Source organism: Balaenoptera musculus, chromosome 18, assembly GCF_009873245.2.
Source record: "Balaenoptera musculus isolate JJ_BM4_2016_0621 chromosome 18, mBalMus1.pri.v3, whole genome shotgun sequence".
Lineage (NCBI taxonomy): Eukaryota > Metazoa > Chordata > Mammalia > Artiodactyla > Balaenopteridae > Balaenoptera > Balaenoptera musculus.
In genome coordinates this window covers 29,478,567-29,550,655 of record NC_045802.1, presented here as the reverse complement: position 1 = coordinate 29,550,655, position 72,089 = coordinate 29,478,567, and positions in this window count along the sequence as shown.

Genomic DNA, 72,089 nt, shown 5'->3' with positions numbered 1-72,089 from the left:
ATCTTAAATCGAGAGATTCTTCATCATAAAGAAGAAAAAATATAAATGGGTACCAAGCTAGCAACTAAATGTAATAAAATCAAGTTATGGACATTTCTGTAAAGCATTTTTAATGATTAATAAATGAAGATTTACATCTGTATACAAATTTATATAATAACCTTAAGCCTGGTGAATTATTGGACAAATAAGACTCAGTTGAACATTTTGTTTAAAATAGCACTAAATGTATTTTTCTTCAGAGTTTAAAATATAATGTTATGTAAATTTAATTTTAAATAGGCCTTGAGATTATTTCCTAATGAAAAACCTAATTGTTCTGAACTTCCTACAGTTTTCCTACATTGAATTCATGGGTCAGAGAAGTTATCAGTGTTTCCACAAAACATTTAAAGTCATGAGAATGTAAACATATGTGTTCAAGTAAATTGACTTACAAAAATCAATGTCTATATCAAAGTGATTACTTCTGGTTAACTTAGCTACTTCAAGAGCTGTTTATGCAAAATTTGTCATAGTTATTCCTATGACAAACATAGAGAAGAATCATGATGCTGTAAAATGTAAACTTAAATACGATTTCCTAGATCCTTTAATCGCTTTAAAATCTTGGATTAATATTTGAAATGAGTTAATTAACAAATCATCTTTGTTTTGGTGAAAAACATTTAAAGAAACTTAAAATCATAAAAAAAAAAGAATAATAGATTATGGAGAAGGACCTTTACTTCCTTTTATAGATAGTACATGTATTGAAATGAATGCCTGTCCTTGTACGGTAAATATAAGGTCAATTTGCTTTTAAAACTAAGCTTTAAATAACATTGCCTTCTAACTACATATATGTGTGTGTGTATATGTATATATTTGTATATGCACTTATATTTGTATGCACTTATGTATGTGTATGCTTAAAATACCAATTTAAAAGCTTATTAAAATTAATAATTTAAAAAATTGTATGTATAATAGAAAGAAGATGATAAGCAGTTTGAACTTGGCTTTGAATATTTAGTCTACTGCTAATAAATGGTAATTATAAGTATTATTATTGTCTCATTGAAATACCACCTCACAACTATTAGGATAGCCACTATTAAAAAAAAAAAAAAAAAAAAAAAAAAAAAACAGCAAATAACAAGGGTTGGCTAGGATTTGGAGAAATTGGAACCTTTATGCTCTGTTGGTGGGAATGGAAAATAGTGCAGCTGCTATGTAGGACACTATAGTGGTTCCTCAAAAATTAAAAATAGAACTACCATATGATCTAGCAATCCCACTTATGGGTGTACACAAAAAGAATTGAAAGCAGGGTTTTGAAGAAATATTTGTACACCCATGATCATAGCAGCATTATTCACAATAGCAAAAGTTTAAAGCAACTTAAGTGTTCATCAACAGATGAATGGATAAACACAATATGGTATATTCATACAGTGGAATATTATTCAGATTTAAAAGAAAGGATACTATAACACACACGACAACATATATGACCTTGCAAACATTAGACTAAGTGAATTAAGCCATTCACAAAAGGACAAATACTGTATGATTTCACTTATATGAGGCATCTAGAGTGGTCAAATTCATAGAGACAAAAGGTTGAATGGTGATTGCCAGGGGATGGGGGTAGCTGGGAATGGGTAGCTATTATTTAATGAGCATGAGTTTCAGATTTGCAGGATGAGAAAGCTCTGGTGATCTGTTTCACAATTATGTGAATATACATAACACTACTGAACAATGCACTTAAAAATGGTTAAGATGGTAAATTTTGTTATGTATATTTTACCACAATTTTTAAAAAGTCATTATTTACCTTCTGTATACTCTGTCCATTTAGAAGTTTCTTTTCTCATTATAATATCTTATTCCTAAAGCCTAATGACTTTGTTTATATTTATCATGTTTTTAAAGTACTTTTTTGAAAAATATGAACAGAAGTTTCTCATGTCTGCAAGAGCTGATGTTATTTTAATGAGGCTACTAAGGCAAACCATTCACCTGCGCTCCACTTTTTCTGTTGTTTCTTTTGCCTCACTTTACATTTAGGAAAGCAAAACTGCTGAAGTGGAGGTGTTTTTAACACTAAAAGTAATCTTTTGTTCCTCGAAGGGGTCAAAATATGAAAGGCTTGTTCTTCAACTTGTAAACCCTAGCTTGGTACACAGAAGCAAGAAGAAAATTAGAAAGAGGTAGGTATATTTTCTAATTCTTATTTAGTCACACTGTTTATTTAGGCCATAATGGGATAAAAGGTTTCAGTAAAAAAAGAGAAACTCATCCTATAAAGCTCATCAATTTTATACCAATAAAAATGATGTTAATAAGAATATATTATATATATAACATATGTTAGTTTTAACTAACAGACCCAGGAGATTTGGTAAGGGCCTCACTGTATCTATCTACCAAATAATTTAAAAATTGTTATTTATTATATCAACATGGGAGTCCATTTTCTCTAAACTGATATTAAGAGTTGGTCTGAAAAAAATGATAACAACCAGTCACTTTTTTTTTTCCATAAACAGGTTGTTTATGTTCTCCTGTCATGTTGTAGCACTTTACCTTCTGAATTGGGGTTTCCAGGGGGGGGAATATCAAAAGAGAATTTCAGAGAAAAGTACTATAGCAAGTACCCTTGATTATTAATATTGCAAAAACCAGATTTCGGGCATTGTTACCGAACCCATGTTAGGCTGCCTGCCACTCATAAACCAATAATTTGAGAGGCAAGTGTCAGTAGAAAGGAAAAGTGCTTTCATCAGAAAAGCTAGAAGTCTGACGAGGTGGTGGACTCATGTCGAGAGAGCAACTACAAAGATTCTGCTCAACCATGACAGTTTTTAAAAGGAAAAACTGGTGGGGGGGTGAGAATCTTAGTGAATCATTGAGGCAGGAGTTTGGGTTCTGCATCATTCTCCACTGAGTGCAGACTGGCTGACTCTCTTCAGATTTTATCTTGCCTACATGACCTGTCTGCAGGATTGCTAAGGGGGCGGTTAGGGGTACAGAGCTAGTCATTTTTTAACTGCTTAATTCTTCATTCTTATTTCTTTTTATCTAGGAAAACAATCAACAGTTTAGACAAGGCATGATGTGCATTCAGGAGAGCATAAGTCAGGAGTTAGTTTCAATTGATTAGTGATCTCATTCCTATAATTAGGTTCTTTTAAAGTTAAAGGGGAACAGAAATGGGAGAACAGAAAAGGGGCAAAAGAGCTTCTCAAGACCTACAGGACTCTTTTCCAAAAGCAGATGACTTTGTGAAAGCAGAATCAAGATACAAGATCCAGTGGATTTGGATTAATCATATAGGAATGAATGAAACTCCTTAGGGAAATTGTCAGTGATCATTTGTTTTGAAATGTGGTTCCTTTTTTTGCTATAAAGTATAATTTTCATTATATTTTTTTCCCAGAGGGTAGTTTTTCTTCAGTCTTTAAGTACTCAACTCCTTACAAAGGTCTTTGGCAGAAGCTGTGGGGCAGCACCTGAAGGTCTACGTTGGGGTGAGGTGTTGGTTCCTGAGTATCTTGCTGTGAATGACACAACTCATATAGTAATGTAGCATCACAAACAGCTTGGGAAGCACACAGGCATCAGTGATACTCATTTTGGAATATCCCAGGTGGCTGTGGCCTCTACTATGTTTCAAATGTTGAACTTCTTAATGACCTTTCCTTGGGCAGGCAGAGGTGCTTTCTCACATGACTGTTGTTCTTTTTCTTTTCTTTTTCTTTTTTTTTTTTTGTCATCTTGGAAGCAAAGACCCAAGAAAAGATGAGATAGATTTTTAATACACTATTTTCTCATGAACATTTGGGAAAAAAATATTTGTTTTCTATATTTTACCTCAATTTAGCAGATAATAGAAACAGAAAACTGGAGTAAGATCTTCTTTTGATAGCATCCCATTTTAACAGATATCTCAGGATTCATGAAATATGGCTGTGGGAAATCTTAATGCAGATTATAAGATAAAAAAAACATTTAGGGACATAAACAAATGACTCTATAGAATTAATTTACTGGCCTTATCTGCCAACACCTCAGAATAGTGACCAATAATACACACAAAGCTTTTACTCAGGCCCTTTATTTTCATGACAATATGGTTATTTACATATGTTTAAAGGGCACATCCTCATTTCTACCACCATGCTCTATTGCTAGTGGAGCCCCAGCCTTAGAGCTGGTAAAAATATAAATCACGGCTTTGTAAAGCCACAAGATAGAAGTTAACCTTGCACCCTTAATATCCCATGACTTTATACTTACTGACAATACAAAGCATATTAATTAACACAACTTTTTGCATCTATGTAAATGAATTAGTCAGATACAGTAGAATAGACACACTATATTGCTTAAATTCACAGACTACCTTAAGTAGACACTGCTGAATTAGTGTAATATTATCAGTTTTTGCAGAATTATTGTTGGTAATTTTAATTGCACATGTATGTTATTAATTGAATCTATGTCTAATTTTCACTACCTATTAAAATGGGGTGAAGAAAAGGTAAAGTCAGAAATATTTTAAATGATCTTAGCACAAGAACACAACACCCCCACTTTATTTGTGATCAGGAATAATGCTTAGGTATTATTAAGATCACAGGTTTCATTGTTGAGGATAAACCAAATCTGGGTGGGAAAAAGGCAAATATATTAATGTGTGACCTTTCATTATTCTTCAGCATTTCTATTAAGCCCAGCAAAGGGTCATCTGATTCTCAAGAAATGCAACTTTTTTTTTCAATTCTTACTATAGGGTATGAGTTTTAAACTATTGAGAGAGAGAGAGGTTAATTTAATAAGGCTTAATATGTTTACTTTTTTTTTTTCATGTCTAACATAGAAGATACCAAGACATTAGGTTTCTGTTGTCTGTTGCACATTATCCAGGTTTGTATCTAAATTAGCTTTGGAAGATTATTATCCATCTAGTCTTTCCCATTTCTACACACTTTGAGAGGAAGGCACCCTTTGTGGCAGATTCTTTTTTCCAGGGAGTTGTATATTGCACAGATTGGAAGACAGAGATAGTGTCTTTTTCTGGAGTAAAGTGAAAGGGATTGTTTATTAACAATTTTGAAAGGTAATGATGGTGTCTCCCTCTGCAGCAAAGAGCAGACATGATTACTGCCCATTATCAAAAGATTGGGGATCTCTATATCAAAATTCTCTGTTATGTAACCCACTGTGAGGATCTAAGACTGCCTTAAGGTGCCCCTCAGCTTGGCTAAACTTTAGACAGTCTTCTTCCAGACTCTAGGCCTAGATCTCCCTTTTCTTAGAGAATTTACTTTAGAAAACTCATTGTAAATTCTTTCTTTGCCCCATTGAAATGTAAATCTTCTAGTCTCTTTCCAGGTTTACAACCATCTTTCTCAAGGACCTAGGAGCCATCCTTTTGAAAATGGAATAATCAGAAAGAAAGATCCTCTATCTCCCCAGTCACTGTGGGAGGGTAGGAGGCTGATTTAGAAAACACCAATTAACAAACAGGGTTGGCCTCATCACATTGCCACCTCCCAGGTAATGTCCTGAAGTACTTTTCCACCAACTTACTTACCACAGCACTTAAAAATTCTCATCCCTTTTCTTTCAGTGGAATAGAGTTCAATCTTTCTCCCTTATTGCAGTAGACTTGCTATTTTTCCCGACACCTTGTCTTGGGATTGAGCAAAGATGTTATTTTGGTTCCTCAGGAAGGATTGCAAAGAAGAAAACCTCTGGCTCCCATATGGAGATTGTGCCTGGAATTCACTTTTTCTACCCCTTTTACAGTAGTCTTGAATAAAGTCTGCCTTGCCTGTTAAACCTACCTAGTGCTATTTTTCTTTGACACCTCCAACTTTTATCATATTGCCTTGGGTTGGTATTGGAGCTCATAGAACTGTTTTTAAAAAATGCTTTATTCTGATTCCTGATATTTCTGTGAGTAATTAGCTGTCCTCTGTCTTTGACCAGAGAGTCTCATGTGTTCTACAAGTATCCATGAAACTGTAGCAAAGCTAAGTTGTTAGCTTGCAAGTAAGATAAAATTATTAGACTCTTCACAGTTCTTGAAACTAGCAATCATATTTCAGCATTTCTCTCCACATTGACTATATAAGTCCTAGTTCCTCATATCCAATTTTAATAAGCTCTGCCATCCTGCTAGTTCCCTCATTAATGAGTTGAATGTGACACTGACACATGCTTATTATCTATTTGTATGACAGTGAGGATTTTAACAATTTGAGAACTGTGCTCTTCTTATAGTGTTAATATGCCAATGTGCACCTATCATTTTCAATGACCTAGTTCACACAAGGGACATCTTAAAAAGGTGTATAGCTGTTTAGACACCATAGGTTATGGGAGAAATTCAGTTCCATAATTTTCTCAGCCTGTTCACTTGTAGGAGGCTAATTCAAATAAGATATTTCACTATGCCTCGTTTGTCTGCAAGTAGTAATCTCCTACTGCTTTTATTAAACATTAAAAAGTCATAAAATTATTCCTTTTGTGCTAAGTGATGTACTTGATTTTTAGTTCTTAAAACATTTTACTAAATGCCTTTGTGTGTGTATGTGTGTGTGTGTGTGTTCCATGATGAGACAGCAACTAGTTTCTCAGTATCTACTATGCACTGAGCTACTCATTGAGGATATAGTAATAAACAAGAAAAGCCTATGTTAACGGATTTATAAAATATATAGATGTTTTCATTTGGTGAGGAGTCAAGAAATATATATTTTAAATGTAAATAATGATGGACTAAACAAAACTAATTTTTCCTTAATATAATCTAGCCATCTGGCAGGGATTCCAGGTGGTAAACACTGCCATAGAAAGGAGCATACTCAGAACAGAAACATAGATCTTTGTTTTGTTCAAATGGCATAGATAAATAAATGATACCAATTCCACACAATCTCTTCCAAAAAATAGAAATAGAGGAAATAATTCCTAAATCACTCTATGAGGCCAGCCTTGCCCTACTATTGAAACCAAATAAAGATATTACAAGAAAGAAAAAGTGCAAACCAATATCTCTCATGAACACAGATGAAAAAGAAATAAACAAACAAAAATACAAACAACAGAAAAAAATAAATGCAAAATGCAATAAATGAAAAACCAAACACAAACAACAACAGAAAAAACCTACCTCAACAAAATATTAGGAGAACTGATCTAACAATGTACAAACTTAAATTTATACCATAACAACATGGGATTTATTCCAGGTATTCAAGTCTGGTCACACATTGAAAAAATGATCAGTGTAATTGGCCTTATCAATGGGATAAAGAAGAGAAATCATATGGTCACAAAAAGCACTTGACAAAATGCACCATCCAATTATAATAAAAATGTTCAGCAAATGATGAATACGGAAGAACATCTTCAACTTGGTGAAGAACATCTACAGAAATCTAACAGCTAACAAAGTTAATGGTGAGAAACTAGGGAAAATGTCCCCATAAGATCCTGATGTACAGATGAAAAACAAGCATATGAAAAGATGCTCAAACTTATTCACCATTGGGGAATTGTAAGTTAAAGCAGCAATAAAATACAACTAAACACCCATTACAATGGTTAGATTAAAAAAAAACATACAATACTAATTGTTGATGACAATGTGGAGTGACAAGAATTTGTATTCATTACTGGTGGAAATATAAAATAATTCCAATTTGGAAGACAGTTTGGGAATTTTTTACAAAGTTAAACTTGTACTTACCATACAAGCCAGCATTCATACCCCTAGGTATTTACACATCTGACTTGAAATCCTATACAGGAATGTTTACAGCAATTTAATTCATAATTCCAAAACTGAAATTAAACAAGATATCCACAATAGCTGAATAAACAAACTGGTACATACAAATTATATAATATTCAGTGATAAAATGAGTGAGCTATCAATTCACAAAAAAATATGGAGGAATCTTAGAAGCATATTGCTAAGTGAAAAAAGCTGGCATAAAAAGTCTACATATTGTATGAGTCCAATTATATAATATTTTGTAAAAGGCAAAACTATAGAAACAATAAAAAGACTGGAGGTTTCCAGGGGAATGGGAAGGAAGAGGAATGAATAAGTGAAGCACAAGAGATTTAGGGTGGTAGAAATAGTCTTTATGATACTGTGATGGTGGATACATGATATTATGTATTTTTCAAAATCAATAGGATTTTACAGCAGAAAACGCACCCTACTATATGCCAGTTTTGTTTTTTTTTTTAATCATTTATGAGGGAGGGGAATCTCAGGAAGTAATGCAAACTATGTTGAAAGAATTTAACTGTATTGCAAATGCATGAAACAACCACAATAAGGGCAGTGTGGGGAAAAAAGGTGGTCATCTAAGTAATTTTGGAAATGAGTGGAGCCTGTAAGACTGAAGGCAGAAGCAAACATACATATGCATTGTAAACTAGTTGATAAAGTTGCTTTCTCTAGGAGTGTGGGTAACAATTCTGATAGTGCTATATATGTGTCAACTTTAATAATATAATAGTCAGTTATTTTACCAGCAAAAGAGAGTTTATGCCAGAATAGCCAGAAGAATTGCAATTCAGGAAATGCAAGCTAAGGCAGACCACAGGCAAATACTGAGAACAAAGAAGGGGGATTTGCCTTTATAGGGAAAAGGGTAAGAGTTAGGCAGAGCTGTGATAACCAAGCAGTCTATTGGAGGAAACTGGGAGTCCAAAGTATGGAGGCTTCTGGTTGGTTGGGCTGTTACAGTCTCTGATTGGCTAGGCTCTCCTGGGGCTGAGAGAAGTACTTTTCTTCCTGCTGGATAGTAAAGTAGAGGCACCTTCCTGTTGGAGATATAGATGTATATCTCTTCCTATTTGGATCAATTTATGATGATGACAGGGTATGAGAGCTCCCCTTACAGGCTTAAGTCCAGTTTTAGCTGAGGTTTCTTTAAATAATCCCACACATGTATACTGGAATTAAACAATTATATGGATACCAGATAGTGGGAATACCCTTTCTCACTTTGGGAGTGGAAACTTACAGATCTTCAAGGGAAGGAGGTTAAAATGATCCATTTTTTAAAAATGGATTAAAAGTGAAAACATCAGTGAAACAAAGTTTTTCCTTAATTACAGATGATTATATACAGAAAAGTTACACATATTTGTTTATATACAGTTTAGTATACACATATATGTATTTCTCTTTTTGTTAGATGAGGTTGCCTAAAATGAGCCATCAGTAGCAATGAGCACACTTACAATCTAGATGTTGATTTCTAATACCATTCTCCAATAAAAGGAACCAGAGTTCCTAAGAGAAATCACTGGTTCTATGACTGAGGCAAGAAATATACAAGATGAGTCTGGAACATCTTGCAGTTCTAGGAAGTTTAAAAAAAGTACTAAAAGTAAAACAAGAGGACAAACATAAACCTATATTGATGGGAGTATGTCAAAAGGATAAATCAGCCAAATAAAATATTTCCAACAGCCATGTACAGAACCATTTGAGAAATAAAATAAATAAAAGAGCATTGCATTATAACCCAAAGTATAAATTAAATATCCCCTCATAAAATAAATGATTGAATAAATAACTGTGGAAGAAGAGACAAATCTCATGCAAACTAATTTCAAATATACTTTATGTAGTCTATCCTTAATCAGTGGTAATAAACAGCCCATTCATTAAGAGTGGGCTATTCACAGGAACTTTCCAAACAGTACAGTATGAAAGGAAGGAATAAAGGGAAAATTCCACTGAAAAATAGTACCTCAACCAAGTAATCAAGGTTTACATCAACAGTAGTAAGTCATATTGATAATATGTGTCCTACACATGTTATGATAAGAATGCACTTTCCACTGGGGTCTTCCTCCCAAAAATATACTAACCCAGACTGATAACAAGAAAGACACCAGACAAACTTTAATAGAGGGACACTCTACAAAATATATGACCAATAGTCTTCAGAACTGTCAAAGTCATCAAAAACAAAGGAAGTCTGAGAAACTCTCACAATCACGAAGAGCCTAAGGATACATAAAAACTAAATGGAACATGGTATCCTGAATGGAACTCTTTAGAAAAAAAGCATTATGGAAAAACTGAGGAAATATGAATAGAGATGCTATGAACTTTAATTAATGTAATATATACATATTGGTTTATTAATAATAAAAATGTACCATAATAATATAAGATGTTAATAATTGGGGAAACAATTGACCTTAGGGCATGTGAAAATTCTCGGTACTATTTTCTATATTTATTTCCTGTAAATCTAAAACTTTTACAAAAAATAAAGTTTATCAAATTTTTAAGGTATATGCATCAGAAGGTAGCATGGTTCAAAGGAGTATAAGAAAAAGTTAATGAGGAAATATGGATATGGAAAATTTCTTTTAAGACTAGAAAAAGTTTCATCTTTACCTAGGGTGGGGGGCTAGATGGGTAGAATTGTGCACATGACCTCTGTGTGTGTGGGTCTGTTTGTGAGTGTGTCTGTGTGTGTGTGTGTGTGTGTGTGTGTGTGTGACTATGAAAGAGAAAGAGAGAGAGAGAAAGGACCCAAAGGAAGAATGGACTATAAATCTGTTTTCCAAGCCAGACTTGTGATACAAATTAATACTTTCTCAGAAAACATAATATATTACATTGTATTAATATAATCCCAGTTAACACAATAGTTCACAAATCAAGGAGAGAGTTATAAGTGGCGAGTAAGTTATTTAACTAGGTAATTGTTTGCAATGTAAACTGAATTCAAATAGAATTGTATTTCTAAAAACTCTAAATTATGAAACTGGAATTATAAATCATGATAAAGGGGGCTGGCTAAATCTGATTATAGTAGAGTATTTGACTTTTTCCTTTAAATTACCCTCATGTTCATAAATAAAACGTTAATATTTTGCTGAGTTTACAAGTTTCCCCAGACATTTTTTCTAGCTGTATTAAAGTTAGATATTTCATGCTTTATGTCTATTCAGTTTGAAATTTTAAACCTCAATTGCTTTTCAATATCATATGTGCATATGGTTTATTCTAATATATTATTATATATTTAAAATTAGAATTATTTTACATTTTAAATTTTTTTAAAATTTTTAGCTATATTCAAATTTTCAAAAGTATTTGTTACTAGTTAACATAAATTATGATCATTCTGTTCTTTAATTACAACCATCACAAAAATACTGAAAAGAAAGGGATTACCATAGGGAAAAAATTATAAAAATAGTATATTAGCCAGTAAACCCAGCAATATATAAAAGGTAGAGAGGACTGGGGTTGGGTGCATGAACACAGCCTGAAGGGGTTAGCGCACCACAGCTAGCCGGGAGGGAGTCCGGGAAAGAGTCTGCAACTGCCAAAGAGGCAAGAGATTTTTTCTTGCCTCTTTGTTTCGCAGCACGCAAGGAGAGGGGATTCAGAGCGCCGCCTAAACAAACTCCAGAGACGGGCGCGAGCCACGGCTATCAGCGCGGACCCCAGAGACAGGCATGAGACACTAAGGCTGCTGCTGCCGCCACCAAGAAGCCTGTGTGTGAGCACAGGTCACTGTCCACACCGCCCCTCCCGGGAGCCTGTGCAGCCCGCCACGGCCAGGCTCCCGTGATCCAGGGACAACTTCCCCAGGAGAACGCGCGGCGTGCCTCAGGCTGGTGCAACGTCACTCCTGCCTCTGCCGGGGCAGGCTCGCCCCGCATCCGTAACCCACCCTCCCCCTGGCCTGAGTGAGCCAGAGCCTCCTTTAACCTCGTCCTGTGTGAGCGAAGAAAAGACGCCCTAAGGGGGACCTACAAGCAGAGGGGGGTCCAAATCCAAAGCTGAGCCCCGGGAGCTGTGCGAACAAACAAGAGAAAGGGAAATCTCTCCCAGTAGCCTCAGAAGCAGCGGATTAAAGCTCCACAAAGAACTTGATGTACCTGCATCTGTTGAATACCTGAATAGACAACGAATCATCCCAAATTCAGGAGGTGGCCTTTAGGAGCAGGATATATTAATTTTCCCCCTTTTCCTTTTTTTGTGAGTGTATATGTGTATGCTTCAGGGTGAGATTTTGTCTATATAGCTTTGCTTTCACCAATTGTCCTAGGGTTCGGTCTGTCCGTTTATTTTTTGTTTTTTTGTTGTTGTTGTTGTTGTTGTTTTTTCCTTAAAATTTTTTTTCATAATAAATTTTTTCTTAATAATTTTTTCCTTATTTTTTATTTAAAAAATTTTTTCTTAACAATTATTTTATTTTTGATTTTAAAAAATTAAAATTTTTTTTCTTCATAATTTTTTTCTTATTTTTTATTATAAAAAAATAATAAATTTATTTTTAAAAATTAAAAAAAATTTTCTTAATAAATTTTTTCTTATTTTCTATTATAATAGCTTTATTTTATTATATTTTATCCTCTTTCTTTCTATTTTATCTCCCTTTTATTCTGAGCCATGTGGATGAAAGGCTCTTGGTGCTCCAGCCAGGAATCAGGGCTGTGCCTCTGAGGTGGGAGAACCAACTTCAGGACACTGGTCTACAAGAGACCTCCCAGCTCCATGTAACACCAAATGGCGAAAAACTCTCAGAGATCTCCATCTCAACATCAAGACCCAGCTTCACTCAACGACCAGCAAGATACAGTGCTGGACACCCTATGCCACACAACTAGCAAGACAGGAACACAGCCCCATCCATTAACAGAGAGGCTGCCTAAAATCATAATAAGGCCACAGACACACAAAAACACACCACCAGATGTGGACGTGCCCACCAGAAAGAAAAGATCCAGCCTCATCCACCAGAACACAGGCACTAGTCCCCTCCACCAGGAAGCCTACACAACCCACTGAACCAACCTTAGCCATTGGGGACAGATACGAAAAACAATGGGAACAATGAACCTTCAGCCTGTGAAAAGGAGACTCCAAACACAGTAAGATAAGCAAAATGAGAAGACAGAAAAACACACAGCAGATGAAGGAGCAGGGTCAAAACACGACAGACCTAACAAATGAAGAGGAAATAGGCAGTCTACCTGAAAAAGAATTCAGAATAATGATCGTAAAGATGATCCAAAATGTTGGAAATAGAATAGACAAAATGCAAGAAACATTTAACAAGGACCTAGAAGAACTAAAGAGGAAGCAAGCAACGATGAAAAACACAATAAATGAAATTAAAAAAACTCTAGACAGGATCAATAGCCGAATAACTAAGGCAGAAGAACGGGTAAGTGACCTGGAAGATAAAATGGTGGAAAGAACTACTGCAGAGCAGAATAAAGAAAAAAGAATGAAAAGAACTGAGGACAGTCTCAGAGACCTCTGGGACAACATTAAATGCACCAACATTCGAATTATAGGGGTTCCAGAAGAAGAAGAGAAAAAGAAAGGGACTGAGAAAATATTTGAAGAGATTATAGTTGAAAACTTCCCTAATATGGGAAAGGAAATAGTTAATCAAGTCCTGGAAGCACAGAGAGTCCCACACAGGATAAACCCAAGGAGAAACACGCCAAGACACATATTAATCAAACTATCAAAAATTAAATATAAAGAAAACATATTAAAAGCAGCAAGGGAAAAACAACAAATAACACACAATGGAATCCCCATAAGGTTAAACACTGATCTTTCAGCAGAAACTCTGCAAGCCAGAAGGGAGTGGCAGGATATACTTAAAGTCATGAAGGAGAAAAACCTACAACCAAGATTACTCTACCCAGCAAGGATCTCATTCAGATTTGATGGAGAAGATAAACCTTTACAGACAAGCAAAAGCTGAGAGAGTTCAGCACCACCAAACCAGCTTTACAACAAATGCTAAAGGAACGTCTCTAGGCAAGAAACACAAGAGAAGGAAAACACCTACAATAACAAACCCAAAATATATAAGAAAATGGGAATAGGAACATACATATCGATAATTACCTTAAATGTAAATGGATTAAATGCTCTCACCAAAAGACACAGACTGGCTGAATGGATACAAAAACAAGACCCATATATATGCTGTCTACAAGAGACGCACTTCAGACCTAGGGACACATACAGACTGAAAGTGAAGGGATGGAAAAAGATATTCCATGCAAATGGAAATCAAAAGGAAGCTGGAGTAGCAATCCTCATAACAGAAAAAATAGACTTTAAAATAAAGACTATTACAAGAGACAAAGAAGGACACTATATAATGATCAAGGGATCAATCCAAGAAGAAGGTATAAAAATTGTAAATATTTATGCACCCAACATAGGAGCACCTCAATACATAAGGCAAATACTAACAGACATAAAAGGGGATATTGACAGTAATACAATCATAGTAGGGGACTGTAACACCCCACTTTCACCAATGGACAGATCATCCAAAATGAAAATAAATAAGGAAACACAAGCTTTAAATGATACATTAAACAAGATGGACTTAATTGATATTTATAGGACATTCCACCCAAAAACAACAGAATACACATTTTTCTCAACTACTCATGGAACATTCTCCAGGATAGATCATATCTTGGGTCACAAATCAAGCCTGGGTAAATTGAAGAAAATTGAAATCATATCAAGTATCTTTTCCGACCAAAACACTGTGAGACTAGATATCAATTACAGGAAAAGACCTTCAAAAAATACAAACACATGGAGGCTACACAATACACTACTTAATAACGAAGTGATCACTGAAGAAATCAAAGGGGAAATCAAAAAATACCTAGAAACAAATGACATTGGAGACACGACGACCCAAAACCTATGGGACGTAGCAAAAGCAGTTCTAAGAGGAAAGTTTATAGCAATACAAGCCTGCCTCAAGAAACAGGAAACATCTCGAATAAACAACGTAACCTTGCACCTAAAGCAATTAGAGAAAGAAGAACAAAAAAACCCCAAAGTTAACAGAAGGAAAGAAATCATAAAGATCAGATCAGAAATAAATGAAAAAGAAATGAAGGAGACAATAGCAAAGATCAATAAAACTAAAAGCTCCTTCTTTGAGAAGATAAACAAAATTGATAAACCATTAGCCAGACTCATCAAGAGAAAAAGGGAGAAGACTCAAATCAATAGAATTAGAAATGAAACAGGAGAAGTAACCACTGACACTGCAGAAATACAAACGATCATGAGAGATTACTACAAGCAACTCTATGCCAATAAAATGGACAACCTGGAAGAAATGGACAAATTCTTAGAAATGCACAACCTGCTGAGACTGAAACACGAAGAAATAGAAAATATGAACAGACCAATCACAAGCAGTGAAATTGAAACTGTGATTAAAAATCTTCCAACAAACAAAAGCCCAGGACCAGATGGCTTCATAGGCAAATTCTATCAAATATTTAGAGAAGAGCTAACACCTATCCTTCTCAAATTCTTCCAAAACATTGCAGAGGGAGGAACTCTCCCCAACTCATTCTACGAGGCCACCATCACCCTGACACCAAAACCAGACAAAGATGTCACAAAGAAAGAAAACTACAGGCCAATATCACTGATGAACATAGATGCAAAAATCCTCAACAAAATACTAGCAAACAGAATCCAACAGCACATTAAAAGGATCATACACCATGATCAAGTGGGGTTTATTCCAGGAATGCAAGGATTCTTCAATATACGCAAATCAATCAACATGATACATCATATTAACAAATTAAAGGAGAAAAACCATATGGTCATCTCAATAGATGCAGAGAAAGCTTTTGACAAAATTCAACACCCATTTACGATAAAAGCCCTGCAGAAAGTGGGCATACAGGGAACTTTCCTCAACATAATAAAGGCCATATATGACAAACCCACAGCCAACATTGTCCTCAATGGTGAAAAACTGAAACCATTTCCACTAAGATCAGGAACAAGACAAGGTTGCCCACTCTCACCACTATTATTCAACATAGTTTTGGAAGTATTAGACACAGCAATCAGAGAAGAAAAAGAAATAAAAGAATCTAAATCGGAAAAGAAGAAGTAAAGTTGTCACTGTTTGCAGATGACATGATACTATACATAGAGAATCCTAAAACTGCCACCAGAAAACTACTAGAGCTAATCAGTGAATTTGGTAAAGTAGCAGGATACAAAATTAATGCACAGAAATCTCTTGCATTTCTATACACTAATGATGAAAAATCTGAAAGTGAAATTAAGAAAACACTCCCGTTTACCATTGCAACAAAAAGAATAAAATATCTAGGAATAAACCTACCTAAGGAGACAAAAGACCTGTATGCAGAAAATTATAGGACACGGATGAAAGAAATTAAAGATGATACAAATAGATGGAGAGATATACCATGTTCTTGGATTGGAAGATTCTACATTGTGAAAATGACTCTACTACCCAAAGCAATCTACAGATTCAATGCAATCCCTATCAAACTACCACTGGCATTTTTCACAGAACTAGAACAAAAAATTTCACTATTTGTATGGAAACACAAAAGACCCCTAATAGCCAAAGCAATCTTGAGAATGAAGAAGTTCTCTATAGTCTGAAGTTCCCTGACTTCAGACTATATTACAAAGCCTCAGTAATCAAGACAGTTTGGTACTGGCACAAAAACAGAAACATAGATCAATGGAACAGGATAGAAAGTCCAGAGATAAACCTATGCACATATGGTCACCTTATCTTTGAAAACGGAGGTAAGCATAACCAGTGGAGAAAAGACAGCCTCTTCAATAAGTGGTGCTGGGTAAACTGGGCAGGTACATGTAAAAGTATGAAATTAGAACACTCCCTAACACCATACACAAAAATAAACTCAAAATGGATTAAAGACCTAAATGTAAGGCCAGACACTATCAAACTCTTAGAGGCAAGGATAGGAAGAACAGTCTATGACATAAATCACAGCAAGATCCTTTTTGACCCAACTCCTAGAGAAACAGAAATAAAAACTCAAATAAACAAATGGGACCTAATGAAACTTAAAAGCTTTTGCACAGCAAAGGAAACCATAAGCAAGACCAAAAGACAACCCTCAGAATGGGAGAAAATATTTGCAAATGAAGCAACTCACAAAGGATTAATCTCCAAGATTTACAAGTAGCCCATGCAGTTCAATAACAAAAAACAAACAACCCAATCCAAAAATGGGCAGAAGACCTAAATAAACATTTCGCCAAAGAAGATATACAGATTGCCAACAGACACATGAAAGAATGCTCAACATCGTTAATCACTAGAGAAATGCAAATCAAAACTACAATGAGATATCATCTCACACCGGTCAGAATGGGCATCATCAAAAAATCTAGAAACAATAAATGCTGGAGAGGGTTTGGAGAAAATGGAACACTCTTGCATTTTTGGTGGGAATGTAAATTGATACAGCCACTATGGAGAACAGTATGGAGGTTCCTTTAAAAATTAAAAATAGAACTACCATACGACCTAGCAATCCCACTACTGGGCATATACCCTGAGAAAACCAGAATTCAAAAAGAGTCATGTGCCAAAATGTTCATTGCAGCTCTATTTACAATAGCTAGGACATGGAAGCAACCTAAGTGTTCATCATCAGATGAATGGATAAAGAAGATGTGGCACATATATACAATGGAATATTACTCAGCCATAAAAAGAAACGAAATGGAGGTATTTATAGTGAGGTGGATGGAGTTAGAGTTTGTCATGCAAAGTGAAGTAAGTCAGAAAGTGAAAAACAAATACAGTATGCTAACACATATATATGGAATCTAAGGAAAAAAAACAAAAAAAGGTCATGAAGAACCTAGGGGCAAGACTGTAATAAAGACACAGACCTACTAGAGAATGGACTTGAGGATATGGGGAGGGGGAGGGGTAAGATGTGACAGGGTGAGAGAGTGGCATGGACATATACACACTATCAAATGTAAAATAGATAGGTAGTGGGAAGCAGCCGCATAGCACAGGGACATCAGCTCGGTGCTTTGTGACCACCTAGAGGGGAGGGATATGGATGGTGGGAGGGAGGGAGATGCAAGCGGGAAGAGATATGGGAACATATGTATATATATAACTGATTCACTGTTATAAAGCAGACACTCACACACCATTGTAAAGCAATTATACTCCAATAAATATGTTTAAAAGAAAGGTAATATGTCATTAATATTAACATTAAAACTTTATGTTACATTTTATAATATTATTCAATTTAACAAATAATTGTGAAAATAATCAATAAAAATGTCTAGGACTTCTTCACAGATAACTACAAAACATCATTAACATATATTAATAAAGACCTAAGAATGGTCAGAGCAATTGTGAAGATGAATAAAAGCTGGACTATCAGATATCAGTATCTGCCATCAAACTATATTAATTAAAAGAATATGATATTGTTGTAAGTTTAGCCAAACTGACAAATGTAATAGCAGACAGATTACAGAAACACAATTTCCTATAAATGGCCACCTGATTAGGGCATATGTAATACCATCAAAGAGACAATAATGCTTTTCCCATAATGGTAGCAGTTCAATTGTATATTTATATGAAAAAAAATTTTAACCCTTACTTTATACCATATACACAACAACAATTTCAGATGACTTCCAGTTGAAAAGGAAAAACAAACAAACAAACCTCAGAATACGTAGAACATCTTGATGACATTAGCATATACAACAATTTCTTGAATTGGACCAAAAAATGTACTACCCATAAAACAATAAAAACTATAAATTGAACCATACTAAAATTAAGAACTTCAGTTCACAAATGATACCAATAAAAGAGTGAAAAAGCTATTGACATAATGGAAAGACTTACTGGCAATACATATATCTGACAAATGACTAATTTCCACAGATATAAAGAACCTTTACAAATCAATAAGAAAATTGAGACAATAAAATAGAAACACCTTAATAGTTGTGAATGTTTTCCAAAATAACATCTCAAAATGATACTAGCATATGAAAAACGCTGAAAATGTTATAAGTAAATGAGAAATGTAACCACAATGAGTAGCACTATAGATCCACCAGCATGTCTAAAACTAAAAGATGGAAATATGTGTGGCAGGAATGTACAACAACCAGGACTTTCATACACTGTTTGGTAGAAGAGCAAATTGTTATAGTCACTTTGAAAAATGTTTCTGGATTCATCTACCAAAATAGGACATAGATATACTCTATACTGAATCTGTTATGTTTCTAGATTTATATTCATATAATCACCAAAAGCTAGGTTCTAGAATCATTCAAATATGACAATTTATAATGGAAAATAACTTATACCCCCCAAATGCCTACCAATAGTAGAATGGACAAATAATGAGTGGCATATTCACACCCTGGAATAGTATAGAGCAACAGGAATGAGAGAATTAACACAAAGATGAATGAATTTCACAAGGTTAATAGTGAACAAAAGAAGCCAGACATAAAAGAACATGTATTGTGTGATTCCACTTGTAGAAAATATTTTTGAAAATTCATGAAACTCATCTATTCTGGTTACCCTTTGTGAGAGGAAATGGTGTTCTGCTTAGGAACATTAAGTGAATGTTAATGACTTGAGATCATTTCTGTCTGTCTGTCTATCTATCTATCTATCTTTCTATCTATCTATCTATCCATATATATGGATAAACCTCAGCAAGAAGTTAACACACTTCTTGTTATATAAATATAGGCTGTTACAACTATGTTCTAGATGTGGTCATCTCCAAGTAATGCTCCTGGTTGGCCTAGCTCAGCACAGATTAACAGACTAAAGGCAGCACCTGCCTTTTGTGTGGGAGAAACGAGCATGCACAGCTTTGTTATATCTTTATTTGTAATTTCTCATTGGCAGAGCCACCTGCAGTAAAGTAGGGAAAATTATCTTTTAGATTTCAACATCATTTGTCAGTCCAGTATTATCGAGCACACTTACTTCAAGAATTTTCAATCAAATTTTCAAAATGTTTGAAATAAATGTCAGATTTGTGTTCAACTTACTGACAAAGTAATGATATTCATGAACTAATTAATCTGTAGTCATTTACAATTATTTTACATAATTGTGGTTATCATTTTAACTACACTTTTACCTTTGGTTTCATTTTTCCCCACAGAAAATGAGCCAGAGCACTAATGTGAACTAGGAACTTCCATGAATAGCCTGTATTAACATATTTTAATTTATAAACTGTTGCTTCATTTAATTTTATGGGTATTGAAGCTGACAGAAAGATTAACTTTTCTTTAAAATTATGGAAAATACTGACAAAAATCTGTCCTCATAATGCTGAAGAAATCAACATACATGTTAATACTAGGAGAGAAAGTTTTTGTGAATATAATGTCATAAAGACAAAAGTCATAGAAATGTGACAGGTATGTCATATCTAAAAATTTTATATGTATTATTTAAAGTTTATAAAAGTTTTTGTTTACATTGAACATTTTTAATTTTCAGCTTTTTGTCATTTTAAAACAATCCAATAATTAGTTTTTAATTTTAACAGGAAACTAGGAATCCTTTAGAAAATAATGATAAAAAACAGGAAATTTTATGTTATTAAATCTAGTTTTAGCTTTCATATATGTATTACATACCACTCATATATTGAAATATTTGACTTTACAAGTCAAAAGTAAGGCTTTCAAATGATCCACCAAATCATTAACCAAAGATGAATGGTTCTTCTAGGCAGGGACTGAGTCTTGTAATTATCTTTATGTCTTCTTGAGAATTGTAGTCAATCAAAAATATTTGTTTATTAAAAACTTTAGAAATGAATTAATGACGGGGCAAAATACATGAGAGAGTTCTGGTTAAAATATATAGCAAATGATGAAATAAACAAGTTAAGTGAAAAAAATAAAGAAAAACAAACAAAAATAAAACTCTTCTGCTTTTTTTTTTTTTTTTTTAAATTACACTATACTAGGTGTGCTTTATTTATTTATTTATGGCTGCGCTGGATCCCCGTCTCCGCGCGAGGGCCCCCCCCAGCCGCGGCAAGTGGGGGCCACCCCCCATCACGATGCGCGGGCCCCCCCACCACCGCGGCCCCTCCCGCCGCGGAGCACAGGCCCCAGAACGCACAGGCCCAGCAACCGCGGCCCACGGGCCCCACCCGCTCCGCGGCACGCGGGATCCCCCCAGACCAGGGCCCGAACCCGCGCCCCCCCGCACCGGCAGGCAGACCCCACCACCGCGCCACCAGGGAAGCCCCCTCTTCTGCTTTTTAATGCAAAGTGAAACACACCTCAATAAACCAAAATGCCTCACTTATATTTTTATTAAAGAAAGAAGAACACAGGATTCTCAGCAGAGACAGATTATTCCTGGTCCATTCCCTCAGTCCCACATCTAATCCATCAGCAAAGCCTGTCAAATTTTTCACATGTGCACAGATTTCAATTTTATCATCGCTATAGTCCTAAATCAACCACCATCTTCTTTTAATTAGAGTGGTGCAAGAGACTACTGAATTCCGTCCATGGTTCACGTCACTTCATACATGGCAGGGCACATATCAGGTACAATAATTTATAGAACATAAATCATGCTATCTCTCTTCTTCCTGTTTAAAACTCACCAGTGACTTCAAAACACATTTCAAATACATTCAAATATCTTACTATAGGCTTCAAGGCTCAGTGTTATCTGGCCCTTGATAATCTGTCCATTTTTATATTGGTTATGCTTTGCTTTTTACATTACTCCCTATGAATATCGGATTTCTTTTATTCATTTTAGCTTAAGAAAATTGTTCCCACTCTTCCTTCAACATAACTGTCATTCTTCAAAAAGGTATTTTTGACCCTGACAATGACATGTAAATTCTTACTCCTATTTTCTATCAGAAGCCTGCCATTTTCCTCAATAATATAAATCATTTGATACATAACTTCACCATTTAATATATAATATTCCATGAAAATAATAGAAAAGAATAAAACATTGTGTAATAAACCCTACACTTGATGCAACAAAACTTTGTCAAGCTTGCAAATTTTGCTATAATTGCTTTTGCTATTTTCCTTTTTAAATGTTTTATTGTAATCTACTACACACAGAAAAGAAATTTCAACAAAATCATACCATTATCATTATTGTTATTGTTAGACTGTGGACACATTAAAACGTGTAAACTTTCTGTATGTTTCCTGCTGCTGCTCTGCACATTATCAGATAATTGGCAGCTTGAAACAACAAAGTATTATTTTCTTACAGTTCTGGAGGTCAGACATCTAAAATCAAGGCAGTGTCAAAATCTCATTCTTTCTTTTATTTTTAGTTAATATACTTATCTGATAAAATTAAATATTTAAATTTTATATAAATAACAAAATGTCATGGTAACCAGACTTGTAAAAAATGCCAAAAAATGTATATAAGTTTTAAATGAAAAAAAAAAAAAAACAGATACAAGGAAAAACAGAATTCAGATGTCTTCTTGGAACTATGGTATTTTGCTAATTTCCTAATATTCATTCTAGTTTTACTAACTTTTTAAAATTGAAGTATACTTGATTTATAATGTGTTAGATTCTGGTATACAGCAAAGTGATTCAGTTATATCTATCTATCTATCTATCTATCTATCTATCTATCTATCTATCTATCTATCTATAAATATATATATTCTTTGCCATCTTTTTCATTAAAGGTTATTACAAGATACTGAATATATGTCCCTGTGCTATTCAGTATGTCCTTATCATTAATCTATTTTATATATAGTAGTTTGTATCTGCTAATCCCAAACTCCTTATTTATCCCTCTCCCAACCCTTTTCCTCTTTGGTAACCCCAAATTTGTTTTATATGTCTGTGAGTCTGTTTCTAGTTAGTAAGTAAGTCCATTTGTATCATACTTTAGATGCCACATATAAGTGCTATCATATGGTATTTGTCTTTGACGTACTTCACTTAGTATGATAATCTCTATGTCCATCCATGTTGCTGCAAATGGCATTATTTCATTTTTTCTGAAGGTTTCAGGGAAGAAGCCTTTCTAGATTTAGCCTTTTCCAGTTTCTAGTGGACATCTGCATCTGGTCCTTTCCTTATATCTCTCCTACCTCTTGCTTCCATCATCACATCTCTTACTACTCACTCTAATCTCCTGTCTCCCGCTTATAAAGACATTTGTGATTATATCAAATCCACCTGGAAACCCCAGAAAATCTCATCTCAGTACCTTTAAATTAGTTGTATCTGCAAAGTTCCTTTTGGCATATAAGTTAACATTCACAAGTTCCAGTAATTAGAACATAGTCATCTTTGGTAGAGCATTATTCAGCCTACCACACTTTGCAAGCATTTAAATAAATGCCCTTCTTCGCAATAGCTGAGATAATGGAAATAACCTAAGAGCCCATCAATGGATGGATAGATAAAGAGATGTAGTGCATATATGCAATGGAATGTTATTCAGCCACAAACAAGAAGGAAATCCTGCCATTTGTGACAACATGGATGGGACTTGAAGACATTATGCTAAGTGAAATAAGCCAAATAGAGAGAGACAAATACTGCATGGTACGACTTATATGGATAACAAACAAACCAAAAAAAAAGTCAGGAATCCTCCTACACTGTTGGTGGGTGCAGCCACTGTGGAAAACAATATGGAGTTTCCTTAAGACACTAAAATTAGAGTTACCATATGATCCTGCAATTCCACTCCAGGGCATATATCTGAAGAAAACTCTACTTTGAAAAGGTACATGCACTCCAATGTTCACAGAGGCACTATTTGTAAAAGCCACGACATGAAAGCAACCTAAGTGTCCATCAACAGAAAAATGGATAAAGATGTGATATATACACACAATGGAATATTACTCAGACATAAAAAAGGATGAAATAATGCCATTTGCAGCAACATGGATGAACCTAGAGATTATGATATTAAGTGAAGTAAGTCAGACAGAGAAAGGCAAATATCATATTATATCACTTACATGTAGAATCTAAAATAAAATGATACAAATGAACTTATTTACAAAATAGAAATAGACACAGAGACATAGAAAATAAACTTATGAATATCAAGGGGATACGAGGTGGAGGGGCAGAGATGAATTAGGAATCTGGGAGTAACATAAACACACTGCTGCATATAAACTAGGTAAACAGCAATGACCTGCTGTATAGCACATGGAACTATATTCAGTATCTTGGAATAATCTATAATGGAAAAGAATCTGAAAAAGAATCTATATATGTGTGTATATATATATATGTATGTGTGTGTGTATAACTGAATTACTTTGCTGTACATCTGAAACACAACATTGTAAATTAACTATACTTCAATTAAAAAATGGTTTTCAAAAGTGAAACTCATACACACAGAAAGTAGAAAATGGGTTGCTGGGGTCTGGCAGGGTGGTGAGAAAAATAGGAAAAGGTTGGTAAAAGGGTACAAAGTTTCAGCTATAAGAAAAATAAGCTCTGAGGATATAATGTAAAACTGGTAAATGTAAAACATATTATCAATACATTTTAACCCTATTGTATAATTATATTGTAAAATTGAATTAAAAACCCAATAATTTCTAATCATGTCACCGCATAAACTATTATGTTAGAAATGTTTTCAAGCATTTGTAACAGTTTAATATTGCCTTTTAAAATCCAGATGTCCCTCAGTATTATTCTTTTTTCAGAATTTTCTTGTGGTCTATACTTACATATTTACTTTTCCAGGAAGATGAGTTTTTGTACTTTTTGTCAAGTTCTAAAATAAATGTTATTGGACAAATGGGGTGGCCTTTGGGAGGTCTGTGCGTTTGTACCAAACATGAGCATGGTATATATTTTGATTCATCCAAATCTTCTTTCAGTTTGATTAAAAATTTTTCTAAATTATCTTTATCAAATTCTTGGATATTGTTGTTAAATTTGAACCAAAATATTTTATTTTCTTCTTTGGTGCTGTAAATGAGATCATTAACTTCTAATCTATTTTCTATGCTTAATATAATAAACAGTCACTTTATTTAATATAATTTTATTTTACTCCACTGATTTTTTAAAACTCATTTTTAAAAATAATTTAGGTATATTTTACAGTAAAATGAGACCATACTAAGTGTAAAATATCAACAAATTTTGTCAAAGGCATCTACCTATGCTACCATCATGTGAATTATGCTATACAGTAGTCCCATTACCCCCAGAAAGTATGCTTCATTCTTACCTGGTCAATATCTCCCTGAGAGTCATTTTATAGTACTTTCTTTCTAGTATATAGAAACATAATTAATTTTCCAATATTGAGCTTGTAGCTCAGGGATTTGTTAAATTTACTTTAGTTTTTGTAGTATGTTTCTTGATTCCATTGGATGGTCTATGAATACAATTATGTTCCATGTGAATAAAATAGTTCAATTTCTTTCTTTACAATTCTAGTGCTATTTATTTTTTATATAATTCACTAAGTCTTTCAACAAAGTAGAAGTGGCAAGAGTAGACATCCTTTGTTTGTTCCCTATCTTAGGGAAAAATAATCACCATAAAATTTTATGTTAACTTGAGTTTTCAAATATATCTTTTCTAAGATTTATTAATTTGTCTTTATATTCCTAGTTTTTATTCTAAATTGACATTGAAATAATAGCTCTTATCTGAAATATGTTATTCTCTAACTTAAAGGGAAAGACACAACACTAGAAATAACCTATCGCTTTGGAGCTCTAACCACTATTATTCACAACCCATTAGCCAAAGTTAGTCACATAGCTCAACTTGACTTCTATGGGTTGGGAAGATTTTTTTCTCCTACTGAGAGAGACAGCGGAAGTCACACGGCAAATGGCAATTATACATTCTTCTTGCTGGGACGTCATCAAATAATTTGGAGTAATAAGGAGTATCCAATTTATTACAACATACCAAAGCCTTCCTAAAGATTCATCAAATGAAAACTGGGTCATTTTTCCTTATTGATCAATAATTTATCTCTGCTTCATTATAATTTTCCATTAGTATTTCTTCATAATTCTTACCAATTTTAATATCCAATTGATTTTTCAAAATCCCTGGCTTTTCTTCTTCTCCTTCTTTGTCTCTTCCTTCTCTTTTTCCTCTTCCTTCTCTCCCTTCCTTTTCTCCTTCTTCTCATTGTTTTATTAAATAATGTTGTCATCCACTCTGCCTCATTTGCTCACTTCCCTGGTCATCCCTAAGGACATGTTATTAACAGCAACGGAAATCCTTGTATAAGCTTGATTTTAGGTATATCACTATTCAACCACCATATATCTTTCCTGCTCATGCCTTTTAATGCCCCAATGCCATCAATTATTCAACCTCACAGAAAAATACTTTCCTTTGATGCTATCACCTATAATTTCTCCTTCACCTTATTTATATCTTTATTTAATACTTACCTAGAATTTAGTCTGTGGTGTTAAAGGGGCCTTCTAAATAGTTGCAGTGCACAAGAAACAAAACTATATGTAGGGGGGCCTTGTCATAATCATAAGACTCCTTTGGGATGCTTACCATCTCCCTCTCCCAAATTACATGATCTTCTCTGGGTACAGAACCTTTTCCATGATTTCCCTTTTCCATTAAGTTCCTTTCCCTCTACAAACCTAGACACATCCTGAAACCTGGATTACTCCACTGCTCCAGTGTCATTCTGAATACATTGTCTGAGTAGTGGGGATTACTGTTTCCCATTATCTTCCATTGAGAAATCAGCATAAATCTTCTCATTCTAAAATTTATCAATACTAGCTGAGAAGCTAGGCGGAAGGCATTATGACTGTAAAATGCAAATGCTCAAGATGTCGTTTCATGTATGATTATAGTTTGTTTCAATAATCGATTTTAGTAAAGTTATTTTTTCTTCTATTGCATTCTTGCTATATGAAAGCTTACCTCTGCAACATTGAATACTGAGCTAAAGAGAGGAAAGGAATAGTTAGAGAAATGGTAGAAGTAACTTGATTATTATCACAAATATTCATTATCTACCTTTAATCCTTTCTTAATACAATCGGAAATAGGTAAAATTATACTTACTTTTCATTTTGAAGGTTAGAAAATTGATAAATGGGTTTTGTGTAACTCGCCCAAAAATGTTACAATAGTGTGTGTGAATCTTAGATTTCTGTCTCAGATTTGTCTTAGAGTATCTATACAACCTTTTTTTGGCAATGATATTCTTATGGTAAGAAATCAGATGGAAAATACTATTAATTTCAATGTAATTTGATTGAAGTTGATATATCACCTAAATATAAAAAAGTATTGTCAATTTATGTTTCATAGAAACAAAAAGAATTTCTACTAATCTGTATTGGTGATATTGTAGATACTTGCTGTATATATTAAGAATACTGTATATTATATAATTATCTAAGTAATTTACATAACTGTGAATTATAAATCATCTATTGAATAAAAGGGGTATAGATATAACTATACAAATAAATATAAGTATATACTTACGTGTAATCATCTCAAGTTCTAATCTATTTTAATTCTGTTGATTACATTATTTCATGATAGAGTGTACATACATTGATTTGATGGCTAATATATTAGTTTGTGCTGCCATAACAAAATACTACAGAGTTGGTGGTTTAAATAACAGAAACATTTTTCTCACAGTTGTGGAGAGTAGAAATTTGAGATGTGAGTGCTTCATGGCTGGGTCTGGTGAGGCTCTTTTGCTGGCTTGCAGATAGCCATATACTCACATAGCAAGGAAAGAACAATCCGTCTTCCAGTTCTTATAAGGGTACTGATCCAATCACAAAAGTCACTCTCATGACTTAATCTAACTCTGATTATATCCCCCAAAGCCCCATCTCCAAATACCATTATGTTAGGGCTTAACACTTCAACATATGATTGGGGTGGAGGACAAAAACATTTAGTGCATAACAGGGAGAATTTTTTTTTTTTTTTTTTTTTTTTTTGCATTTATAGAACACTACATCCAACAAGAACATAATATAAACATTATTTTCAAGTGCACTTGGTTAATTCACCATGGTAGACCAACTGTTGGGCAATAAGAGTCTCAATAAATTTAAATAATTCAAAGTGTGTTATTTGAACACAGCAGAACTAAATGGGTTAGAACACAAGACAAAGGGCAATTATTTTCCAAATCCAGATATTTTAATTTTTTTCAAAGCAAGTCAGAGAAAAATTGAACAGGGTTCAATTTTAGGGTTTTAAGGTTCTAACTTATGATTTAAATATATTAATTAAAGTTACAATGTCCTTGATTTTCCTGTCTTTATGTAACTTCTATTTTAGCAGGGTCTTTCAAATATATATTTTATTAGCTCACAGCTAAGGTTCAAAATTCATATGTCATACTTTCAAATGATCAGAAATAATCTCAGAGGATATATTTGTTTGGGGACATATGTTTCATTTCATTGACTTTAAATGTGTTTGGTACATTTCTTGTCATTTTGACATCAGCCGTTTCCATCTCATAATGTCTGCACACTAAGAGAGATCCCAGGTCTGAAATTCTTCATTATCTGGGGTGCTACTCTTGACAGTAAATAATTTTCTAGGAAAGGGTGTGCCCCAGAAATTGATCCAGAGACATTTAATAAAAGATGTTAATGAATTTTACCATATTTTAAGACAAAATTGAAGGGAAATAATAACAGAATTGATAAATTAGTGGCATGTGGAATATACCAGATCCATGTTATTCTATGTAACCATTATGGAGAAAATAATTAACTACTTTTATATGGAATATTTGATATGTATGTTTGGCTTAGAAATGAAGGCAGAGGAGAACTGAGGACATGTATGAAATAAGGTATATTTAAAGCATATTTATGTTTTCCTGAGGTTTTTAAGTAAGATAAACTGTCATGTGCTGTGTTGATCTCTTCTTTAATAGATAAAATTTACTTGTGCTCAGTAGTGTAGCAGTTATAGGTAAAAACTCTGGTGCAATCTACATATTTTAAAATTTGAGTTTCACCAATTACTGAGTGACCTTCCATAAATTATGCACCATAGCTTCTTCATCTGTAAAACATAGATGAGAGTAAATGCCTCACAGAGTTCTTGTGAAGATTTAATGAGTTAATATATATAAATTGCTTAGAATAGCATTTGGCACCTATAATAAATATTAAATGTGTGTTGTTATTATTGTTGAAACATAATTGATCAAGCAGAAGCAAGGAAATGAATAGTTTATCATGGTTGGTTAAGAACTAAGGCAGTTCACATTAATAAAAACAAATAAGAATCATGAGTGGCTTGTTAGTGGAGTATAGGAAAGAGTTTGCTATAACGTAGGACACCTCTGTATATTAGAGAAATGGCTAGTTGAGAGAGAGAGAGAGAGAGAAAGAGAGAGAGAGAGAGAGAGAGAGAGAGAAAGGAAAAAGACATGATCTCTCATCTGTCTGAAGAAGTTGATACATAGGATTACACGGATGATGACATTGTTGACTCTCAACTATGCTTACTCATATGGCTTTAATTTTTCTTGGTGAATTTTTTAAAGAATCCTAAGATTTGGTTCAATCACAGCTGAGATCATTATATTTCCAAAACCAAATCTCGCTTTTTTATGACACAAAATGTGTATATATTTGTGTGTGTGTGTGTGTGTGTATTTTCAAACTTGAGTTTGTTTGTCAGTAAAGGACCAGGAAACTAGATGACTTTTGTTAAAATGCTCCCAAAACCACAGCGTCCTTTGCCTCATAAATGATTAGCTGAACTGTTTGTACCTACACACCAATCTGGACAAAATATCTGATTTAGAACTGTCATTAAGCTTCTTTCCTCCCCGTGACCCAGAATTTTGGCCCATCCTTGAACAATAGAGGATATAACAGCTTCCACTTAAAGGCCCTCCTGAAAGTCAGCTGATCCCAGGAAAAGATATTTCCTGATCAACTGTCCAATAACACCAGCTATTCCACAACACCTGGTTCTTTCTAGCCTTGTTTGCTTGTCCCAAGAAAAGATAAGCCCTTTTCTACCTGCCCTTTGAGACATTCGCAGATCTTATGGTCAGGACATTCACCCTACTGCAATAGCCTCCTCATCTCCCCTTATGCCAATGATCCTTTTGACTAAAGTTTTTCCTTATCTAAGTCTGGATTTGTTTTATTTGATGTGCCACAAATGGGATCTATGACAGTCTCTCATATTTGTCAATTTATAAATATGGTACATCCTTAATGTGCCAATTATCTAATCAAATATGACACAGGCATACCTCAGAGATACTACAGGTTCAGTTCCAGACCATCCCAATAAAGTGAATATCATAATAAAGTGAGTCACACAAATGTTTTTCGGTTTCCCAGTGCATGTAAACATTATGTATACACTATACTACAGTCTATTAAGTGTACAATAGCATTGTCTAAAAAAATGTACATACCTTAATTTAAAAATTCTTATTGTTGAAAAATCCTAACCACATCTAAGCCTTCATCAAGTTATAGTAGTAACATCCAAGATCACTGTTCACAGATCACCATAGCAAATATAATAATAATGAAGAAAGTTTGAATTTGAAATAGTGTGAGAATTACCAAAATACGACACAGACACACAAAGTGAGCAGATGCTATTGCAAAAATGGCGCCCATAGATTCGCTCTTGCAGGGTTGCCATAAACATTCAATTCGTAAAAAAACACTCAATATCTGCAAAGAGTAATTAAACCAGGTAAGCCTGTATTTTTTACCATCCTGCTTATGATTTCCTGGTTTACCAGGTACAAGTTAATAGCAGCAGTGATGTTATTTTAGGTTTTAACATGTTAAAACATATTTTTCCAATATATTTTCCACTCTTTTCACTGTCATTGGCAGGTGGTAAAATAATACACCTGCTTTTCAGACACATTGGCTTGAGTTCGTATTTATTAAAACAGTTGTACTTCATTAATATATACCATGCAATTTTTATTAAAATAATTAAAGAAATATTTATATACTTGGATACATTTGTACCTTGAACACTAGATTAAGGTTTCATATATATATATATGAATACACACACACACACACACACACACACACGCACACCCCTGTTCTCAGCATTTTCTTATCCAAAAATGTTTTAGATTATGTTCTACAGGAGTCCCACTCTTAGAATTTAGGAAAAACCTACAGAGACTGATGGCTAAAGACTTTTTTAACAAGTCTCCCAGTATCTGAGACAATAGTCCTTCATTTACTGATGAATTAAATGAATATATGACAAGGACCACTAGTCTTGCATTCTTCATATACTTAAGGATGATCCTCATTTGTGCATCACTCCCCTCTCAAGAAAGTGATATTGATTTTTGCTTTACCACCTTGGCTTTCATGAGAGGGACATTTTAAGAGGCTTCTATTTGGCTTTCCTCAGTATGGTAGCCCTTACCAGATAAACCAAGGACCCAGTGCGGGTGTGACATCAACTACCAGTACCTCTATCCCAATTATACATTCAGGGACCAAAAAGTAACCATTGATCAAGCACGCTCAGTGTCCAGTCCCACATGGATACGAATTCAATAGATATGAGTCACCCTGGAAGGATGCACCTTGGGTCAGATAATGCTTTTCAACCAAGGCAAACACTGATAGCTGCTGAAGTTTATCTGCTGAGAGTACTCCCAGAAGCTAGGGTAATAAATCTGCATCAAACTGTTCAACACATAAGAAAATATGCACTAGTTACTTTAACAAACTTAAATGACATTTTAGAAACTTTACTTCATTCCCAAGATATTAAAAGTATTTGTGCTCCTATCTACTCTTTAGGTGGTGTCTGAATTCTCAATGGCCAACATTTTAATTTATTCTCACTTTAAGTATTATAATTATTTAAAGGAATTTAGTTTCCATTGTTTGTCTAAATTAAACAAATTAAAAGAATGGACCAGAGACCTTAACAGACTCCTCTCCAAAGAAGATATACAGCTGGCAAATAAGCATATGAAAAGTTTTTCCCCATCATATGTCATCAGGGAAATGCAAATTAAAACAATAAGATACTACTACACAACTATTAGAATGGGTAAAATCCAGAACACTGACAATACCAAATTCTTATAAGGATGTAGAGCAACAGAAACTCTCATTCAATGTTTATAGGAATACAAAATGGCACAGGCACTTTAGAAAACATTTGGCAATTTCTTACAAAGCAAAATATCTTCCTACCATATGATCCAGGCATTGAGCACCTTGGCATTTACCCAAAGGAATTGAAAACTTACGTTCACACAAAAACCTACATGTAGATGTTTATAGCATCTTTATTCATAATTACCAAAACTTGGAAGTAACCAAGATGCCCTTCAGTAGGTGGATGGATGAATAAACTATGATACATCTAGACATTGGAATATTATTCAGCACTAAAAACAAATAAGCTCTTAAGCCTTGAAAACATGTGAGAAAACCTAAATACATTCTACTAAGTGAAAGAAGCCAATCTGAAAAGATTACATAGTATATGCTTCCAACTATATGACATTCTGGAAAAGGCAAAACTGTGATCAGTGGTTGACAAGGGTTGTGGGGAAGGGAGGAATAAATAGGCAGAGCACAGAGAATTCTTAGGTCAGAAAAACACACTATATGATACTAAAATGATAGATACATGTCATTATACATCTGTCCAAAGCCACAGAGTGTGTAACACCAAGAGGGAGCCCTAGTGTAAACTATGGATTGTTCGTGATTATGATGTGTCAATGTAGGTGCATCAATTTTAACAAAGGTAGCACTCTAGTGGGGGATGTTGATAGCGAGGGAGGCTATGTATGTACGGTAAATTTCTGTACCTTCTTCCCAAGTTGGCTGTGAACCTAAAACTGCTGTAAAAAAATTGTCCTTTTTAAAAATAAAAAGAAAATTCTTCTACAAAATCTATTACAAAATATGTTTTTAGTTTATTTCTTATGAAGGTGATTATTGTTCAGAATCAATTTACAAGTTTGACCAATAAATAGCGAGATGAGAATTCTCTTCTCTCTTCTTTATTATAGATTTATTAGAAATGTGTTTCATTATTTTTTATTTAGTACTACCTAAAATTGACTAGGGTATGGCTATCATAAATTAAGGGATTATAAAATAATATGCTGCTTTTATTTTTTAAATGCAATTGGTCTAATACAAAATTGAGGCTCTAGTAAAATATTCATACATGCACATGTACTATTTATCTTTAGCATTCTATTATTTAGTTTTGATGTGTGCATTTATAGTGAAAAGTATTGTGCACATAGATGTTAGGAAAATTAAGTTACAATTTCTGTCATTAGGATATATATATATTTTTTTATTATAATGTGTTTGTATCTGACATGATTATCTTAAAATTTTAAGATTTAAGATTAAGATTCTTAAAAGAATCTTAAAATTCATTTTACATATTTTATAGTTCTATATTCTGAATTTGAAAAAGTTTTACTCACCAGTATTCCTTTCATGTATTTTATTCAACAATTAGAAGAAAGCAATGATCCACTATCATTAGAACGATTACTTTCCCAATAGTTTTAATCCTCTGAAGTCCACCAAGTTAAGCAGAATCTCTGGGCCTACTTCTTTATAATCAATGATATACAGGTGTTTGTATATTCTTTGCCCTTAAAAAGAAAATTTTCTCTGTGTAAACCTTCATCATCCACATAAGGAATTAAACTGAAAACATTATCTCAATATTATTCAGCTTTATAAAAGAACAAACTTTCAGGATGATTGTAACACATAAATGTGTATAATTTAGGAAACAATTTCATTGCTATAGAAATTCACTCACATCAAAATGTAAAATTATAAAATTAAAATAATATAAATTTAAATGACATAAAATTTTAACCATATAAAGAAGTAAATACACACACACAAGTAAATACATACATGCACGTATGTATGTGCATGTGGTTATGTGTGTACTTACTACCGGTCCTGGTATTTTCTTATTGTAAATATGAACTAGAACTTAAAAAGTCCTCATATTATAGAAGCTTGAAAATGAATTTAATGTTTGTCTTTATGAGTTTTTAAAAATGTGCCTGATTTCTAGAAATTTGAAATATGTAATCTGTATGAGGACAAGATTTTATGTTTACACAGTTTTATAATATCACCAGTATTTAGAAGAGTGTTTGGCATATAATTCATTCTTAATAAAATTATATTTGGAATAAACTAAACAATAAATAAAGTGTGCTTCATATACATAATAACTAAAATTTATATATTGATGCAAATTAAACTTTCAGTTTTCAATATCTACATCTCTTATAACTGAATGTTTTCCTTATCAATGATTTAGATTTTGGACTATGTTGACCTGTCACTTTCATAAAAAGTGTTCACCACAGATTTGGGGTTCTCACCTACTCTCTGAGGGAGAAAATTACCTATCATTATCCTATTAGGTTCAAATTATACTTCATAAATTTAGCTTTATTATATAAGCATTAGATACTTATTAATGGTTTTTTGCAAAGTAAAATAGTATATTAAAATTGTTAGTTTAGTTAGTGGCATGAGAACTGTTCAAGAAGCATTAAAAAGAAAAAAAACAATGAAAGAATTTGTTGACTGCTTAAAGAAGAAATTAAAAGCAGTGGAGGATTTAACTCTATGATGTTTCAAGATCCTACAATACCCTTGAGGAGATTTTGCACAGCTGTTAACAGAATATTAAAAGAGAAGGAGATGTGGGGTTGGGATGAAAATTTTAACTTAGATTTCATATGCTTTTGACTTGAGAATAAAATATTCAAATAGAAGTGTCCTGCAAGAGATAGGAAACTTCAGCTCATGGTAATAGCCATGTATGAGGTTATAAGTGAGGGTTTCAATCTTATAGATATAGTAATTAAAACTCTGAAAATGTGTGATATCTTCCAGAGGGATAATATATGAAGTGGAACAACCCTGCATGAGGAATGGTAAATGTTTTTAAGTGTTTAGAGAATAGTTCATCCAAAAGAAACTCCTAGCAAGAGTAACAAAGGAACAAGAGAAATCTGATAAAGTAATGGAAGTCAAAGAAAAATACACTCTCAAATGTGAGATAATTAACTGATGGAAACAATGCCTTCTTTACCAATCCCTACTTTATGTTCCTTGATATCTTTTGGGGGTATACAAAAATATTTCAGGGCTGATAGTTTTATGTAGGTCAATGGCAGAATGTTGTCAATAGTTCAAAATTTATATTTATATATATGATACTGGCTTAAAGACTGTGTCAAGCTGACATATCTTAATAGCATCAATTTAAAAAGTTTGATTACAAATATGCAACACAGAATCTGTAATTCAGAAGATTTTCCAACTTTCAAAATTTCATAGGAATCTTGTGATATGAAATATTACAGCATTTCTACTCTAATACATTCATGTGAAAAAATGCAATTCCAAATATTATTTCCTAATAGCTCCATTAAGATGTTTTCTTTGAATTATTCATTGGTGTAATTTTTATTTACTATTAATAAACTTACTCAAAATAAAAGTTATTTCTAGAATAATAAAGTTTATAGCCTTATGAAAGTATAACATCATATATGTGAATATAAAAGACATAAGGTAAGCATTTATCACTGTAAATACTTAAAATAGGAGGCGTTATTGTATTCAAAACATTAAAATACCATATCATTATCATGTTGCTTAGAATGTTTTTGTTCAATATTGCAAAATTAAGCAGATTTTAAAATTTGTTTACCTAAACTGAGTTTTTATTTTTGAGTAAAATGAGAAAAATTAGAGTTATTTTGCATATTTCAAATAGAAATAATTTTTGTAATAATTTTCCCTTCAGTCTTATGATATGCCCAATATAAATCAATGACTAAAAAAGTTATATCATCATAGTAATATAATTTCTGATGAAAAATAAAAAGGATCACATATATATGTATATATATACACATATATATGTTTTCAAACAAAGTGAAAATAAAGCACTCTTGTTTTTATGACTGGTGAATATATAATTATACCACAGGATTCATATTTTAACATTACTACATATTATTAAGTTTATGTATGGAATGGTTAAAAATTAACAAAACAATATAATTGTTCCAAATAATGTTGTTTCAAATATCTAGAAATCTGCAGGAAAAAGAGTTATGTCAAATTTTAAATACATGGGTAGATTTTTTAATTTTATTGTCATTAAGAACACAGCTATATGAATGTTTGTGTCTCCTCAAAATTCATATGTTGAGATAATAATTTCTAAGGTGATGGTAGGGCTTTTGGGAGATGATTAGGTCATGAGGTTGGAGGCTTCATGAATGGGATTAGTACCCTTATAAAAGAGACCCCAGAGAGCTCCCTTACCCCTTCTACCATATAAGAACGTAGTAAGAAGACAGCATCTATGAACTAGGAAGCAGACTCTCATTATACACAGAATCTGCTGGTGCCTTGTCTTGACTTCCCAGCCTCCAGAACTGTGAGAAATAAATGTTTGTTGTTTAAGTCATACTGTCTATGTAATTTTGTTATAGCAGCCTGAAGGGATGAAGACAAACGCTTAAAATTCTGTTGAGAGGGCAGATCTCATGTTAAGCACACAATACAATATTGTTAACAATATACACTGTGTTGTACAGCAGCTCTCTAGATCTTATTCATCTTGCATAACTGAAATTTTATACCCATTGTTTGACTTATTTACCTCTCCTTTAGCTCTCATATTTCGGTGTTGGTACTATTGTATCCTTTGAATTAAATGAAAAGACAGGCTAACAATAAATTTAAGTAAAAAATTAGTTTACATTTTTGCCATAAAAACATACTAAGTCACTACATAAATTCTTACCCCACATCCCAAAATTAATAAATAATGCGATGGCATAAGAAATTACAGATCTAATGACATTCATAGTCCATACTGCCCAGTATTCCCCCTTACTCTCAGAGCAAGAGACATTTGGCTGATTGGTTGATGTCCACCTTGAAATACTCACAAGGTAGTGTGTGTGTGTGTGTGTGTGTGTGTGTGTGCGCACATGCATGTGCGCACACATGCACAATGTAACACCCTTTCATAATTATCTATTAACTTATTAAATAAATTTTATTGTTTTAAATTCCACATCTCTTAAATACATATTTCTGTATTTACTACCTGCTGAGGGATGTCATACTTTACAGGTTCCAGGATTTTCTGTTCTGGTGGCTGTTTCTTATACCAGTCCCTGTGAATTACCTCTGTCCCTTAAGGTTTTATAAAGCTTTCCCATTCTATCCATTATTATCCATCTAAAGTAATAACCTATACTATGATGAATCTTCCCTATTACTGCTGTCATTTCATCACAACCTAAATTTAATTCCCCAAATTAACATTTTCACCAGTTAAGTCTTTCTTGCAATATATGACCAAAAAGTACACCATAAACAGATGTAATGCTGCCAAGATTTTTAAATCCAAGTAGTGTTTTTTCATAATTTCTAAAGATTGGTTACTAAACATAGACACTAAAGACTAGATCTGATTATTGCAATAGGCATCCTTTCCACCCCCAACTACAGCATCTTTCAAAGGATAACAGAACTCGGTAAGAGTGTATTTTGGTTATATTAAAGTTTCTATATATGAATGACAATTATGGCCTTGGAATTTGTTGTACCCAGATAATATTTTACCTTTAATAGAACAAGGACTTTATCAAGCAATGGCTCAAAAATGTTTATTGATTGACAGTTATGCCTAGGCATTCTCATTATTGAAAACAGGAAGATAGTTTTAATAAAATGATTTTTCTAAAGTTATTATAATCTAAGAAGACATAATAAGCAGGTAAATAAATAAGTTCATATATATATTAGTGTTGTGATGAAGGTATACTCAGGGGTCAAAAGCAACATAGCAAAGGATACTAGCTCTTCCTATCTGTTTAAGCAAAACTTCTAGTGAGAGAGCACATAGAGATGAGATTCAAAAGTTAAGATGATAAAAGCCTAAGAAGAAGTATAGAACAAGTGATGATAACCTGAATACAGACAAATGGAAAAGGATACTACAAACAATTTAATACTATGACAGAATAAAATTCAAGGAAGAGAATGTCAGGAAATGACTGAATATATACTGTAACGCAGTCCCTTGAAAGCATAATGAGTTCTTAATGTGTAATTTCAGTTTTACCTAGGGTAGAAAATGAATGAGTATTGAAAGCTTTCCAAAGCAACATCCTGATTACAAAACTTTCCCAATAATAGATGGATGAAGCTTCTAAAATGCTTCAGATCTGTGTGTACAGAAGCAGTCAATAGAAAAACCATTATTTTAAGGGCCAGGTGAATGACTTCTTACCACCTAAACTCGTGGGTTCTCAAGGTGGTCATTCCTTCTCTTGGTGCTTGCAATAAGTTCTAATGCTTTGGCACAGCTCTGGTATGTAAAGGCAAACTTTCCACACAAGCACATGAAATTTGAGACTGTCAATCTTTTTCATTGTTGTATTTTGAGTTACAAACACATCCTGATACATAAGAGGATCTCAATAAAATATTGATGAATACTGAATGAATGAATGAGAAGATTAAAGTCATCTAAAGAGGAATCACTGAGAATTGACTTGATTTGATAAAAGGTATTTTTCAAACAAATACATCAGAATTAGTGTTAAAAAATCGACTTGTTCGTGCAAGTTAAATTGCAACGGATAGCTTATCAAGCACTACTACTTTCTGCCATATTGAGAGGAAGTTAATATTATCAGCAATGACATTCAGAGGATGTCTCATGTGCTTGAATATTGGTAGTATATACAGCTGTAAATAATTTTTAATAACCGGAGCCATATTTTTCTGTTTGAAACATATCCTGGTAAAATTAGGGGGAGGGTGGAATTTCCTAATAAAATTCCCAATTATTGTGAAAACAATGTCATATTTGTTTTGTTTTTATCCCTATAGAATAAAAACCTTCATATACAAAGAGAGTTGAGGGAATTCCCTGGTGGTCCAGTAGTTAGGACTTGGTACTTTCACTGCTATGGGCCTGGGTTGGATCCCTCGTTAAGAAACTAAGATCCTGCAAGCCTCTCAGCAAGGCCAAAAAAATAAAACTAAAAAAAAAGAGAGAGAGTTGATAGGTAGTTTATCAGTCAGAATAGATAAGGTATGTTGCAGAAACACATATACAAAAGTCCAAAAATTTAGTCGTATTTTTTTTTTTTAATGTTTATCTCTTAGTGGCTTAAAGTCTGTTGTGGGCTTGGAAAATGTCCAGGGCCACAGCTTTCTTAGCAATGAGTCAGTGATCCAGGCTGATGGAGGCTCCAACACACTGTAACTAAATTGACTGTAATGTATGACCTTTCCAGTTGAAGTATCAGGGAAAGGGAGGTGAAAACAATCAAGAAATTAAATGCTTCCTCTCAGAAGAGCCACACATGATTGGTAAATACATGGATTTTGGAAAATCATCCAGAATCTATCTCAATTTCAAGTGAGAAATTCCAACACTTCATTATGAATTATTTAGTCTGTTTGTACAAGAAAGTAAGAAAAAACTGGGAGAACTGTGCAGCCATATTCAAGACAAAATCTTTCTATCTAACTGCAGTCAATATTCTCTCTCTATGATAAGCTGAAAGAAGAAGTCATAATGCTTATCATCCCAAGCTTTATTTCCAATTAGTTGACAAAATTATCCATAGACAATTTGTCACAGCCAGGATTGACAAAATGTATACTTTAGTGAAAAGTAAGAGTTCATGATTTCCCTCAAGTTCTCAGCTATGTTAATTATTGCATATTCATATTTAAAATGATATATATTTGGTAACAAAAGGTTTAACAATTCTAGAATGAAGAATTCCTTTGATCAGATATAAGCCAATCTTTCTTAATTAATCACAGTGTTAGGCTCTCTCTGTTAGAATTTATACCTGATAACTGTTCTGAAGTTGATCAACTTTTTATTTCTCATTCAGACTACCCGAATTAGCCATAAAACACTTAATGAAATGCTTTAGAGAACATAAAAAATCTGCCGTATTTTCCAAAATTGGTGTATTGTGAGAAAGAGTTGAACAAATGTTTTGAAAATTCAGTGGTTTCAGTAATTTTCTAGTCTTAAAATCAAATGTATTATCCTATATTTGCATTTGTTGAAAAGTAGGAATTAAATACAAATGAAAAGACCCTATTTAACATTCCTCTAGGGGTCAATAAGCATCATCTTGTTATTTTCTTTTAAGGACAATGGAAAAAGTAAAATGAGTGCCTTTAAAAATCTGGGAGAAAAACCATCTTAAAAAGAAAAGGATGCATTCATTTAAGGAAAAGTAGCAGAAGAAATCCTCAAGGCTAATTGTCCTGAGTAGTATGTGAATGATTTTAGCTGCCAGGAAATTCAATGGCAGAATGCTTCACTGGTTCTGCCACCCAGTGGGCAAGGCAAAGTGCGTAACTCAGACTATTACCTAAGGGCTGATAGTGCTACACGTGTGTTCATATTGTATCCTTTCCCGCTGACAAGTGACTGATCCCATGTATTAGGTTTATTCAGCAAGACTTAAGTGGTTAAACAAATTAAATTGGTGGTGCCCAACATTAGCTGCTACATGAATCCAAGCTGCATTTCTCCTTAAGAGGGTAGAGACTTCAGAGTCAAAAGGATGCCTGCTGAACTTCAGAAGGAGAGAACAAATGTTGCCTGCAGTTCAAAGCTTCATCTGAAGTTATTTATACTAGTCATTTCAGAATCTTGTTTATTAAAATGATGGTAAAACCATGAAATTAATTCGTATTGGCTCAAGTCCTTATAAAAACGCATATAGAGCTTATCTACTCAAGGGGTTAACTTCTGACTTAGCAATTTTATGATGAACATCATAGGTCTGGATGTAGTCATTCAAGAATTAATTTAATCATTCATTCATTCATTCATTCATTCTCTCACTGATTTACCTCATTACATTACCTACAGGTATTATTCACCTTTAGAAAACAGGCAAGTAGAATATAAACAATTGAACCAAATGGAAAAAATCCCATAGCATTAAAGAAAACCCAGGGTGTGTGATAGTAAAATTTTAGAAGAAGAAAATATACTAGAATAAAATGAAGAAAAAAACATGATATAGTATAAACTATTAATAAGTAACTATCTAAAAAACGAAAGAAAATTCTGACAATTGCTAAGTGATTTGGTGCCACACACATCAATGGGATAACCAAATATTATGCAAAACATTTTTTAGATACAGGTACTTGCCTCCCAGTAATCTATTCTTTTATACTTTTGAGTAAGAAATTTTGTCTAGGGCAGCAATGTGTCCAGTTAAAGTAACAAAAAATGGAGCAATTTCTCTAATTCAAATAAACATACACATTTAAATACAGCATTTGCTCACGATAATGTGTGTCAGTGAGCTTAGTCACTGACAGTTGGGAAGGACTAGATTGTATTCCAAAATGAGCATACAAATTCATAGCACCTATCAAGAGATTCAGCAACCTATCAACAAGAATAATGCACCTACCATCCCAACACTGCATGAAGCGAGAGGACAGGAGACAAGGGCATTCTTAAGCAACAAATTTTGAAGACAGACCAAAGCGTTATGCATATCAAGCAAGTTGTGAGATCAACATGCAGAAAATATCACAACATAAGTTAATGCCAGCGAATGACACCCTGAAAATACCTTTTCATAGTAGTCCTGACAACTCGAGCATCTGCAGACATTACCTCCAAGTGGAAAGTCACTTGGTGCAGCAGAAGGGGCCTATGGTTAAAGGAACACATTTGACAGGTATACAAAATAAATGTGAATCATAAAAAAGAAAATAATCTATGTCTGTCTGTGTTAATAGGAAACTGGATTTCTAGAAGATTTTTTTAAACTTTAGATAGCAATGGTATTAATAGATTTTACTTTTTAGATAATACAATGACTTTTAAACTTCTGTACTTTTCTGTTAACTATCAAAATATTTTATTGAGAAACTTAGAGGGCTGAATACTAAGAAAAAGCTATGTCTTTATTTAGAATTCTAGTAAGAGTTGAATGTTTAAATTTGTGTTCTCCCATTTTCTTTGACTTTCCCCTGTTTTTATACTTCCCTCCCCTTGTCTAGCCATTACTTGCTCCTCATGGTTTGCCTCATATTCTTAAGCACTTTTACTTAGCCATTTAATTAGATTTATCCTCAATTACAATGCCTTTCTTTGTATTCTGAGTGTTTTTACCTCTCTAACTTTCAATATTTTGGCATTTTATAACTTATTCATTGGGGTTGCTCAGCTATTACATGAAAGGGATAAACATTAAAATATATCCCACATCTCTTATGAATCAAGCGACAAGATAAATTTATTATCTACTATATCATATATTTTTATAACATTTCATAACCATAACCTAGATATTAATGTTCTCATTTTACAGATGAGTTAACCTAAGACCAGAGAGGTAGCTCACTTCTTTAAATGTAACAGCATAGCTTGGGAGTTTTAACTGATAAAAGGTGGAATCTGGGTTTATTCTATGAGGTCTTTGTCCAGAACTTCTTTGAATGGAACTGGTATTTTACCCACAGCACTTCCCAGTTTAGATTAGCTATTTTTATTCTAGCCTCAGGAATGTCTTCTCTAGCCTTTCAAAGAGTATTACAGCATTATTCCCATATATAGAAAATTTAGAGATCTAAAGAGAACCTTTAAAATCCTTGATCATGATTTTGAACTATTAAATAAGTCCTAATTCCTATTAATAAAAATGTTTCCCAAGCAAAGGCAACAGTGACAATACCCAAAGTATTGCCAATGTTGTTATTTTCAATTATAGATCATCTCAGAAAAATCAGTACATAAGAAACATTTTTTGAAAAAGGGAAAAGCCTTTCTACTTTTAATTTTGCTGTTCAGAGTCAGGACCCATGGGCTTAAAACTTACCTGAGAAGGATTTCCCATCAGAAGGTTTATTGTCACACCATCATTCCCATAACCTGAGGGAAATAATTTTGTCTACATCTGTCACTGCTAGTAATAAGTACCTGTATAACAAATGAAAAATTATTGTCCAAACTGACAGGGCCAACTGTGGGCACAGAGGAGGGATTTGCATCTGGGGTAAACCATAAGAAGACAAAACCTTAACAGTCGTGTTGATCCAAAGGGCTTGAGACAAGCAGGGAAATCCAGATAGGGAATACAGAACCAACCTTGATTAGGTGAAATTAAAGCAAAGGGAGCATGGGAGGCCGAGGCCAGAAAACGAGCATCTGGAACATAGCCACAAGATGGGCTTGCAACCTCAATTGTAGGCAGGGATAAAACTCTAATGTATAACAAGCCAACTTGGACAGATGTTCAGAAACAATGCTGATTAATGGGTAGTTGTTTCGCTGAAAAGTTCATTGAGATAGATGAATATTTCACTGCAAATGAAAATTTCATTTTGCTTTATATTAACACCTTCCATAGAAAATTTGAAGCTAAATTTGATGTTATTTTTTCTGGAATATTTTCAGAAAGCAATTTTAATTTTAAATGCTATTTTCATTGAAAAGCAAAGAGAAAATTAATAAGTATAATTTTCTGTATTTTAGAACAATTAAACAATTGTGATTCATCTCTTTAAATTTTATGTTCTACTTCTTCAGGAAACACATGCAATGCAAACACAAGTGTATATAAACACACAGCAGTCTAATGTCTGTTGCAATCTGCAGAATGATCCAATGCTCAGGATATTCAACATTTTCTTTTCCTTTTGTTAAATATATGAATTCTGATGTGCAAATACAAAGTAGCATTTGGACCATATTTTCACCATAAATTAGCATCTGGAAGTCATTAACAATTATCAACCTTAAAGATATTTTAAACTGCATTTTTAGCATTGAAAAAAATAGTTATTGGTGCCAACAGATAGAAGCTCCAATAAATGAATAACTTTATATGAGTCAGATAAAGGCAAAATAAAAACGTAATAAAGAAAAACTATGTAAAGGTATAATAGGGGACAGAGTTGTGTTAATACTAAAATCAAAGTTACATTCACATAATTTTTTTCCAATTTTGGTGAAAACATAAATATACAATTGTAGTTTTAGATGAGTTGTATTTTTAATTGTTGTCACCTAATGTTTTTCCCAATAACGTGGTAACAAGTAGTTCTACAACACACTTATCAGTGAAGATACTCCTCTCTCATGCAAACCTCAAAACCAACAGGAATTCAGTTTGAATCTAGTTTTGCCATTTATTAACCTGGTGTCACAATTTGCAAGTATTCAGTTTTCCATTTTCCTTTCTCTTTTTTTTTTTTCATCACACCCAGAAGGACGGGTAGGGAATTACCCAGTGAAATAAGCTGAACCGGATGCTCTGCTGCCCCACCCAGATTTCCCTTCTGGAGAAAGAATTTATTCCCTCAGCTGCTGGACATTCTGCCAGCCCATGGCCCTCAGCTGTCAGCCTTCTCCAGGGATAGCTTAGCCTAGCCCAATTCACACCCCCTTCCCAGGGCAGCCTCACACTCAATGACTCACCAAGAGAGGGTCAGATATAACGGCCTGGCCCCTCCCCCCACCTCTAGATAATATTGAGGGTTCATACAGCTGTACATTTGTACAGCATTTGATAGACCTACACTGCAGCCAAGCTTCTCTTTTTGTCCAATCCTGTTTCCTTCCCCTCACTTCCACAGGTTTTGACCCTTAGGGATGAAATATTGTACACTCTGATCTCATTCTCAGAGTTGGCGTCCCAAAGAATCTAACCCGTGATATCAGAAATTCCTTATAAATATAGTACATAAACACATACACAGAACAGACCAAAAGTCTAATCCCATCATACCTTTAAGTCTTTTTTTATTCCAGTCATCATAAGAAGCCCAAGAATTCCAAAAAATTCCCCTTCATCATAAGGCTTGTGCATTCCCTGCAACTCCCATATCACTCACCATCTCAACTCCTCAAAGTCTTCTCCTGAATCGTTTGTAATTTATGGACCACCGGCAGCAAAATTCTCTATATTCTCAAATTCCTTTCTGAACAGTTTCTTCAATATCTTTTTCTGACTAAAAATCTTCTTTTCCCTTAGAGCATTCTTTTCTCTAGAGTCCTTTCCAATGGTGTCTGTTTTCTCTGCAGCCTTCCTTATACCATAGATGATCTCCCTGCTAGTCTTTGCCATTTCTAAATGATTTTCTATACTCAATCCTCACTCCCCGAATTGAAACAATGTTATTAGATTCTACCCCTTGTCATCCTTCTTTGCTATAGTCATAAAAAGAAATACTAGATCATTCCTTCTAATTATTCTAAAATATGGTTCATTATTACTCTCAAAAAAGCTGCTATCAAAATGTTGGTGACTTCAATATCTTTGTAACTGATCCTTACTATAACCTAACCTCTGTCAAAAATCCAGAAATCACAAAATTAAAACCATCAAATCAATAAATAATATTTAGTAAGAGTTTCTTGTGCATATAACAAGTTCACGAACTGGGAGCTTTCACATTCAAAACTGATATGAGACTCAGGGACCTGACATTACAGGATGGCTTATAAAGTGAAAATGAGGAAGTTGTTTAACCTTTACAGTGATTGGTTATTACAATGGAGGTTTCCAGATGGCAGGGGATTGTTTAAAAGTAACTATCTTACACCATTTTAGGAAGATGACTTAAATTTCTTTTATGGTTATCGGAGGCATTTATAAGAAATAACCTAAGGTTCACTTATGTTCATGAAATAAGCTAGACTTAGTTTTGTTTACATGGCTTAAATGGCTTTATCTGCTCATGGAATTTTCACATCCAGTTTCCATTCTGTATTTAATACCTCTTCATTCTTGAACTTTTCACATCCAATAGTCTCTTTCACCTCTTTGCCATATGATGCTATTGTTATATTGTAGAATTGTCATTACCAGTGAATGTGCCCCTTCAGTTTCAAACATTGTCTTCCTCTCTTCCTCCAAAGCCACTTGTCTTTCTAACCATCCCCTCTCATTCTTCAATTCCAAAATTATTTGACCACATAAGAAACTCCAACACATTGAACCAGCCAGCTTTTATTGTTCTGTTCCTCAAGCCTATCCCCTAGGTTATGAAAGATTAACATAATCTCAAATAACTATGTGAAATGTGGTTTATTTGACAGCAAGGGATATAAGAATATTAAAGAAATTCCAGATAGCAGTGATGCTTGGGCATCTGCATTTTAGAGCTGCTCCATTTATTTTCTTAGCAGTAAATTAACTCCTATGTGTCTGGAGCAGACCAGGTTGGGATATTTGGTAGTGATGCTTAAAAACCACCTGTGGGAACTCTGGTTGTTTTTCCTAATAACATGCACATGTGCAGTATTATAATTTATGGTATATTGTTATAAAGCCTTACCCAAAATGCTTCAACTCTGAATTACACTGAAGATATTTACTATACATTTGTTACTGAACACGTATGTACCTACACAGTAACAAAAATATGATTTACTAAGAGTACAGAGGCCTCATTATATTTTGTCATTATGCCTCTCTTTTAAGTTGCTTAGAATTCCAACTTGTATTCCAATACAAAAACTGTTATGAATATGTCTGTAATTTCAGACCCTCCTATCACCCTTCATGCATTCCTGGTTAAATCCAGCTCTCTCTGAATCTGCATCTAGGCAGCTAAACAAGATTGTAGAAAAATGACAAAGCCATGCTGATTGGAACTTAAATTTGTGTCACCAAATAAAGGGTTGTATGGCAGACAATTGCATCTCATTTCCTTAGATTATTCTTATTCAAATGAGATTTTACACCTCCTCCCTCGTCAAACCTCCAACTCTCTGCCACATTTTAACTTTCTGATAATAATATCTACATGTTCTCACCCCCATATCTACACACATATTTGAACTTTTTAGCTATATCTCCTACTTTCTACCACTATATATCCCTGAATCCTGTCTCCCTCATATATAACATATCCAATCCAAAAGTTATATCTTCTCTCACCTAAGTTATCAAATAGTCCCTCTTTAAGGAATCATTCTGTTTATCATACAACACTCTGTAATGTCACAGCATATTGTAAAGATCTCTTGACTCTGTGTACCCTCCAGCGACTCCCCTACCTCCCTTTTCCCTTTTAGCACAAAAACATTTAAAAGTTATTATTAGTGTTTTAAAACACTAATTAAAAAAGATGCATGTACCCCAATGTTCATAACAGTATTATTTACAATAGCCAAGATATGGTAGCTACCTAAATGCCTATCAACAGATGAATGGATAAAGATGTGGTATATATACACAATGGAAAACTACTCAGCCATAAAAAAGAATGAAATAATGCCATTTGCGGCAACACAGATAGACTTGGAGAGCAGTATGCTAAGTGAAATAAGTCAGACAAAGAAAGACAAATACTGTATGATATCACTTTTTTGTGGAATCTGAAAAATACAACAGACTACTGAATATAACAAAAAAGAAGCAGACTCACAGATATAGAGAACAAACTGGTGGTTGCCAGCGGGGAGAGAGAAGAGGGGAGGAGTAGTATAGGGGTAGAGGACTAAGAGGTTCAAACTATTATGTATAAGATAAGCTACAAGGATATATTGTACAGCACAGGGAATATAGCCAATATTTTATAATAACTGTAAAAGGAGTATAACCTTTAAAAATTGTGAATCACTATATTATACACCTGTAACTTATATAATATTTACAGCAACTATACTTCAATAAATAAAGAAAGAAAGAAAGAAAAAAATAAATATGCTATCAGTCTTTAAAAAAATGTAGTATAATTGCTCTCTGTACTTCCATTCCTCAAATTCTATCTTAAAACCCAAAATTTGATCATTTCTTCCTCCACTTTTTACCAGACAACACAAATTCTCACAATAATTTATAATGAAAATATATTTTTAGAGAGTCAAACTTTCTCACTTCTTTGATTCCCTTTCCTAGTGCCTCCTCACATCCTGACGGGCATACCCTGGAGGGTCCCCAGGACAGACTTCTTCTCTCATCTATCCAGGCTCAATCAGGCTGGAGGCCTCAGGTGTTCTCTATGTGTTGATGACTTGCAAATCTACTTGGCCCTGCTCTGCCCTGGATTCCAGAGTTTTGTATCTTACTTCCTACTCTGCTTATCCAGTTGGGTAACTTAAAAAATCAATGTATCCAAAACCAAAGTCCTGATTTCTACTTTTCTGTAAGCAACAGACCTGCTCCTTTTCTTACTTAATTCTTAAAAAAAACCCTCTGTTCCTTATTTGTTTAGGCTAAATTTAAACAAGTAAATTATTTGAGTTTTATTTTCAAAAATGTTTACAAGGTTTGATTGCTCCTCCCCACCTTCATCATTGTCTGACACCTGTATTATTGGGGTTGACTCATAAATGGTCCCTGTGCTAGAACTTTCACTTCTGTAATTATTCACCACAGGGCAGCTGAGGCCTTCAATTAAAGAAAATTGAGTAAACAATTTCACTCTTCCATTTACTACCTTCCAATGGCTTTCCATTGTTTTCAAAATGATATCTAATCATCAACAGTAAGAAATAACTATCATTAATAGCTAATTGTCATCAGTTTTATCAAAGGCTCTCCTACCTCATATCTGATAACTCTCCTCCCATTTCCATGAGCTCTAGGGCACTGGCCTTTTTACCAGTTATAGAAAATACTATACGTTGTCCATCTCTCGGTCCTGGTCTTGCCTCTTGTCTCTGCCTGGGATGGCACTCTCTAAATGATTGCAGAGTTACTTATTTACTCCAGGTCTCTGCCAACTATCATCTTGAGTATCCTCCAAATATTATACCTTTTTATAGCACATAGAGCCTGACATATTATATCTGTTTATTTAATTGTTGTCTGTTTTCTTCCTCTGAAATATAAATTCTAGGATGACAGGGGTTGTTTTGCGTTTGGCTTTTTATTTCCTTGCTGTTTCCAGTGTCTGAAGCAATGCCTGAGTATTGATGATTATCAATACTCAATGATTATCTGTTGAATAAACAGATATACTTTCATTTTTTTTTTTCTACCTGAGCGGAATATTCTTGAGAGACACTTCTTCCAATGATATTATTCTGAAATATGATTGTAGCTGATGAAGTTGTAGAATTGCCTCCATTGCCTCTCTGAAAGGAGAACTATTCTTCTTTTTGTTGTATGCCTTATATCATTATATTCTGCCTCCACAAGTAGCAGAGATATATTTATTAATGGGTGGAAACAGTTAACTTTTGGCCACAGAGGTGAAAGCTTCTGTGGATCACATGCATCAGTAATATCTCAAGATTTATTTAAGTTTTGGCTAAGTTGCACCTAGCTTACACAAGTAATTTTGTTATCAGTTTCCAGTCCATAAAGGTCATTGACACTGCTGCAAGGGACAAATTTGAAACAATGAATCAGCATTTATTGAGCATCTACAATATGACAGGCATGATGTTTGGTACTTAAAAAATGTGTGTCTCATAATTCCTACAATAATTCTGCAAAGTTGGGTATTTATCCTATTTACAGAGGAAGATGATGATGGGTTCGGGGCAAGATGGTGGAAGAGTAAGACGCAGAGATCACCTTCCTTCCCACAGATACAGTAGAAATACATCTACACGTGGAACTGCTCCTACAGAACACCCACTGGACGCTGGCGGAAGACATCAGACCTCCCAAAAGGCAAGAAATTCCCACGTACTTGGGTAGGACAAAAGAAAAAATAAATAACAGAGACAAAATAATAGGGACGGGACCTGCACCAGTGGGAGGGAGCTGTGAAGGAGGAAAGGTTTCCACACACTAGGAAGCTCCTTCGTGGGCAGAGACTGTGGGTGGCAGAGGGGGGAAGCTTCGGAGCCGCTGAGGAGAGTGCAGCCACAGGGGTGCGGAGGGCAAAGCGGAGAGATTCCCGCACAGAGGTTCGGTGCCGACCAGCACTCACCAGCCTCAGAGGCTTGTCTGCTCACCCGCCAGGGTGGGCGGGGCTGGGAGCTGAGGCTCGGGCTTCGGTGCTAGCCGGGAGGGAGTCCAGGAAATAGTCTGCAGCTGCCGAAAAGGCAAGAGACTTTTTCTTGCCTCTTTGTTTCACGGCGCGCAAGGAGAGGGGATTCAGAGCGCCACCTAAATGAACCCCAGAGGCGGGCGTGAGCCGCGGCTAACAGCGCGGACCCCAGAGACGGGCAGGAGACTCTAAGGCTGCTGCTGCCGCCACCAAGAAGCCTGTGTGCAAGCACAGGTCACTCTCCACACCGCCCCTCCCGGGAGCCTGTGCAGCTCACCACTGCCAGGGTCCCGTGACCCAGGGACAACTTCGCCGGGAGAACGCATGGCGCGCCTCAGGCTGGTGCAAAGTCACGCCGGCCTCTGCCGCCGCAGGCTCTTCCCGCATCCATGCCCTTCCCCCCCCCCCCCCCCCCCCCCCCCGGCCTGAGTGAGCCAGAGCCCCTGAAGCAGCTGCTCCTTTAACCCCGTCCTGTCTGGGCAGGGAACAGATGCCCTCAGGCGACCTACATGCAGAGGCGGGTCCAAATCCAAAGCTGAACCCCAGGAGCTGTACGAACAAAGAAGAGAAAGGGAAATCTCTCCCAGCAGCCTCAGAAGCAGCGGATTAAAGCTCCACAAACAACTTGATGTGCCTGCATCTGTTGAATACCTGAATAGACAACGAATCAACCCAAATTCAAGAGGTGGAGTTTGGGAGCAGGATATATTAATATTCCCCCTTTTCCTTTTTTTGTGAGTGTATAGGTGTATGCTTCTGGGTGAGATTTTGTCTCTATAGCTTTGCTTTCACCACTACTCCTAGGGTTAGGCCCGTCCGTGATTTTTTTTTTTTTTTTCTATACTCAAAAAAAAAATTTCTTTTTCCTAATAAACATTTTCTTAATAATTTTTTCCTTATTTTCTATTTTTAGAAATTAAAAAAAAATTTAATAAGTTTTTTCATATTCTTTATTTTAAAAAATTAAAAATTTTTTTCTTAATAAATTTTTCTTAATAATGTTTTTTCTAATTTTTTATTATAAAAAATTAATAAATCTATTTTTAAAAATTAAAAAAAAATTTTTCTGAATACATTTATTCTTAATACTTCTTTTTCTTATTTTTTATTATAATAGTTTTATTTTATCTCATTTTATCCTCTTTCTTTCTTTCTTTCTATTTTTTTCTCACTTTTATTCTGAGCCGTGTGGACGAAAGGCTCTTGGTGCTCCAGCCAGGAATCAGGGCTGTGCCCCTGAGGTGAGAGAGCCAACTTCAGGACACTGGTCCACAAGAGACCTCCCACCTCCACGTAATACCAAATGGTGAAAGTCTCTCAGAGGTCTCCATCTCAACATCAAGACCCAGCTTCACTCAACGACCAGAAAGCTAGAGTGCTGGACACCCTATGCCAAACAACTAGCAAGACAGGAACACAGCCCCATCCATTAACAGAGAGGCTGCCTAAAATCATAATAAGGCCACAGACACCCCAAAACACACCACCAGACGTGGACGTGCCCACCAGAAAGACAAGATCCAACCTCATCCACCAAAACACAGGCACTAGTCCCCTCCACCAGGAAGCCTACACAACCCACTGAACCAACCTTAGCCACTGGGTACAGATACCAAAAACAACGGGAACTATGAACCTGCAGCCTGTGAAAAGGAGACCCCAAACACAGTAAGATAAGCAAAATGAGAAGACAGAAAAACACACAGCAGATGAAGGAGCAGGGTCAAAACACACCAGACCTAACAAATGAAGAGGAAATAGGCAGTCTACCTGAAAAAGAATTCGGAATAATGATAGTAAAGATGATACAAAATCTTGGAAATAGAATAGACAAAATGCAAGAAACATTTAACAAGGACGTAGAAGAACTAAAGAGGAACCAAGCAATGATGAAAAACACAATAAATGAAATTAAAAATACTCTAGATGGGATCAATAGCAGAATAACTGAGGCAGAAGAACGGATAAGTGACCTGGAAGATAAAATGGTGGAAATAACTACTGCAGAGCAGAATAAAGGAAAAAGAATGAAAAGAACTGAGGACAGTCTAAGAGACCTCTGGGACAATGTTAAACGCACCAACATTCAAATTATAGTGGTCCCAGAAGAACAAGAGAAAAAGAAAGGGACTGAGAAAATATTTGAAGAGATTATAGTTGAAAACTTCCCTAATATGGGAAAAGAAATATTTAATCAAGTCCTGGAAGCACAGAGAGTCCCACACAGGATAAATCCAAGGAGAAACACGCCAAGACACATATTAATCAAACTATCAAAAATTAAATACAAAGAAAACATATTAAAAGTGGCAAGGGGAAAACAACAAATAACACACAAGGGAATCCCATAAGGTTAACAGCTGATCTTTCAGCAGAAACTCTGCAAGCCAGAAGGGAGTGGCAGGATATATTTAAAGTCATGAAGGAGAAAAACCTACAACCAAGGTTACTCTGCCCAGCAAGGATCTCATTCAGATTTGATGGAGAAATTAAAACCTTTACAGACAAGCAAAAGCTGAGAGAGTTCAGCACCACCAAACCAGCTTTACAACAAATGCTAAAGGAACTTCTCTAGGCAAGAAACACAAGAGAAGGAAAACACCTACAATAACAAACATAAAATATTTAAGAAAATGGGAATAGGAACATACATATCAATAATTACCTTAAATGTAAATGGATTACATGCTCCCACCAAAAGACACAGACTGGCTGAATGGATACGAAAGCAAGACCCATATATATGCTGTTTACAAGAGACCCACTTCAGACCGAGAGACACATACAGACTGAAAGTGAGGGGATGGAAAAAGATACTCCATGCAAATGGAAATCAAAAGAAAGCTGGAGTAGCAATTCTCATATCAGACAAAATAGACTTTAAAATAAAGACTATTACAAGAGACAAAGAAGGACAATATATAATGATCAAGGGATCGATCCAAGAAGATATAACAATTGTAAATATTTATGCACCCAACATAGGAGCACCTCAGTACATAAGGCAAATACTAACAGCCATAAAAGGGGAAATCGACAGTAACACAATCATAGTAGGGGACTTTAACACCCCACTTTCACCAATGGAAAGGTCATCCAAAATGAAAATAATAAGGAAACACAAGCTTTAAATGATACATTAAACAAGATGGACTTAACTGATATTTAAAGGCTATTCCACCAAAAAACAACAGAATACACATTTTTCTCACGTGCTCATGGAACATTCTCCAGGATAGATCATATCTTGGGTCACAAATCAAGCCTGGGTAAATTTAAGAAAATTGAAATCGTATCACGTATTTTTTCCGACCACAAGGCTATGAGACTAGATATCAATTACAGGAAAAGATCTGTAAAAAATACAAACACATGGAGGCTACACAATACACTACTTAATAACGAAGTGATCACTGAAGAAATCAAAGGGGAAATCAAAAAATACCTAGAAACAAATGACAGTGGAGACACGATGACCCAAAACCTATGGGATGCAGCAAAAGCAGTGCTAAGAGGGAAGTTTATAGCAATACAAGCCTACATCAAGAAACAGGAAACATCTCAAATAAACAACCTAACTTTGCACCTAAAGCAATTAGAGAAAGAAGAGCAAAAAAACCCCAAGGCTAGCAGAAGGAAAGAAATCATAAAGATCAGATCAGAAATAAATGAAAAAGAAATGAAGGACACGATAGCAAAAATCAATGAAACTAAAAGCTGGTTCTTTGAGAAGATAAACAAAATTGATAAACCATTAGCCAGACTCATCAAGAGAAAAAGGGAGAAGACTCATATCAATAGAATTAGAAATGAAAAAGGAGAAGTAACCACTGACACTGCAGAAATACAAACGATCATCAGAGATTACTACAAGCAAATCTATGCCAATAAAATGGACAACCTGGAAGAAATGGACAGATTCTTAGAAATGCACAACCTACCGAGACTGAACCAGGACGAAATAGAAAATATGAACAGACCAATCACAGGCACTGAAATTGAAATTGTGATTAAAAATCTTCCAACAAACAAAAGCCCAGGACCAGATGGCTTCACAGGCGAATTCTATCAAACATTTAGAGAAGAGCTAACACCTATCCTTCTCAAACTCTTCCAAAATATTGCAGAGGGAGGAACACTCCCCAGCTCATTCTACAAGGCCACCATCACCCTGATACCAAAACCAGACAAAGATGTCACAAAGAAAGAAAACTACAGGCCAATATCACTGATGAACATAGATGCAAAAATCCTCAACAAAATACTAGCAAACAGAATCCAACAGCACATTAAAAGGATCATACACCATGATCAAGTGGGGTTTATTCCAGGAATGCAAGGATTCTTCAATATACGCAAATCAATCAACATGATACATCATATTAACAAATTGAAGGAAAAAAGCCAAATGATCATCTCAATAGATGCAGAGAAAGCTTTCGACAAAATTCAACACCCATTTATGATAAAAGCCCTGCAGAAAGTACGCATAGAGGGAACTTTCCTCAACATAATACAGGCCATATATGACAAACCCACAGCCAACATTGTCCTCAATGGTGAAAAACTGAAACCATTTCCACTAAGATCAGGAACAAGACAAGGTTGCCCACTCTCACCACTATTATTCAACATAGTTTTGGAAGTATTAGACACAGCAATCAGAGAAGAAAAAGAAATAAAAGAATCTAAATCAGAAAAGAAGAAGTAAAGCTGTCAGTGTTTGCAGATGACATGATACTGTACATAGAGAATCCTAAAACTGCCACCAGAAAACTACTAGAGCTAATCAATGAATTTGGTAAAGTAGCAGGATACAAAATTAATGCACAGAAATCTCTTGCATTCCTATATACTAATGATGAAAAATCTGAAAGTGAAATTAAGAAAACACTCCCGTTTACCATTGCAACAAAAAGAATAAAATATCTAGGAATAAACCTACCTAAGGAGACAAAAGACCTGTATGCAGAAAATTATAGGACACTGATGAAAGAAATTAAAGATGATACAAATAGATGGAGAGATATACCATGTTCTTGGATTGGAAGAATCAACATTGTGAAAATGACTCTACTACCCAAAGCAATCTACAGATTCAATGCAATCCTTATCAAACTACCAGTGGCATTTTTCACAGAACTAGAACAAAAATTTTCACTATTTGTATGGAAACACAAAAGACTCCGAATAGCCAAAGCAATCTTGAGAACGAAAAATGGAGCTGGATGAATCAGGCTCCCTGACTTCAGACTATCTTACAAAGCTACAGTAATCAAGACAGTTTGTTACTGGCACAAAAACAGAAACATAGATCAATGGAACAGGATAGAAAACCCAGAGATAAACCCATCCATATATGGTCAACTTTTCTTTGATAAAGGAGGCAAGCATATACAGTGGAGAAAAGACAGCCTCTTCAATAAGTGGTCCAGGGAAAACTGGACAGGTACATGTAAAATAATGAAACTAGAACACTCCCTAACACCATACACAAAAATAAACTCAAAATGGATTAAAGACCTAAATGTAAGGCCAGACACTATCAAACTCTTAGAGCAAAACATAGGAAGAACACTCTATGACATAAATCACAGCAAGATCCTTTTTGACCCAACTCCTAGAGAAATGGAAATAAGAACACAAATAAACAAATGGGACCTAATGAAACTTAAAAGCTTTTGCACAGCAAAGGAAACCATAAACAAGACCAAAACACAACCCTCAGAATGGGAGAAAATATTTGCAAATGAAGCAACTTACAAAGGATTAATCTCCAAGATTTACAAGCTGCTCATGCAGCTCAATAACAAAAAAACAAAAACCCAATCCAAAAATGGGCAGAAGGCCTAAATAGACATTTCTCCAAAGAAGATATACAGATTGCCAACAGACACATGAAAGAATGCTCAACATCATTAATCATTAGAGAAATGCAAATCAAAACTACAATGAGGTATCATCTCACACCTGTCAGAATGGCCATCATCAAAAAATCTACAAACAATAAATGCTGGAGAGGGTGTGGAGAAAAGGGAACACTCTTGCACTGTTAGTGGGAATGTAAATTGATTCAGCCACTATGGAGAACAGTATGCAGGTTCCTTAAAAAACTAAAAATAGAACTACCATACGACCCAGCAATCCCACTACTGGGCATATACCCTGAGAAAACCATAATTCAAAAAGAGTCATGTACCAAAATGTTCATTGCAGCTCTATTGACAATAGCCAGGACATGGAAGCAGCCTAAGTGTCCATCATCGGATGAATGGATAAAGAAGATGTGGCACATATATACAATGGAATATTACTCAGCAATAAAAATAAATGAAATGGAGGTATTTGTAATGAGGTGGATGGAGTTAGAGTCTGTCATACAGAGTGAAGTATGTCAGAAAGAAAAAAACAATTACAGTATGCTAACACATATATATGGAATCTAAGGAAAAAAAAAAAAAAAAAAGGTCATGAAGAACCTAGTGGCAAGATGGGAATAAAGTCACAGACCTACTAAAGAATGGACTTGAGGATATGGGGAGTGGGAGGGGTGAGATGTGACAGGATGAGAGAGTGTCATGGACATATATACACTACCAAATGTAAAATAGCTAGTGGGAAGAAGCCGCATAGCACAGGGAGATCAGCATGGTGCTTTGTGACTGCCTGGGGGGGTGGGATGGGGAGGGTGGGAGGGAGGGAGATGCAGGAGGGAGGAGATATGGGAACGTGTGTATATCTGTAGCTGATTCACTTTGTTATAAAGCAGAAACTAACACACCATTGTGAAGCAATTATACTTCAATAAAGATGTTTAAAAAAAAAAAATAAAAAGATGATGATTCTTTGTAAAGGTAAGCAGACTTCCATATCGAAATACAACTCTCTTAATTTGAAGTCTTTAATCTTTCTATAATACCTCATTGAATTATACAACTTTAGTTGTTAAAAACTCTATTCTGGCAAATTTAAATATTAGGATCCTTATCAAGTCAACTTACTGATGTGGATACCAAACCACTCACTTATGGAAATATACTTATTTTGCAACTTCAAATCACATTGTAATGACTATATTAAACTGAATCGTGTAATCTGTTTTTTCCCAATTCATTGTTTTCAATTATGCACACATAAATCCTATAAAACTTCAGCACTTCAGCATCATTGTTACTATTAAACTCACTTTAGTTATATTGTTTTCTCTAATCTAATGTTGAAATTTGCAGACCAACCTTGCATTAAAAAAAAAAAAAAAGCATTACACATTTTAGAATATTTGCACTCTAAAAATGTGCAAATTCTATTTACTATGTAGGGTAGTTCGTTTGTAAAATTATCTTATATTTACATTTTGTTCCCAACATTTTAGATGCAAACATTATTCAGTGTTTTTTCCCCTCAAAGTTTTTTGGTAATTCTATTTCTAACAAATTAAACATACAATTTATTTTTTCTTCTTGATAAGTCTAACCTCTCTAACTTCCCTTTTAAAATAATTTTTCTATGTTAATCTTCCCTTTTAAAATAATTTTTCTATGTTAATTGGTGTTGACAAAACTTCCAATTTGATATCAGCTACATGTTTCATTAACATACTGTTTTCTCCATCTTCCAGATCATTAATCAAGCTGTTAAATAAGATCAGCCCTCACACTGATCCCTGTGGCACTCCATTAAATACATTGACATTTTGTTTGTTATACTTCAGTCAGTTTTATATTCACAAGGCTCTGCTTTTATCCAAGTCAATTTGAATATTTTATTACTATTCCATGACACTTTACAAAATATTTTATTTGCTATTCTTAGATAGATATATTCCATATCTTTGACATCATTGGCTACTCTGCAATCATTCTGTGGTTGAAGTAGCCTGGAGTTATTTAAAAATTATGAATTTTTGAAGTATGATTACTTTAATAGAAAAATCCTCAGATATTTTTCTATTACAATCTTTATCTTTAATTATAGTAGTGTATTTTACTCAACTCTACCTTTTCTGAGAGAACCCCCATTTTTTTTTTTTTTTTACAATGTAGATTTATCTCTAATTCTATATCTCTTTTCAAAAACAAATAACTTTTTGATTGATAATTTTCTTCATACTAAAACATTCATGATATCTACATTCATTAAAGCAAGATTCATTATATACTTTTTGTGCTAATTTATTGTTGTTTTCCATAATTCCTTTATTATTTATTTTTCAAGTCTAGTATCTGCTAATTTACCAGCAAACATGGCTTTCATTATTGATCGTAATAAATTTATATTCATTTTAAATATATTTTTGTGTAGATTTAACCATATTATTTAAGACTTGATTGAATTTCGCTCAGATTTTAACCTATTCACAGAGGTTGTTTATTTGGAAATTGAATTTATACTTGCATAATGATACAGCCTCCTATCATTTCCCAAATTTTAAATCCATTTATTCAACTTGAATCTTGATAATATACAATATTTCTTTCTTTTGAAAAAGTTTAGTTAAGTTTATTTCTTCAATATTATTATTAAAATACATTTTCTTTCAATTGATGTCATATTACTCATAGCATCATCTATTATTAAATTAAAAATGAAAATTAATTAATAATAAACCTTATAATTTCTGTCATGATCATACTTTTTTTCTAGTTTAAAGACTTGTGGACTATAAAATATTATATTTTAACAGTTCATTGTGCATTTATACATAATCTGCTATGCTTCAAAAAGTGTGCTGGGCTTTGAGGATTCCACAATGAATGAGAAACAAGTTGACCTTTGACAGGATACAAGAGTGCTGAAGACTTATCAGAGAAGACTATGAATGAGAGAAAATACGAATTGGACCTTGGTTCTTATAGAGCAGATCCCAAAGGAAAACCAAGTGGATTTGACCAGCAGATACTTGCAAAGTCTCAGAAGTTCAAGGCATAAGGTATCAGGTAGAACAGGAAAACAGAAAACATCAGCTTTCGTATTGGTTAGGCTTATAAGTTTTGCCCCCTCCAGCTTTAAACCTGCAATTTCCCCAACTGCATTTCAGGAATAGACATATTTTCTGGAACATTTTTCAGCTTAATTTCTCTGGGGGAAGCAAAAGTGGGTGTGAAGTATAGAATTGAAATACTGGGGGAAATAATCACCCAGAGAAACGGGTAACCACACTTCCTCTTTTGGCTTGGCTTTTACTCAGACCAACAATTGTAGGATTTGGGAGATTTATTCCTGGGAAAAACTGAGATGGCTTAGGGAAAGGACCTCTAACTATTAATATATGTGGATTGCACTTATGTAAGTCACTAACTGATCTTCATTTATAGATTGGTAAAATGGTGCAGCTGTTAACAAAGCATAGAACTTCCAAGTAAATATGATTGAAAAGCCAACACAGGACATGTGAGGGAATCTTCCAATAGTAAATAGAGACCAAAATAAATAACAGAAAAGTAGAACTCTGATGAAACAAAAGTAGAAGGAAATAAGAGAAATGACTGCTAGAATCTATGATTCATATTTCAGAAAGTAATAGAAAGTGATCATTTAGAACAAAGAATTGGGAGCTATTAAAAATATAGAACAAGAAGGTAGTCTTAAAATATTTTTAAAAAATGGTAAGAATTTTAAAATATCACATTTGATGAACAAAACTCAGAACTTCTTAAGGAAAAAAATGAGGGAAGCAATGAAACAATTAGGAATCAATTAATAATAATGATAGAAGAAAAAGAGCAGAAAAAAACTAGTGAATATTTGTGTATTAAAATAAACAAACAAAAACTTCACAGAACTGAAGAACATGAGTCTACTAGTTGAAAGGATACAATGAGTGCCAATCTCAATGTATAATGATGAAGATGATGATGATGATGATACTAAGGTATCAGTATAAAATCTCTAAACATAAGGTATTTAGCAAATATCTTAAGCTTTTAGAGAGAAATAAGTGAAAAGTTATTACATGAAAATTGTTGAAAATCAGAGTTATGAAATAATTTAAAATACAATACTGGATGAAAATATTTTCTACATAAAATTCTTTATCCACCTTTATTAGTTTCCTAGGGTTGTACAAATTTGATAGTTTAAAACAACAGAAATGTATTCTCTCACAATTGTGGAGGCCAGAAGTTCAAAATCAAGGTGTCCTGAACACACTTCCTCCTGTGGCTCTAGGGTGGACTCTTTCCTTGACTCTTCCATTTATAGTGGATCCAGACATTCCTGGTTTGGGCCTTCATGGCTCCAATCTGCTTCAATCTTTTTTTTTTTTTTTTTAACATCTTAATTGGAGTATAATTGCTTTACAATGGTGTGTTAGTTCTGCTTTATAACAAAGTGAATCAGTTATACATACACATATGTTCTCATATCTCTTCCCTCTTGCATCTCCATCCTTCCCACCCTCCCTATCCAACCCCTCTAGGTGGTCACAAACCACTGAGCTGATCACCCTGTGCTATGCGGCTGCTTACCACTACCTATCCATTTTACGTTTCGTAGTGTATATATGTCCATGCCACTCTCTCACCCTGTCACATGTTACCCCTACCTCTCCCCATATCCTCAAGTCCATTCTCTAGTAGGTCTGTGTCTTTATTCGTGTCTTGCCACTAGGTTCTTCATGAACTTTTTTTTTTTTTCCTTAGATTCCATATATATGTGTTAGCATACTGTATTTGTTTTTCTCTTTCTGACTTACTTCACTCTGTATGACAAACTCTAACTCCATCCACCTCAATACAAACACCTCCATTTCGTTTCTTTTTATGGCTGAGTAATATTCCATTGTATATATGTGCCACATCTTCTTTATCCATTCATCCGATGATGGATACTTAGGTTGCTTCCATGTGCTGGCTATTGTAAATATAGCTGCAATGAACATTTTGGTACATGACTCTTTTTGAATTATGATTTTCTCAAGGTATATGCCCAGTAGTGGGATTGCTGTGTCATATGGTAGTTCTATTTTTAGTTTTTTAAGGAACCTCCATACTGTTCTCCATAGTGGCTGTATCAATTTACATTCCCACTAACAGTGCAAGAGTGTTCCCTTTTCTCCACACCCTCTCCAGCATTTATTGTTTGTAGATTTTTTGATGATGGCCATTCTGACCGGTGTGAGATGATATCTCATTGTAGTTTTGATTTGCATTTCTCTAATGATTAATGATGTTGAGCATTCTTTCATGTGTCTGTTGGCAATCTCTATATCTTCTTTGGAGAAATGTCTATTTAGGCCTTCTGCCCATTTTTGGATTGGGTTTTTTGTTTTTATGTTATTGAGCTGCATGAGCAGCTTGTAAATCTTGGAGATTAATCCTTTGTCAGTTGCTTCATTTGCAAATATTTTCTCCCATTCTGAGGGTTGTCTTTTGGTCTTGTTTATGGTTTCATTTGCTGTGCAAAAGCTTTTAAATTTCATTAGGTCCCATTTGTTTATTTGTGTTTTTATTTCCATTTCTCTAGGAGTTGGGTCAAAAAGGATCTTGCTGTGATTTATGTCATAGAGTGTTCTTCCTATGTTTTGCTCTAAGAGTTTGATAGTGTCTGGCCTTACATTTAGGTCTTTAATCCATTTTGAGTTTATTTTTGTGTATGGTGTTAGGGAGTGTTCTAATTTCATACTTTTACATGAACCTGTCCAGTTTTCCCTGGACCACTTATTGAAGAGGCTGTCTTTTCTCCACTGTATATGCTTGCCTCCTTTATCAAAGAAAAGTTGACCATATATGGATGGGTTTATCTCTGGGTTTTCTATCCTGTTCCATTGATCTATGTTTCTGTTTTTGTGCCAGTAACAAACTGTCTTGATTACTGTAGCTTTGTAAGATAGTCTGAAGTCAGGGAGCCTGATTCATCCAGCTCCATTTTTCGTTCTCAAGATTGCTTTGGCTATTCGGAGTCTTTTGTGTTTCCATACAAATAGTGAAAATTTTTGTTCTAGTTCTGTGAAAAATGCCACTGGTAGTTTGATAAGGATTGCATTGAATCTGTAGATTGCTTTGGGTAGTAGAGTCATTTTCACAATGTTGATTCTTCCAATCCAAGAACATGGTATATCTCTCCATCTATTTGTATCATCTTTAATTTCTTTCATCAGTGTCCTATAATTTTCTGCATACAGGTCTTTTGTCTCCTTAGGTAGGTTTATTCCTAGATATTTTATTCTTTTTGTTGCAATGGTAAACGGGAGTGTTTTCTTAATTTCACTTTCAGATTTTTCATCATTAGTATATAGGAATGCAAGAGATTTCTGTGCATTAATTTTGTATCCTGCTACTTTACCAAATTCACTGATTAGCTCTAGTAGTTTTCTGGTGGCAGTTTTAGGATTCTCTATGTATAGTATCATGTCATCTGCAAACACTGACAGCTTTACTTCTTCTTTTCTGATTTAGATTCTTTTATTTCTTTTTCTTCTCTGATTGCTGTGTCTAATACTTCCAAAACTATGTTGAATAATAGTGGTGAGAGTGGGCAACCTTGTCTTGTTCCTGATCTTAGTGGAAATGGTTTCAGTTTTTCACCAATGAGGACAATGTTGGGTGTGGGTTTGTCATATATGGCCTTTATTATGTTGAGGAAAGTTCCCTCTATGCGTACTTTCTGCAGGGCTTTTATCATAAATGGGTGTTGAATTTTGTCGAAAGCTTTCTCTGCATCTATTAAGATGATCATTTGGCTTTTTTCCTTCAATTTGTTAATATGATGTATCACGTTGATTGATTTGCATATATTGAAGAATCCTTGCATTCCTGGAATAAACCCCACTTGATCATGGTGTATGATCCTTTTAATGTGCTGTTGGATTCTGTTTGCTAGTATTTTGTTGAGGATTTTTGCATCTATGTTCATCAGTGATATTGGCCTGTAGTTTTCTTTCTTGTGACATCTTTGTCTGGTTTTGGTGTCAGGGTGATGGTGGCCTCGTAGAATGAGTTTGGGAGTGTTCCTCCCTCTGCAATATTTTGGAAGAGTTTGAGAAGGATAGGTGTTAGCTCTTCTCTAAATGTTTGATAGAATTTGCCTGTGAAGCCATCTGATCCTGGGCTTTTGTTTGTTGGAATATTTTTAATCACAGTTTCAATTTCAGTGCTTGTGATTGGTCTGTTCATATTTTCTATTTCTTCCTGGTTCAGTCTCAGCAGATTGTGTATTTCTAAGAATTTGTTCATTTCTTCCAGGTTGTCCATTTTATTGGCATGGAGTTGCTTGTAGTAATCTCTGATGATCGTTTGTATTTCTGCAGTGTCAGTGGTTACTTCTCCTTTTTCATTTCTAATTCTATTGATTTGAGTCTTCTCCCTTTTTCTCTTGATGAGTCTGGCTAATGGTTTATCAATTTTGTTTATCTTATCAAACAACCAGCTTTTAGTTTTATTGATCTTTGCTATTGTCTCCTTCATTTTTTTTTTTCATTTATTTCTGATCTGATCTTTATGATTTCTTTCCTTCTGCTAGCTTTGGGTTTTTTTTTGTTGTTGTTGTTGTTCTTCTTTCTCTAATTGCTTTAGGTGAAAGGTTAGGTTATTTATTTGAGATGTTTCCTGTTTCTTGATGTAGGCTTGTATTGGTATAAACTTCCCTCTTAGAACTGCTTTTCTACATCCCATAGGTTTTGGGTCATCGTGTCTCCATTGTCATTTGTTTCTAGGTATTTTTTGATTTCCCCTTTGATTTCTTCAGTGATCACTTCATTATTAAGTAGTGTATTGTGTAGCCTCCATGTGTTTGTATTTTTTATGGATCTTTTCCTGTAATTGATATCTAGTCTCATAGCGTTGTGGTCAGAAAAGATATTTGATATAATTTCAATTTTCTTAAATTTACCCAGGCTTGATTTGTGACTCAAGATATGATCTATCCTGGAGAATGTTCCATGAGCACTTGAGAAAAATGTGTATTCTGTTGTTTTTGGGTGGAATGTCCTATAAATATCAGTTAAGTCCATCTTGTTTAATGTATCCTTTAAAGTTTGTGTTTCCTTATTTATTTTCATTTTGGATGACCTGTCCATTGGTGAAAGTGGGGTGTTATAGTCCCCTACTCTAACTGTGTTACTGTCGATTTCCCCTTTTATGACTGTTAGTATTTGCCTTATATATTCAGGTGCTCCTATGTTGGGTGCATAAATATTTACAATTGTTATACCTTCTTCTTGGATTGATCCCTTGATCATTATATAGTGTCCTTCTTTGTCTCTTGTAATAGTCTTTATTTTAAAGTCTCCTTTGTCTGATATGAGAATTGCTACTCCAGCTTTCTTTTGATTTCCATTTGCATGGAATATCTTTTTCCATCCCCTCACTTTCAGTTTGTATGTGTCCCTAAGTCTGAAGTGGGTCTCTTGTAGACAGCATATATATGGGTCTTGTTTTTGTATCCATTCAGCCAGTCTGTGTCTTTTGGTGGGAGCATGTAATCCATTTACATTTAAGGTAATTATTGTTATGTATGTTCCTATTCCCATTTTCTTAAATGTTTTGGGTTTGTTATTGTAGGTGTTTTCCTTCTCTTGTGTTTCTTGCCTAGAGAAGTTCCTTTAGCATTTGTTGTAAAGCTGGTTTGGTAGTACTGAACTCTCTCAGCTTTTGCTTGTCTGTAAAAGTTTTAATTTCTCCATCAAATCTGAATGAGATTCTTGCTGGTTAGAGTAATCTTGGTTGTAGGTTTTTCTCCTTCATCACTTTATGTATATCCTGCCACTCCCTTCCAGCTTGCAGAGTTTCTGCTGAAAGATCAGCTGTTAACCTTATGGGTAGTCCCTTGTGCGTTATTTGTTGTTTTTCCCTTGCTGCTTTTAATATGTTTTCTTTATATTTAATTTTTGATAGTTTTATTAATATGTGTCTTGGCGTGTTTCTCCTTGGGTTTATCCTGTATGGGACTCTCTGTGCTTCCAGGACTTGATTAACTATTTCCTTTCCCATTTTAGGGAAGTTTTCAACTATAATCTCTTCAAATATTTTCTCAGTCCCTTTCTTTTTCTCTTCTTCTACTGGGACCACTATAATTTGACTGTTAGTGCGTTTAATGTTGTCCCAGAGGTCTCTGAGACTGTCCTCAGTTCTTTTCGTTCTTTTTTCTTTATTCTGCTCTGCAGTAGTTCTTTACACTCTTTTATCATCTTCCAGGTCACTTACCCGTTCTTCTGCCTCAGTTATTCTGCTGTTGATCCCTTCTAGAGTATTTCTAATTTCATTTATTGTGTTTTTCATCATTGCTTGCTTCCTCTTTAGTTCTTCTTCATCGTTGTTAAATGTTTCTTGCATTTTTTCTATTCTATTTCCAAGATTTTCGATCATGTTTACTATCATTATTCTGAATTCTTTTTCAGGTAGACTGCCTATTTCCTCTTCATTTGTTAGGTCTGGTGTGTTTTGATCCTGCTCCTTCACCTGCTGTGTATTTTTCTATCTTTCTCATTTTGCTTATCTTACTGTGTTTGGGGTCTTCTTTTCACAGGCTGCAGGTTCGTAGTTCCCGTTGTTTTTGGTATCTGTCCCCAGTGGATAAGTTTGGTTCAGTGGGTTGTGTGGGCTTCCTGGTGGAGGGAACTAGTGCCTGTGTTCTGGTGGATGAGGCTGGATTTGTCTTTCTGGTGGGCACGCCCACGTCTGGTGGCATGTTTTGGCGTGTCTCTGGCCTTATTATGATTTTAGGTAGCCTCTCTGCTAAAGGATGGGGCTGTGTTCCTGTCTTGCTAGTTGTTTGGCATAGGGTGTCCAGCACTGTAGCTTGCTGGTCGTTGAGTGAAGCTGGGTCTTGATGCTGAGATGGAGATCTCTGAGAGATTTTCACCGTTTGGTATTACGTGGAGGTGGGAGGTCTCCTGTGGACCAGTGTCCTGAAGTTGGCTCTCCCACCTCAGAGGCACAGCCCTCATGCCTGCCAGGAGCAACAAGAGCCTTTCATCCACACAGCTCAGAATAAAAAGGAGAAAAAATATAAAGAAAGAAAGAAAGAAAGAGGATAAAATAAAATAAAATAAAGCTATTATAATAAAAAATAAGAAAAAATTTAAATAGAAAAAATTTATGAAGAAAAAATTATTTTTAATTTTTAAAAATAAATTTATTAATTCTTTATAATAAAAATAAGAAAAAAATTATTAAGAATATTATTTTTATTTTTTTTAAATATAAAATAAGAAAAAATTATTAATTTTTTTTTCATATTTTGAAATAAAATACGAGAAAGAATTATTAACAAAACATTTATTAAGAATAAAGTTTTTTTTTTAATTTTTTAAAATAAAAAATAAAAAAAATTATTAAGAAAAAAATATTTTTAATTTTTTAAACTAAAAAATAAGGAAAAAATTATGAAGAAAAAATTTATTAAAAATAAAATATTTTTTAAGTAAAAAAAAAAAAAAGTACGGACCGAACCCTAGGACAAATGGTGAAAGCAAAGCTCTACAGACAAAATCTCACCCAGAAGCATACACATATACACTCACAAAAAAAGGAAAAGGGGAAAAATTAATATATCCTGCTCCCAAAGTCCACCTCCTGAATTTGGGATGATTCATTGTCTATTCAGGTGTTCAACAGATGCAGGTACATCAAGTTGTTTGTGGAGCTTTAATCCACTGCTTCTGAGTCTGCTGAGAGAAATTTCCCTTTCTCTTCTTTGTTTGTACAACTCCCGGGGTTCAGCTTTGGATTTGGATCCGCCTCTGCATGTAGGTCGCCCTGAGGGAGTCTGTTCTTCGCTCACACGGGATGGGGTTAAAGGAGCAGCTGATTCAGGGGCTCTGTCTCACTCAGGCCAGGGGGAGGGAAGTGTACAGATGCAGGACGAGCCTGCGGCAGCAGAGGCCAGCATGACATTGCAGCAGCCTGAGGCGCGCCGTTCATTCTCCCCGGGAAGTTGTCCCTGGATCACGGGAGCCTGGCAGTGGCGGGCTGCACAGGTTCCTGGGAGGGGCGGTGTGGAGAGTGACCTGTGCTTGCACACAGGCTTCTTGGTGGTGGCAGCAGCAGCCTTAGTGTCTCATGCCCGTCTCTGGGGTCCGCGCTGATAGCCACGGCTCGCGCCCATCTCTGGAGCTCATTTAGGCGGGGCTCTGAATCCCCTCTCCTTGCGCACCGTGAAACAAAGAGGCAAGAAAAAGTCTTTTGCCTCTTCTGCAGCTGCAGACTTTTTCCCAGACTCCCTCCCGGCTAGCTGTGTTGCACTAACCCCTTCAGGCCATGTTCATGCCGCCCACCCCAGTCCTCTCCCTGCAATCCGACCGAAGCCCGAGCTTCAGCTCCCAGACCCCGCCCGCCCCGGCGGGTGAGCAGACAAGCCTCTTGGGCTGGTGAGTGCTGGTCGGCACCGAGCCTCTGTGCGGGAATCTCTCTGCTTTGCCCTCCACACCCCTGTGGCTGCGCTCTCCTCAGTGGCTCCGAAGCTTCCCCCCTCTGCCACTCGCAGTCTCCGCCCGTGAAGGGGCTTCCTAGTGTGTGGAAACCTTTCCTCCTTCACAGCTCCCTCCCACTGGTGCAGGTCCTGTCCCTATTCTTTTGTCTCTGTTATTTCTTTTTTCTTTTGCCCAACCCATGTACGTGGGGAGTTTCGTGCCTTTTGGGAGGTCTGACATCTTCTGCCAGCATTCAGTGGGTGTTCTGTAGGAGCAGTTCCACGTGTAGATGTATTTCTAATGTATCTGTGGGAAGGAAGGTGATCTCTGTGTCTTACTCTTCCTCCATCTTGCTCAGACCCCACTGCTTCAACTTTGACATGGTCTTCTCTCTTCTGGGTCTGAATCTCAAATCTCCCTATGCCTTTGTCTTATAAGCACACTTTCACACTGGAATTAGAGACCGTATTAAATCCAAAATGATCTCAACTCAAGATCCTTAACTTAATTACATCTGCAAAGATACTTTTTCCAAAAAAGGTCATGTTCACAGGTTATGGGTGTTAGGAAACAGACATGTCTTTCTTTTGGGGACCATCATTTAGCCCACTATACCTAGCAAACTATGTGTATAATAAAGGCTTTTTATATAAGCAATTACTAGAAATTTCACCTCCCTTGCACTCTTTCTTGGAATTTAATGGAGACTGGTTTGTACCAGACAATAAATTAACCAAGAAAAAGTACTACAAGCTACCTAGTGGGCAAGAGTTCCAATAGAGGAGAGCATGGGTAGAAATTCCAAAATTAAAGAACAGTTTCATGATATTAGCAGTGCATCAGGTCTCAGAGTCCAAATTGAAGCAGAATATGAGAAGTTTCCAAGAGAGAGGATGCCAGGAAAAGAAAAATGGAATTTATACATTTGAGCATTTGAAAAATATTGGCAGGTATTTGGCAGATCTGGTGAAATAGCTAAAACAACAACAGAAATTTTATAAATAAAACTAGTATGTAAGGAGAATACTAACTGCAGAAGAAACTAAAGAAATATATAATAAAGAAAATAATATATGACGTTTTAGCTCAGAAGAAACTATAATTATATAAAAAGATACAGATTGACCACTGATTTAACTAACAATTGTGATAAAACTACATTGAAAGAATGAAAAGAGGGGACGTGTTTTCAGAGAAGTAAGCATGTAAAACATCTATTCTGTGATATAGGATGTTGAATATAATGTTAAATTAATAAAGGGCAGAACAGCAGTATCTTATGTTACTTGGAAGTATGAAGATAAGGGAGAGTGGGGAGAAAAGTATCAGATTAGGCTTCTGCCCTTTTTCATCATCAGTCTTTTTGTTCAGTATGATCTTTAAACTATGTGCATATAACATTTTAATTATAACTTCAAAAAAATTTAATGTTATTGGACTGAATGTCCTTACCTGACATCTGGGTTAACACTGTCACTTAAAATTTAGAGTATTTTGTATTTTATAAATTACATAATTTGATCCTTTAAACAAATTTGAGCAAGGGCAGATATTGTTTTAATGCTGAAGATATTTGGAAAGTAGGTGGCATTTCAAAGACACATTTAATCAATGGCAATGTTTAATATTGTTTATTTTCAGTCTAATATTGTTTATTTTCCAGTGTAACTCACTCTATTCAACATAGAACAATTTACTTTCTCTCATTTAAGCTTTTATTTTCTATTAAACAAAATATTATAACATTGCATGTTGTTGTTGTTGTTGTTGTTGTTTTTCTAAAATTCCTAGAAATTACTTGGAAGTTCTCTTTGAATTTTTCTCCATGACTTCTTATCATTATTTTCCCCTAAACCCATTAAATTTGGCAGAACATGGATGTTTCTCCCCTAAAAAAACCTCAGAAGCACACAGCTACCACGTGTAATTGGGCACCCTAACACAGATTGCACTCATAAAATAGAGCTTAAGGTTTCAGATCTTAAATTTATCATCTGAAAATGATTGCCTGAGGATGTTTACATCAAGTATTGTCTCATCAGCATTCAGCAACACTGACAAAGCATAAAAGTGGGAAGAAACCACAGACACACAGAATGGATGGGAAAAAAAAAGATCCATGAACAGAAAATCAACACCCACAATGCTACAAGGACACCGGATACAAAACTTCCCTTTTAATGAAACTCTCCATTCTTAAATCCATCTTGAGATAAGCAAATTGTATGCCTGTTTTGTCTGCTCTGCATAATAAGCATCTCTGCACACAACTCTACACATAGAGTTTAAAGATGGTATTTTTTTTGGTTTTTAATTTTGTTTTGTTTATTCTTTTAAATGTTCTATTTTGAAATACAGGCTAAGGCAGTATTTGCATTTTTATCTCGAATAATCCTTCTTTGGTATCAAATTTTAATTATCACTCAGGACTCCATGTCACTAATTTTACTGAATTATCATTTTTATTTTTCATTCATCTCCTCAAAGAAACTAACTAACTAACTAGTCCTTTCACTATAATGAAATCAAATAATCTATGATTTATTATCAATCAATATTCTATCTGAGATCTAGATTCGCTTAGTGAAAAGATAGATATGAAGAAAGAATAATTAAGTGTTTTTTATAGTTATTTTAAAGGCATCAAATATAAAGGAAAATTTGAAATTGGAATAAGGATGCACAAGATACAGGGAATAATGTTTATGATAAGATAAAATCATAATCTTCTGTTGTGATTATAAGACCAGAAAAAATACAAGTGGATTCCTTAAATTTAATAGATCATACTTTAAGTATATATATATATATATATATATATATATATATATATATATGTATTTATGAATAATATTCTGTACATTGTCCAAGCATATTTCTTTACTTTCACATAAATATTAATTAGATGAGGTACTAGATATATGTCACATATTAAAATACCAATAAGTAATAGTGTCTTTGTTGTTATAACCTTATCACTCTACTAGCGTAGCTCTAAGAAAACATTAACCTTGCCAGAACATCTCACCTAAACCTAGATAACTCTGAAACTGGCAAATCCTGATATTTAGACAAGGCAATCCCTCTTTTACTTGGCTTGAATATTCTGAAAGTAGTATTAGTTATCTATTGCTGCATAACAAATTACCTCAAATTTGCTCTTAAAATAGTAAACATTTATTATTTCCCAGATTCTGTTATGAGAGATCCAGGACTAGCTCAGCTGAGTCATTCTAGAACTGAGTTTCTCATAAGTTTATAATCAAGTTGTTGGTCACTGCTGCGGTTACTTCAAGGATACTTTCCCAAGTTCATTCACATTTTTGCTGGCAGGCAACAAGGCATCTACATCTAAACTCACTCATATATATGTGGTTCGTTGTCATGTGGACTTTGTGTTGGCTGCCTGAGAGCCCTTGCAACCTAGCAGCTGGCTGCCCTCAGAGTGAGTTATGAAGAGAGAGAGAGAGAGAAACTCAAGAGGGAAGTTGAAATCTTTGATAACCTAATCTTGGAGATGCCATCTTATCACTTCTACTATATTCTATTCACTAGAAACAAGTAACATAACCTAGACAACATGCGAAGGGAAGGGAATTTAGCTCCACCTCTTCAGAGGACAGATATCAAAGAACCTGTGAATCTGTCTTTAAACCCCTCCCAGGAGTTATGTTATCAATATTTGAATTGAAATTGTAAACACTCCTTACAAAATCTAAGCTTCTGCCTGTGTTGCAATCATCAGTTACTGACATTTTTCAGTCCCTGCCTTTTTGGGACTGCCAGTAATGACTGCCTGTCCTTGTCCACCACGGGGTAAATAAAGCCAAGTTAGTGATCAGAAAATCTTTGCTTTTTTATTCATAATGATCACTGTCAGTGCTAATCTGTCCTCATAAAATGAAGAGAAGTTCTGCTCAGTCTGGAGAGCTTATATTTAGGAAGGACTAAAAAGTTATCCAAGCTAAACCTCTTGGGACACAACGGGAAACCTTCCTTGAGGACTGTTTTCCCTCTTTCTGCTTCCCAAGTGTGAACTACCCTAGAGCATTTTCTTATATTATAAACATTCTATGTACATATGCTGAAGATCTGATTTTTTCTACCTCTTCCATAGAGAATGAATTTCTTAAAAAACAAACAACAATATTTGTGCCAACATATTGTCTGGATTGTCACGGACAGTCTATTACTAACCTGGAATAGAATTAGAGATTCTGTTTCTGTTTTCCCTGCTTCACCAAATTTGCTGATTTATTTATGGTAATTCTAACATTCTAACATTCTCTCCTATTAAGAGGTTATTACTAACAAGGAGTTATCCTGAGACTAAATGGGATATTGACTAGGCAGTGCAGGAACTAGAAGGATTTCTACAGAGCTAAGTAGGAGATAAAATACAGCCAACTTGTTCCCTTGTTTGGGTCATGAAACCTTCTCATCCTTTTCCTAATTACCCTGTCACTTTATGATCCCCACATCTAAAAGTTGTTGAAAAGGTTAAGAATAAAAATTAAGTGAAGTGAACTAAAAACAAATAAGCTCCAAAAGAAACAGATAAAAAGGAGAAGCTCATTTTTAAATTACAAAACATCAATTTAGTTACCACAGGGGGGAAAAAAAAACAACAAAGGAACACATATCTATTGGTAGAATTTAGACGACTTCACAAGGTTATTCATCATCAGTATTAGCAGAAATAGTGGCCTTTGGCAGACATCCTGAAAGGTAAGCCTCACCTCCTCAGAGCCATATTGCCAATGAGGATACAGGTAGAAAAGATACAGACATA